Raw genomic sequence first — 60948 nt, forward strand, 5'->3', positions numbered from 1 at the left:
ATATTGAATGCAATTTCATGGGCAATCCCTCATCTGTCATGGCGCCTGTTGGATGAAACTGGAAGAGGCCGGGGAAGAGGAGGGGAAGAGGACGAGAAGAAAGGAAAGGAGGTTCGAAGGGAGGAAGGAAAAGAACGTAAGAAAGGGAGGGAGGGAGAGTGTTGGTTAAATTAGGAAGCAAAAAACAAATCATTTCCGCTTGCAGGTGACGTCTAACAGGATTCGCTGTGCCTAAGGAACCTACAACAACAACTGCACAACCCACACAACACCCTAACCCTCTAAGTGAGCTTAGCACGGTCACAAGGATTGAGTCACCATATAAAAACTAGCCACATTTCTATAACACACACACACACACACACACACACACACACACACTTAGAAAATAAAATTGGGATTGTCTTAGTCCACTTTCTATTGCCACCGTGGATGGAACGCCACAGAGCGGGTACTCTTATCAAGAAAAAAGGTTTAGCTCATAGTTCTGGAGGTTTGGGGTTCCGGGGCTGAGGGGACACATCGGGTTAGGACCGTCCTGCTGGTGAGGACCTGAAGGTGGGACCCAAGGTGACCCAGAACGCCCCCGGGCGAGAAGAGAGGAAGCCAGCCGGAGAGTTGCTTTCATGACAAAGCAGTTCTCGCCACAGGGCACTGATCCACGAAAAGCCGGCCCGTTTACGAGGGCAGATCCGCCTCCCGTCTCAGCACAGAGATGGCGTTTCCACGCGAGCGCTAGCGAGACGGACAGATGCCAGCGGGGCCTTCTGAGATGCAGCTCCCCCTTCCCGTCGCTCCCACCTGTTTCTGTAGCTCAGGCGGGGCGAGGGCAAGGGAGTGGAGGCGTCCCGGGCAGCCCAGAAGGCTGACGGGCAGGCGGGCTGTTCTTGGTGAGGGGAAGGCTCTATGGATGAGTTTTGCCCTGGCAGGTGACAAAGGTGCCCATTCAGCAGTGACCGCGGTCGGGATGGAGACCGAGCGTGCTCCAGAACAGAGGTGAGACCCCGGTCTGGGAGAACAGCTGCACGAAACCACTGCCGATGGCAGCGTCTGTCCGTCTGTGGACAGCCTGGGAGGAGGCAGAACGGAGAAGAAACAGTTGTTTGTGTGCCAGTCCTGGGGCTTGAACTCAAGGCGTTGGACTGGCACTCTGCCACAGGAGCCCTATACCGTTTTTTTTTTTTTTTTTGGCCAGTCCTGGGGCTTGGACTCAGGGCCTGAGCACTGTCCCTGGCTTCTTCCCGCTCAAGGCTAGCACTCTGCCACTTGAGCCACAGCGCCGCTTCTGGCCATTTTCTGTATATGTGGTGCTGGGGAATCGAACCTAGGGCCTTGTGTATCCAAGGCAGGCACTCTTGCCACTAGGCTATATCCCCAGCCCCCTATACCGTTTTTAAAAGCCTTTCTCAAAAAGCAAAGACAAGACTTTCTGTTGCTATTTCTTCTATTAAAAAAAATAAAAGCCGGGCTGGGAATATGGCCTAGTGGTAGAGTGCTTGCCTGCATACGCGAAGCCCTGGGTTCGATTCTTCAGCACCACATATACAGAAAAAGCCGGAAGTGGCAGAGTGCTAGCCTTGAGCAAAAAGAAGCCAGGGACAGTGCTCAGGCCCTGAGTTCAAGGCCCAGGACTGGCAAAAAAAAAAAAAAAAAAGAAGGACGGAGAACCCAATTTAGTTAACTGAATGCAACTGCATGGGCTTTGGGGGGCAATTCTAGGGATTTTTTTTTTCCAGTCCTGGGCCTTGGACTCAGGGCCTGAGCACTGTCCCTGGCTTCTTTTTGCTCAAGGCTAGCACTCTGCCACTTGAGCCACAGCGCCACTTCTGGCTTTTTCTGTTTGTGTGGTACTGAGGAATCGAACCCAGGGCTTCATGCAGGCTAAGCAAACACTCTACTGCTAAGCCACGTTCCCAGCCCCCAAATGTATTTTTTACACACATGATGATCAAGAAGATTATAGCTGGAAGGGTGTCAGAAGGTAAAGTTTTAATGTAGAAAGGAACTGAGACGTGACCATATCTGCTGATAATTAAAATAAATATACAGGAATTCTGAGCAAACCAGAGGTCAAAGTTTCTGTAACTTGATTAAGTTTATGTTTACAAATCACATTCTTACAAAAACATTTGTGGCTGCGTGCTCGTGGTACAGGCCTATAGTCCTACCTACTCAGGAGAGTGAGATCTGAGGACAGAAGTTCAAAGCCAGTGTGGGTAGAAAAGTCCGTGAGGTTCTTCATCTCCAATTAATCAGCAAAAAATGAAGAGGAAGTGTGGCTCGGGTAGTACAGCACCAGCCTTAAGTGGAAAACAGCCAACCCGAGCTCAAGCCCTGAGTGCAAGTCTCAATACCAGCTCACACACAAAAAACAACACCCCAAACAAACACACAGCCACCCCGAGCTCACGGCCCTGAGCCCAAGTCTCAATACCAGCACACACACAAAAAACAACACCCCCCCAAAAAAACCAAACCAAACAAACAGCCGCAACAAAGATATTTATGGAAAACGTCAGACTTAGTGGCAAAAGCTCAGACATTCTCTTTGCAATTTGGGACAGGTTTGGGCAACAATGGTCACTAATCAATGAAAGGGAAAGAAATAAAGAGTGGCAAATATGTGAAGAATAAAACTATTATTTTAGATTATATGCCCTCAGGTGCCAAAACAATCTATAATATCTGAGAGCTCAGGAAGGTTGATGTGTGCAAGATTGTTTTAAATTGTTATTATTTGATGTACAGAGAGGTTGTTGCAGTTTCCTAAGTCAGGTAATGAGTACATTTCTTTTTGGACAATGTCACCCCTTCCCTTGCTCTCTCCTAGTCTTTCCCCTTCACACCACCCACAAGTTATACAGTTCCTTCTCCAAACTGTCTACGGAGTACCACTGCTGCATTTATTCGCCCTTTTGCAAGGTTTGTTTATGAGAATCATTAGCAGTTCTCTATACCAGTGATGATCACCAAGGAAATAACAAAATAGCATTCACACTGGCTGTAAAACGAAAAAGGATGCGTTAGCCCAAACTCACAGGACCTCTCTAAAGAAATGCAACTGAATAAGTGGAACATGCCATCCTAGCTATTATAAAGATCCCTCATTTCTCCCTCCGGTAACCTAAAAGTACACTCCATTAAGTGCAGGGCCGAGGTCGGCACTCAGCGGTAGAGGGCTGCCTCGCTTGCCAAGGAGTTGGGTGTCCGTCGGTGGCACTGCCAGACAACATAGTCAACAGGATTTTTGAGACTCTGGACAAACTTACCCAGAAACGTAGACGGAGAAACCAAAGAAATAAAATGTAAAAGGGAAGGGAAGCGTGTCCACACTCCTGCGTTTCCACACTCGCTGGCTCCAGGCTCCTTTGACCCAAACACTCAAACACTGCTGTTTGCAAGCGGATCGCCAGGCCGTGTCCCCCAGGGCACGGAAGGGTCCTGGTGTGTCCTAGAGACACTTGTGGACAATTACGCGTGGAGCAGCCATGGGCAGGCGAAGCTGGCGGGACCAAGACAGCTGACCAACTCCTAGTCCAGCACAGCGAGGCAGGACGTCAGGAACGGTGTGACTGGGTCTGCCTCGCGAAGAGCACCGTGGAGCCGGGCCCTGGTGGCGCACACCGGGAATCCCAGCCGCTCAGGAGGCTGAGATCTGAGGATCGCGCTTTGAAGTCGGCCTGGGCAGAAGTCACTGGGAGTCTCACCTCCAATCAACCGCCATAGAAAACCAGAAGCGGTGTCGCGGCTCAACGGGGTAGAGCGCTAGCCTCGAGCAAAAAGAGGCTCGGGGACCGCGCCCAGACCCAGAGTTTAAGCCCTGGGACGGGCAAAGAAAAGAAGAAGGGGAAGAGGGAGAGACCAATGTGTGGCACGAAGCCTCCTTTCTTTCTAATTCTCCAGGTCCGTGGTAGCAGGATTGTCAGCAAGCAACAACGAATCCACCCAACGCTTGCTGTTTGCTGGGCCGTGTGTGTGGAACACACTCAAAGCGTCACCAGCGATAGAGACGGGGCCCCGCGTGGGGAGGAGGACGCAGAATCGGGGGGCAGCGTCACCTCGAGCCACGGGGGAGCGGGCAGGGGCAGGGCGGGAAGTGTGTGGCCATACGCCTCTTTCACCTCACGGCCACAGATGGCTCCCGGGCCCCGCGGCACGCCTCTAGACCTCACTCCCCACGCACGGCAAGGCGGGTGTCTGCACGCTGGGCCTCTGCCCACCGGGCGCCTCTGCCCCAGTGTCACCACCAAGGGGCATCGCCACATTCCCCCAGGTCAGCTCCGGAAGGCTGGATGGGCGATGTAGCCACCCACGCCAGCCCGAGGGCCGCACCTGGGCCAGTCCGTGACTGAGTCCGCCGCACACGCGGGTGCCCACGGTGACCAGAAGGGCCAGCCTCCGCCCCCACACGGCCCCAGGTCGGAATCCTCCCTGCTGCTCGCTCAAGCCGGTGTCAGCCAGGCGCCGGTGGCCCACGCCGACCATCCGAGCGACTCGGGGGGCTGAGGTCTCAGGATCGAGGTTCAAAGCCAGCCTGGGCAGGAAAGCCTGTGAGACTCTCCAACTAACCACCAGACAACCAGAAGTGGCGCCGTGGCTCAAAGCGGCAGAGCGCGGGCCTTGAGCGGAAGAAGGAGCTCAGGCGCGTAGTGCTCGGGCCCAGAGTTCAAACGCCGGACCGGCAGAGCAAACACCCATCATCCCCTCGGCTCCCTGTGGACGTGGCCGGGAGAGGGGAGGGGGTGCGTGACCCCCCACTTTACAGACGAGGAGGTTGAAGAAACCGGTCACAAGGTGGACTGAGCCAAACGCGGCCGGCCGTGCGGGGCCCAGCAGGCCCGGGGTCCTCACGCTCCTTCCCCGGGCCTCTGAATGAATGTCCTGCGTGTGGGAGGCCGCCCCTCCCCTCCCCTCCCTTCCCCCCTCCCCTCCCCTCCCCTCCCCCCCAGGCACACAGCTGTGACCCACGTGGTCCTGCCCTGAGCGCACCTTCTCCAAGCTCAGAGCCTGCGGCCCCTGGGACACATCCTCTGCCCTGGAGACGCGTCAGTGTGGCCTCTGGAAAGTTCTCACCCACCCCCAACACACATCCAGGACAGACGGCCCTTTGCCCTGGGTGACTGGCTGAGGGACTCGTGGCGGCTTTAACAGGTCAGGGAGAAACAGCGGCCCTGGAGGCCAAACACAAGAGCCACATTCTAGAAACCCAGGGGGGGAGACGGGGGGGGGGTGGACGGAGGAGGAGAGGCATGCCCCGCTAACGGCTGCCAGCCCCTGCTGAAACCTCAGAGGCGCCAGGTCACCTGAGGAGGCCCACAGCTCCTCAGAGTCTACCCAGGAGGCCTTCCCTGCCCCGCAGGGCACTGGGGGCTCCCGTCTCCAATCCCGGCTGCTGGGGGGGGGTGGCGCTGAGGGCTGGAGCTCAAGGCTAGCCTAGGCGCAAAGCTTGTGAAGCCCTCACCTCCAGTTCACCAGCGAAAGCTGGAAACAGAGGCGTGGCTCAAGCGGCAGATACCAGCCTGGAGGAAAGAGCCACGCAGGTGCACAAGCCCCATTATCGGCAGGTGTGCACGGGCATGCACACCTGTGCATACACACACACACACGCACGCAATAGCCCTACACGGCCTGGCCAGCCCCCTGCACCTGCCCTTGCCGCGGCACCCGGACCAGTCCTTCCCAGCCACACTTGTCCCAGCTAGTGTACCCGTGACAGCAGACCCCCCTCTCCCCGCCCCCCCCGCCCCCCCAGCACTCAGAGGCTGCTCAGTGCCCACCAGACCCGCACGCGGCTCTCACAGGACCAGAGCTGGGCTCCTCGTCAGGGGCCGGGCAGACATGGGAGGATGCAGGATCCCCGCACAGTCCTAGCAAGTCCTCGCGGAGCCGCTGCTCCGGGCCCCCGGTTCTCGAGTGGACGGGACGAATCCCCGCTCCCGGTGACTTGTCTCTGGGGGAGCCGCGGGGAAAGCGCGGGGAGGGGGCCCCTTCCATCCGCCTCTCGAGGCAGGGACGGGCCTCAGGGGCAGACCCGGAACGTCCAGGGAGGCTGAGCTCCGAGGGAAGGGACGCCACCGAGGGAATGGCGTCTCCAGGTGAGTCCAGGAGGCAGCGCTTGGTGGCAGGCCTCTGCCTCAGCCCAGTCCCCAGAGGGGCGAGATGTGGAGCCCGGAGGGGACCCTCCTCCGTGGCCCTCGGGGCGGCCCTGTCCCCCCAGGCTCCTCTGTGCCTAACCACCCCCAGAGCCCCAGAACGCCCCACAGATAAAAACCACCAAGGCTCAGGGAGGACGGGACGCAGCGACTGCGCGTGCGCAGGCCCGAGGCGCGCCAGCCGCCCTTGGCATCGTCCTCGCGGCCGGCGGAATGGGCTATCCTGGGCTCCTCACGCCGTCGGACAGTCCCTCCCCCTCCGCGGGCCACTCGGGCTCTGCCGGCCCCCGCGGGCCCCCTTCATCACAGAACCCCCAGAACCCCCCGAGCCCCCCGCTCTGACCCCCGCAGGGTGTCGTGTGAGAGACTGGGGACAGCCTGACCGCCCCCTCCCAGCAGCCGCTCCTTGCTCCTCCTTCCTGACAGCTGCCCACCGAGGAGGCGCTGGGGGAGGCACTGCAGCCCCCCGGCTGCTCAAGGACCCCCACGGCCCCCGTGGGCAGTACTGCGCTTCACCCCACTTAGAGGTGCACAACGGGCCCAGCACCACCCAGGGGTTTACAGGCGGCCAATGAAGACACCGCCGAGACCCCGGCTCAGGCTGGACGAGCTCCACACCCCCGTCAGGACCCCAGACCTCCCCGGGGGGCGCACCTAGGCACCCGCCCTGGAAGCGGGAGCCCTTCCCAGCTGCGAGGGGCTTGGAGGCAGCTGGATAAGCCACCCGCTTTCTCTGCCATCCAGTCACCTCCTAAAGAAATGACCGAGGCGGACTTAGGACTCGTCCAGGCCGTCCCTGCTCCAGCCGGCCCAGCTTCCCGGGGCCCTGACCCGCACCCCCACAGACGCCCGCAGGAGGCCCCTCTCTCCCCACCCCTGCCCCAGCCTCCCTCACTCCCGCTGAGTTCACAGCCACCTGGCCCTGCCAGCTCGGCCTCGAGCCAGTGAGGGCCTGGCTTGGGCGATTCCCACTCTGCCCTCTGGGGCTCCATGGACTCACCTGGAGAAGGGGTGCAGGGGGGCCCGAAGGCTTCATGGCTTTCTTTGCAGCTATGGACGTGAGGCAATGGGCCAGCTGCCCATCTCGGGAGCAGAATGGAAGGAGGGCCCTGCTTCCTGGCCCTTCGCCCTCTCCTGCTCGCAACAGAGCCGGCCGAGGGGCCGGGTACCTCTTTGCGGCGGAGGGGCTGAGGCCATACGCGGCCTGCACCCCGATCCCGAGGCCTCTGGGGCCCAGCAAGGCCAGGAGAGCGCGGAGTAGGCAGGATGCCATCCTCCGGGGAGAGGCACGGAGGGGCGCGGGTGCCCGGCGGCCCAAAGGTGGAGGGCTGCCCTCGCACCCCGAAGGGGGGCAGGGACGTGGCCTCCTCAGGTCCCTCCGGAGAGCCCCGCGTGCGCAGGAGCGCCCCTCCCCGGCCAGCCCCGAAGCGGCTCCCGTTTGCCTCTGACGGAGCGCAGCTCCAGGGGCGGCGGTGTGTGGGGGGGTCCCGGGGAGGCGGCGCCCGCCAGGTCCGGGGCTGTCTCCTCCGTTAATATTTTATTGGGATGGAAGCGCGGCGCCTGAAGATCTGGTTACCATCCCAAGGGGCTGCGCTTGGCCTCAGGACACCGCTCCGGGGCCGGAAGGGGCCGCCTCACCCCTAGCCTAGGTCTGCAATCACTGCCCGCCCGGCGCCCGGCCTGGGGGTCCCCCCAGTCGTCTCCACCCCACCGGGGACGCCCCCTCGTGCTGTCACGGGGGACCTCGCTCACACCGCCGCAGTCCCGGTCCCTTTGGGGGCTCCTGAGAGCCTGGGCCCTCGGGGGTCCCCTCAATCCTAGGCCTGCGGGGCGGGAGGGGCGGGGGTCCGGGCGGCCCCCGGAGCGGAGGGGTGGGCGCGGCTCCCTCCCCTTGGCGGAGGGCCTCGGAGCAGGGGGTGGGCGCGCTTTACCTTCGGCGGACATGGGCTCCAGGATCCCGAACTGCTTGAGGACGGCGATGAACAGCAGCACCACCACCGCCATGGCGCACAGCTCCATGCCCTGGATGCCCATGGCGAGCGGGGCTGCCCGGGGCGGGGGTGCGCCCCTCGCCCGCGCGGCCCGGGGAGGCGCCCCGGCCGGTGCAGCCCGCGCGGCCTCTCGGGGCGGCGGCGGCTCACATCCCCCGGCGGGCGGGGCTGCGGCTGCTGGCGGGGCCGGGACCCCGCGGAGGGCGGCGGCGGCGGCGGTCGGGACCCGCCGGCGGGCTGCCCGGGCGCAACTTTCCCAGTCAGCCCGCAAACTCCCAAGTGCGGCGACGCGGAGCGCGGCTCGGGGGCCCGCGGGGGCACCGCGCCTCTGCCGCCCCCCAGGCCGGCTCCGCGGGCGCGGGGCCACCTCCGCGGCGGGGGGTCCCCGGCGGCCCATCGCGGCTCCCCGCGCGCTCATTGGCCTAGGCGCGGCGACCCCTGGGGAGGCGGCCCGACGCGCCCCCACCCCCCGCGGGGCAGGGGCGGAGGGCGGCGGAGGGGCGTGGAGGGGGCGGGCGGGGCGGAGGGAGGCGGAGAGGGCGTGGAGGGGGCAGGCGCCCGCGGGGCAGGGGCGGAGGGCGGCGGAGGGGCGTGGAGGGGGCGGGCGGGGCGGAGGGAGGCGGAGAGGGCGTGGAGGGGGCGGGCGTCCGCGGGGCAGGGGCGGAGGGCGGGGGAGGGGCGTGGAGGGGGCGGAGGGAGGCGGAGGGGGCGTGGAGGAGGCGGAGGGAGGCGGAGGGAGGCGGAGGGAGGCGGAGGGGGCGTGGAGGGGGCGGGCGGGGCGGAGAGGGCGTGGAGGGGAAGGGCGGGGAGAGGGTGGCCGTCCAGCCCCACCCCCTCCCCGCCCGGTCCCGCGCCTAGCCCCAGCTCTCCGGCCAGACCCCGGGAGGCCACGCGGGCTACGGCTTCACCCACTCGCAGGCGGAGGGTGGGCCCCGGGGGGAAGAGCCAGTGGCCCCAGGAAGGCAGCGGGGCCGGGGCGATCGGGCAGTGACCCGCAAACCGGTCAGGACTGAACTTGGTCCTGACTTGGCCCCTCGGAAAGTGGAGAAGTCAGTGGGAGCCGCGCGCGCTCCGGGCCTCGGGACGGGGACGGAGCCCAGGGCTGGGGGCGCGCGCTCCGGGCCTCGGGACGGGGACGGAGCCCGGGGCTGGGGGCGCGCGGGGCCTCGGGACGGGGACGGAGCCCGGGGCTGGGGGCGCGCGGGGCCTCGGGACGGGGACGGAGCCCGGGGCTGGGGGCGCGCGGGGCCTCGGGACGGGGACGGGGACGGGGACGGAGCCCGGGGCTGGGGGCGCGCGGGGCCTCGGGACGGGGACGGAGCCCGGGGCTGGGGGCGCGCGGGGCCTCGGGACGGGGACGGAGCCCGGGGCTGGGGGCGCGCGGGGCCTCGGGACGGGGACGGAGCCCGGGGCTGGGGGCGCGCGGGGCCTCGGGACGGGGACGGAGCCCGGGGCTGGGGGCGCGCGGGGCCTCGGGACGGGGACGGGGACGGAGCCCAGGGCTGGGGGCGCGCGGGGCCTCGGGACGGGGACGGGGACGGAGCCCAGGGCTGGGGGCGCGCGGGGCCTCGGTACGGGGACGGAGCCCAGGGCTGGGGGCGCGCGGGGCCTCGGTACGGGGACGGAGCCCAGGGCTGGGGGCGCGCGGGGCCTCGGGACGGGGACGGAGCCCAGGGCTGGGGGCGCGCGGGGCCTCGGGACGGGGACGGAGCCCAGGGCTGGGGGCGCGCGGGGCCTCGGGACGGGGACGGGGACGGAGCCCAGGGCTGGGGGCGCGCGGGGCCTCGGGACGGGGACGGGGACGGAGCCCAGGGCTGGGGGCGCGCGGGGCCTCGGGACGGGGACGGGGACGGAGCCCGGGGCTGGGGGCGCGCGGGGCCTCGGGACGGGGACGGAGCCCAGGGCTGGGGGCGCGCGGGGCCTCGGGACGGGGACGGAGCCCAGGGCTGGGGGCGCGCGGGGCCTCGGGACGGGGACGGAGCCCAGGGCTGGGGGCGCGCGGGGCCTCGGGACGGGGACGGAGCCCGGGGCTGGGGGCGCGCGGGGCCTCGGGACGGGGACGGGGACGGAGCCCAGGGCTGGGGGCGCGCACAGCCTCGGCCCAGTCACGGAGTTGCGGGCCGCGTTCCCTCCAGAAGGACCTGCTCGCCTTTGGGGCCGTCAGGAAGCGCGGAGCCGAGGCTGGGCGCGCGGACTCGCGGGCCCCGGGTGGTCTGCACCCGGCCCGGCACCGCGCAGAGGCGGGGAAGCCGCGGCCGAGGGCGGGGGCGGGAGGGGACGGGGCGTGGCAGGGCGGAGCCGGCCGGGGGGGGGGGGTGTGCCCCGAGGCGCCGGGGCGGAGGATGGGGGGGGCCTGAGGGTGAGGGCGGGGGGGGGGGGGCCTGAGGGTGAGGGCGGGAGGGGGGCCGATGGGGGCGGGGAGCGGGCGGAGCGCCGACTCTCCGCCGCCCTCGGGCGGGCGCTGCGCGGGCATTCGCGCCCGCACCTGCCGGGCAGGGAGCGCCCCCGGGCGGCTGCCAACCCCGGGCCCTTCCGCCGTCTCCGCGCCCGGTGCGCGCCGGGTCCGAACCTGAGGCCGGAACGGCCGCCTCCCCCCCCCCCCCCCCCAGTCGGTCTGCGGAGACCCAAGCGGGGCTCGGTCCCGGGCTGCGCGCTCCGCGCTCCGATGCCGAGGCCGAGCTCCCGCCCGGAGCGGCCATACCCGGGTCCAGGGTGGGGGTGACAGCGATCCTACCTCTTCCCCCCCATGTTCCGGACGGAGAAACTCAGTCCTGAGGTTGAGGTACCCCAGGACCCAGGGTGCCACCGTGTATTCTGGGATGGTCGCCTTCCAGACGCCAAACGGTTTCCATGGAAACTGACCCGGCCGCAGAGAAGTCCGGGCAGGGCAATGCCTATGTCTAATGCCTAGTTTGGGTGGGATTTCTAGAGGAAGTATAGCTTTTGTTTCCAGTTAATTGAGATGCACTGCGCTTCCACCGACCGAGACGAACGTTCTCAGCGGGAGGGGAAGATCGCACCAGGGCCGGCGTCGGAGCACTTACTCCACAGCCATCGGTTTAGAAGCTGGTGTCTGGGCATCTATTTTACACAAAGTAAGTGCTGAGCAAAAGCTGACCTCGTGGATGAACCAGTTCGTTCCCACCCGCTCGAAATCAGTGCTCTCAGGAGTCCGTGGCAGCTCTGAGTCTCGGTTTCCTCATCTAAGAAGTAGGGTGATAGCGACCCAGTGCGGGCATCCCCCACAGATTGGCGGGTGTGGCCTGTGGCGGGGGCTCTGGTGGCTCTAGGTGATGTACCCCAGGGCTAGATGTCGCCCAGCGCAGGGAGGGAGCTGCCTCTGGGGTCCTCCCCTGCCTGGCTCGGTTTCCCTTATGCTGAGCATCTATCTTCAGTTCCCAGCCAAGCCTTCAACGACTATCCATAAACACTGAGCTATAAATGAGCCATCGATCCCCTAGCTCTGCGGTGTAAAATATTAACGACGCCTAAGTGGGTACCGGGCTTGAGAGCAGAGTGTCCGCTTGGTGTTAGCAGCCCGGGCTGTGGGCCTAATGGATGGAAGCTGACTCCCGGGCTCACTCCCAGTGTGGGGCCCGTCCACTGCTGGGCCGGCCCAGGCTGGATGGTCTCGGGGAAAGGAAGCTGGCAGAAAAGCCCGGGGTGCCCCCAGGTGCCCGGCTGGAGGGAGTGGCATGGGGGGTCGGAAGGGGCCAGAGGGGGGGCAGAGGGGGAAGGGGGCAGAGGGGGCTGGAGCCGCAACTCTTAGCCCTCTGGCCCGCACTGCAGGGAGATCGCAGGACTGGGAGTCCAGAGCTGAGCCCCCCATCTTTACGGGGGCGGGGGGAGGAGGGGACTCAGCCCTCCCCAAACACCCCGCCCAGCCTTCCTTTCCCATCTTCTGAAATGGCTGTGGCTCTGTAGGTATCTCAAGGGACCTGGTTCCTGGAGAGTCCCCTGAGCCAGGACCAACTAGGAAGTGATAACAGGGAGTCTGCTTCTCCATTTCTTCATTTCAAGGTGCTACCCAAACTTGAGTCTGTTTGACTGAACCTCAGTCAACACAGATGGAACACAACCTCTGTTCTAGCCCAACTCCAAGTGCAATGCAATGATATGCGGCCACCAGCAACAGGAAACTCCCATTCCTTTGACTTAAACCATGAGGAGACAGAGCTGGGTACCAGGGGCACACCTGTAATCCCCGCTACTCAGGAAACTGAGGTCTGGGGACCATCGTTCGAAACCAGCCTGGGAAAGAAAGTCTATAAGAGCTTTTTATCTAATAAACCAGCAAAAAGTTGGAAGTGGAGGTGGGGCACCAGCCTTAAGTGAAAAAGTTGAGGGAATAGCATGCAGGTCCTAAGTTCAAGCCCAAGTACTGGCGCGTGCAAGCGCGCACACACACACACACGAGGAAATAGACTGCCCCCACACCGGAGGTCCCCAGGAAGGGGGCTCTGGAGGTGCTGGGCTCTGAGACACTGGCGTGATCAAGGACCTGAGTTCTGGCTTCTCCCAGAGTGTGCTTCCCTCATGACCACATTGTGGATGTCCACTTCCAGATGCCACATCCCAATAGGACACAGAAGTGTCTTTCCTGAGAGAGCTTTCCTATTAAACTTCTCATGTAAAATCTCTCACGTTTGGCAAGCACGGTGTCATGTTGCGTCTGAGTCTATCACTAGCGAGGCGCGGGGGGCCGGGGGGGGAGCAGAGATGACGCTGTCACGGAGGCTTTCCACTAAGCCTACGTCCCTCGGTGAAAACATCTCAGCGGGGACTGCGGCTGCCTGATGGGAGCTACATCTCCCGGCCTTCCTCCGAGTGAGTGCAGGCCCAGCTTCCCTGCTGTTCTTCTCTTTGCTATCTGGACTCCAGACTTGTTGAGGAGCAGCCTTCGGAAGGAAATTTATACGGTGTGTGTGTGTATATGTGTGTGTGTGTGTGTGTGTGTGTGTGTGTGTACAGATTTGGAAATACTAGACCTGGAAAGATTCTTACTGTTGGAGAAGCAAATTGCTTTTGAACTAGAAAAAATAGGCTGCTACTGCTGCCAAAAAATAAATAGAAAAGCATTTTCAGCAGGCGTGATGATGCACACCTGTGACCCACCCCAGCACTTGAGTCAGAAGCACGAGGATCACGAATTTGAGACCAACTTGGGCTGCACAGTGAGTTTGAGGCCAGTATTTAAGATTTTCAGCCAAGCATTAAGCCAAATAAAGGCAGCTTAGAGTAAAAGAGTGACGGATAAGACCTGGAGCACCGAAATAGTGCAAGACTTTCATATCCAGAAAAAGTAATGATTACAGAACAGGGAAAGTGGAAGCAAGCCGACCAGAAACTGACCGAAGTACTTGAGGGAGTTTTATTACAGTAGAAACCAGAAGCCTGGCATAAAATAGCATGTGGCCAATCAAGACTTAAAATAACTCTTCGACCTTTCAACTTAAACCAGTGGAAAGCAAGAGGCATTTCCTAACACCTACTGCGGTATGGTGGAGCAGGTAACAAGGATGGGTCTCAGAAGCAAGGCTGAGGTTGGGCGAATAAAAGATGGGGTTTTCCAAAGGGCAAAACAGCGGCAGCCAGCTGCGTCTTTCCAATCCACGGCCAGGAGAGCCGAGAGCCTCGGTATCTCAGGCCACACGTCTCCTGACTTCAGAGGGCAAGAGTTAGCTTCGTGAATTTGAATCAGAAATAGCACAATGGATGCTCCAAAGCTCTTGGATTCCTGCGGCTGGGTTAGCAAGCTGTGAGAGGCCACGAAGCCAGGTAGTCCAAGAACTGCTCTGCCTCTGTTTTCACTTCCTAGGTTCGTATAGGGAGACTTCTGATCGCAAAAGCATTTGGTCTTTGCAGTTTCTTCCCAGTTAATCAGTGCTGAAGACTACTGCCTGACAAGGACTGCTAACCTCCTCTGCCGCAGGAGGAAGGAAGTGAGAAAGAATTAGGCCTCCTAGGTTAGGTAGACAAACATTAAAAAAACAAACACAAAAAGGCAGACACAACGCGTGGCCTAGCAGAGAGCTGCTTCTTCCCATGAGCCTCTGGGTTCCCACTCAAATGCTGCTTCCTCTTCCCATGATGCGCCAGGCAGTCAAACGCGAGGGCAGTACATACACAAGCCATCAGGCGATCGGCATAAAACCCGGGGGAGAGATGGGGCGGGGCCATCCGTCATCAGGAAAATTCTTTCCACCGTCTCTGGTGAATCTTTGGTGGATGTGGACAGCCGGGGATTCCATTCTCATTCAGGACTGAGAATGTGACTAAGTTCTCTCCAGCGGAATGTAATGGAGACAGCGTGTGCTACCTCTGGATGGACCGGTCAAGACTCCTCTCCGTGCTCACATCTAGCACCCTGCACAGCACCCTTGTGATGGGGATGCAGCTCTGCAGGTGGAAAGCCCCCGGGGCCCTGAGCTGCCCAGCCTGGTCTCACACCTCCAGGTGGACAAAGGAGGATGAACTCTCCCTAGGACACTGGGCTGTTAAGGTGTCATTGCTCTGGCACTTGATCTAGCACAATTAACACTAGCACGCGTGGCTCCTCTTGTGGCTGAAGGAATAAGTGGATCTCCTGAAATGGGCTAAAGCGAAGGTCGCTAAAGGGAAAGATGGAAAGAGGTAGGCAGGGGCAGACAGGCATCCGTGTCTATACTAACACCTGCTCTTTATAGTATCTGGGCACAAGGCCCCGAGCCCCGTCTCTTCCACCGCTGTGTAAGGGCCTTAAAGCTCACCTTCCTCGAGGCAGGTGCAGGCCTGTCCCCCGAGGCGCCCCTCGTGGGTCTCTCCCTGGGGCTTAGACAAGTCACTGAAGCCAGTGTTATTGGAGCGCTTTCCCAGCAGGTAGTGAAGCGTGAAAGATGAGTGAGAGCGTAGATGAGTGGCTAGGGAGGCTCCCCAAATTCATGACTACCGGCTGCTGGACAACGCAGAAAGCGGCACCTTTTACATCTGTGACGGAGATCCCCACCTTGTTGTCCTTCCTGCCTTTCCTTGCCTGTTCCCCCTTTCTCTCACAGGATGGGGGAGAGACCCGAGTGGAACCGTGTGCTCTGCTATGAGACTACACTTCCCATCGTCCTTCGTGAATAGGGCCGGACCATGAGCACGAACTATGCAGAAGAGCAAGGGAGCACTCCACTCCCACCCCTTCCCCTTGCTCCTTCCCTCCATGGGGTTCTGAGCGCGGCAGCGGAGCCTGGGTGAAGGACACAGGTTCCCTGGCTCTGCCACGCTAAATCCACGTCTGGATTTCCTGCTCGACTTAGGTCTTCTCTTTCATAAAGCTCAAGTGAATTCCAAGATGAGAGAAGTTGAGGCCTAAGAGATGGGCCCGGATGTCCTGGGCCAGCTAGAAGCCTGGACGCAGAGCCCAGCAGCACTGGGCAGGAGGTCTGGCTGCGTTCTGTGGGCCCCGGGGGCCCTGTCTGCCAGTCATGTCCCGCCCTTGCCTGGTCACGGCCTGTCCCTAGCAGGTGTCAGTCTCAGAGCTGGGGGTTTCTTCCGCTCCCCTGGGAGGGCCTCGGTCAGCGGACCCGCTCACCACGTCCAGAGTGTCATCCCGTATCGGACAGCCTGTTTGCTTGGCCCCAGCAGAGCTGCCCGCCCATCCTCTGGCTGCTGCTTACACAAGGAGCCTGGAGGCAAAAAAGCCCATGATGGAGGCAGCAAAGAGTCTGCGGCCAGCTGTAGATATTTAAGAGGTGATACAGGTGTTAGGAAAGATGGAGGTTCAGGCTCAACCTAGAGGACAAGTGGAGCCAAATTGTGAACACCCTGGGCTGAGACCCCCGTAAAGGCTACGCTTCCGGTTTAACACTGTGCCCTGTGTGAACGAGGAAAAAGTGGGAATAGATCTTTCCATCAAAAGCCAGAAGAAAACCTTTACAAGATTAGTGTGATTCAACGGTTGTCAAAACACTTTTTGTAGATGATAATAAGCTCAGCAATAAGTTACGAAAATTCAAGTTGAGCTTCTACAACATATAATTTCCAGCTTGCAAGAGAAAATTGCTAGATGTGAGCAGTTGCCTTTTAGTGATGTCAACATAGATGATCCAGATGCTAGAGCTAGCAGATAAGGACTTGACAATAATTACGACTAATATGTTTTATAAACAGAAACAGAAGTGAGCAAAATGAGTGGGGGGCAAAAGAAGCTCACATTTTAACAGAGAACTGGGATCTTTTGTCAATTAGGTTTGGGGTGAGGGGTAGAGCCACTCTGAAAGATGTGGGCACGCAGGTTTTCTTATGATAATGAGACTGTCACACAACAGTGAAAACTGGAGAAGGGGTCAACTGAAAAGGCTACTGCCTCTACGTGCTGGAAGATACCTTAGGTCGACAGGAAAGGGAGGAGGGGAAGAAGCCTGGCCATGAAATGAGGGGAAGCGAGACCTCACTGGAGCGCAAAGAGGAAGCTGAAATCCATACATCTGTCTCCTGTACTGTCTGCGCTCTGAAAGTCTCTCAAAGGCTTGTGGGTTAAACAGCCACGGCGCTATTGGGAGGAGGAAACTTCAGAAGGAGGGGGCAGCGTGGGAGGATGTTAGGTCACCGTGCCCGCTCCTCCCAAGGGGAGATTCGGAGCCCTGCCCCTCCTCTTCCGCTCTCTTTGCTTCCTGGCTTCATCAGCTGTGACCTTGAAAACACAAGTCACCTGTGTAAGGAGCTGCACTCAACAATTACAAGACATGCCAGGAAACAAGACAGTAGAGGTAGAAATGAAGGATGAAGAGAAAAAGGAGCTAAAAACACGAGACCAACAGAATACAAGTAGCAACATCGCAGACATAGAGTATCAGTAATTACATTAAATGTCAATGGGCTGGAAGTACATAGAAGAAATTAACCAGAAAAGATAAAAAACAGTCTAACAGATGTATAATCGGAGTCCCAGAACACAAGGACGAAAAGGGACAGAACTAGAATTGAAGAAACTATGATCTTACTTTAAATTACTTGAAAAATAATAATGAATGTAAAATTCTTTTCCCAAACCAGATACAATAAGTTCAATGATTCCAGTCAGGAACTATACAGAGGAAACACAGCTAGACAGATCACCATCAGACTGCCAGAAACCAAGGTTAAGAGAGAACTTCCATATTGCCTGGAGGAGAAAAATACGTATTCAGGGAACAGTCGCACAAATGAGGTCAAATGTTGCCACAAAAACCTCAGATGCCGCACTGTAATGGATTCATAGTTTTCAAAGCGTTCGAAGAAAAAGGAATGGCCAAACCAGAATTTTATATCCAGCAAACTTTTTCAAGAAAACAAACAAACCCAAAACCCGAGAAGGCCAGGGGAGGCTCTGTGATGCACGCCTGTAATCCCAGCACCCGGGGAAGCGGGGGCAGACCATGAATTAGAGGCCGCCTCCCCACCAGGCTGTACCGGAAGCCTTTGTGTCTCAAACAAGCAAGAAAGAAGGGCAAACTAAGACGCTCTGAGCTAAACAAGTCTGGGAGAACGTATCACCAGTGGACACGCTCCACGGGGACGAGAGAAGCGAAATGTTCTGCGTGGGGCTGCAGACGGCCACCGGCATGACGTTGCTACGAGAACCTCGAGCCACGCTTGAGCCAGCGTTGGTGGAAAGGCGCGGGCGGTGCTGCCCCTTAAATGGCCCTGATCGGGAGGGGGACCGAGCCGCTGGGGCCGCGCGTGCACATCCCCAAAGACGACGGTGGTCCAGGGCCTGTCCCCGCAGACGGAAGGGAAGCCCGCGTTAACAAGTGCCCGGCGGCCCCGTGCCTCCGGCAGCAGGGCTCTCTCCCTACGCCTCTGGCCCCCCCTCCATCCTCCCGAGGACAGCGGTCCTCTAGCCCCTTTCGCTGCGCCCCGGGGCCCTTCTCTCGGAGGAGGACTTCCCGTCTCTTCTCGCCTCTCCCCAGGTGGAGCCCAGGGGAGCCGCCCAGCCCAGCACTCTGGGCTGCAAAGGCTGCGGCAGTTCTCCGCCATGTCCCTTGGGCCGTTGGCGTGTGTACAGCGTGCGCTTGTTGGCGGCGGGGCTCGGAGCACCGCGGCGCTGCCGGCCGGCCGGGCGTCCTGCGCCTTCCCCTGGGGCGCACCCCAGCCAGGCGCGGGGGCCGTCCCCCCTCCCGCCTGATGACCCTGACGCGACGTGCCGGCGGTCGCGTGCTGGCTGCCAACCCGGGGAGGTGAGGCGCAAGCGGTTCTTTGTCGATCGCGAGCCCGGGCCAGGGCGCCGGGGAATTTCCACCCGGGAAGCTCGGCTGGGCGGACGGCGTAGCAGGCGTGTGTGTGACCGCTGTTCCGCGGCCGCGGGACACAGGTGGGTGGCCTGAGGACCCGCCAGGCGGGGGGGAGGCCCGAGCTGGGCTCTGGGAGTTTGCAGGTCTTGGGTCTGAGTCCCACCCTTCCTCCAGCAAGCGGAGAGGCCTCCGCCCCCCTCCCACCCACTTGGGGCTCAGTGAAGGAATTGAGCGGTGGTGGTGATGGTGATGAAGGTGTTATGGTGATGGGGGGCGATGGGGGTGATGGTGGTGATGGCGACAACAGCTTCATTTGTTCCCTGGCATCACCCTCGGGATGCCCCTGAAAACGACAGCCTCCGTCCTGCTCACCACCAACGGGAGCAAACAGACCCTCAGGACCCCCACGCCACCCCCGGTAGCCAGCACATCCACGCAACCCGCAGATCTCATGTTTCCCTACACCACAGACCCAAACCTGAGACTCTTGCAGGGAAAGTCAACAAACAGAAAAAAAAAAAAGAATACGAGCAGAACCTCCTTTGAGAACCCAAAGCAGTCAGACCAGCGCGCATGTCAGTATTCTAACAAGTGGCCTGGAGGAGAGCCAGAGCCCCACCATTTCCCCCCAGTCAGCACTGCATCTGTCCCTGGTCTCTGGGGTGCTTGCCACCCCCCCCCCCCCGCCCCGGGCCTGGCTCACGCAATCCAGTCCACGGCCGGGGAGAATCTGTCCTCCTCCTTGGGCTCCAGGGTCCCCCGAGTGCCCCCGGTGCCTCTTGTGTCACCTGACTGCAGGTGGCTCCCTAGGTTGGCCTGGCTCAGGCAAAGGGGCTGAATTGGCACACAGGAGGGAAAGGAGACCAGAGGGGACCAGGAAAACCACGGCTCCCGCGCCGGCTCCCCGCCCGTCACTTTCGCTCGGCCAGAGGGCTTCTCCCACGTGGCCGGATCGTGGGTTCCTGTGGACGGCAGGCAGCCTGCCAGCTCACACAGGGGCTGTTCACTGCCAACAGGTCTGGAAAGGGGTCGCACTGGCTCGGCCTGGCCCTATGACTGCCCCGGGCAGTAAAAGTCCTGGCATAATTGGCCCAGCTGGGTCAGATGAGAGGCTGGGAGCTTGCAAACCTCCAGCGGTTGGAGCGGGACGAAGCGGGATCTATGTTCTGGATAGAAGGAACAGTAGAAAAAGTCTGGGGACGGGAGCGTGGCTCCGCGGACAGAGCGCTAGCCAGCGAGCCAGAGCATCCGGGACCGAGTTGGAGCCCCAGCCTTGGGCCTGAAAGAAAAGAAAGAGGAAAGTTCTTCCGGGTGTGGTGGCACTTGCCGTGATTCCAGTGTTTGGTAGGCCGAGGCAGGAGATTGCAAGTTCAAGGCCAGCCTAGGCCACCTGGTTCTGTGGTCATGAAAGGTGGCGTTCTGGGAACGGGTCCAGATGGGGGAGCTCCTGACTGCTCTGCGTTGATGACCGCGAGGTCGCCCGGCCCGGCCCGTCTCTCTCACGGCCCGGGTTCCTCCAGCCGCCTTCACGCGCCTCAAACCTGAGCGCTCCTCCAGGTTCCCAGCCAGCACGCTAGGCCGCCCCTCGTTTCTCCGCCACAGCTCAGTGTCCCCGTTGCTGGGGACACGGCGGCGGCGTGAGCTCTGGCGCCCGTCGGTCTCTTCGCGAGCCTCTCAACCCCAGAGGATTCTAATCGGTGAGTTCCTGCCATGTTCCCAGCACCGGAACAGCACCTGCCGGACAAGGAGTTGCCTGGCGCCCTCAGTCTGGCCCCGGGAGTGGGGCGACGGAGGGACTGGGGCTCGCCAGAGACCTGGCTTGGGGCCGGGAGCCAGGGCCTCGAGGGGCCGCGGTCCCGGGCCCCGGTGCTGCTCCGTCCGTCCGTGGTGCCGGGCCTGGCGCCGCGCTTCACCCGACGCTCTCACACCTGGCTGGACCACACAGGGGGCTCTAGCTGCGCCCCCACCCCTCTGCTGGCCCTCGGGGGGCAGAGGGAAGCAGACCCCCCACGCCCCCGCACCGAGAGCCCAGCGGGAGGCGGCCCCCCAGATCGCAGGTCCTCAGAGCGGGCAGGGAGCACGGAGAGAGAGGAAGGTGACGCAGGAGGACAGCCCCACCCGCAGACACTGCGGATCCTCACGAGGCCGCCACCCCCATCCCCCCACCCCACCCCGGCCAGCCGCCGGCGGGCGGGCGCACCTTCAGCCCCGGCTCGCCTGCCGTCTGAGGGGTCCCCGTTGTGGGCACCGCCCCTCCTCCCGCAGCACTTGGCGAGGACGCCCTTCACAGCCCTTCCACCTCCGCCCACAGCCCCGTCCCGGAGGCCTTTGTGGTGGGGGGGCTACAGCCGGGGGGGAGGGGGCAGAACCTCCCGTGTGGCCACAGGCGGGGCTAGGAGGCCGAGTCTACTGCAGGAGAGGGGAGGGGGCCACAGGGGGGGGGCGACTGGGGTGGGGAGGATGGGGGGCTGGGGTGGGGAGGATGGGGGACTGGGATGGGGAGGATGGGGGGCTGGGGTGAGGAGGATTGGGGACTGGATGGGGAGGATGGGGGGCTGGGGGGAGGATGGGGGCTGGGGTGGGGAGGATGGGGGCTGGGGCCGGGCGGATGGGGGCTGGGGGAGGATGGGGCTGGGGTGGGGAGGATGGGGGACTGGGGGAAGGATGGGGGGCTGGGGGAGGATTTGGGGACTGGGGGTGGGGAGGATGGGGGGCTGGGGTGGGAGGATGGGGGGCTGGGGGAGGATGGGGGACTGGGGGGAGGACGGGGGGGCTGGGGCGGGGAGGATGGGGGCCTGGGGCGGGGAGGATGGGGGCTGGGGTGGGGAGGACGGGGGGCTGGGGCGGGGAGGGGAGCATGGGGGCCTGGGGCGGGGACAGAGAAGGCCCTGAGTCGGCGTTTCCAGGCCTGCGTGGGGGAGGACTAGGAGCTGAATTATTGAAGGGCTGGAGGCGGGCGGTTCTTGAGAAGGCATGAGTAAGCAGGGCGGCCTCGGCCGCGCACAGGATGGAAGGCGATCGATGGCCGCAAGGGCCGCCCTCTCTACCCGACCCCGACGTGAAGCGCGGCCGACCCCGGGGTCCACGCCCGCGCCCCCCCACGCTGCCCACGCGCGCCCCGGCGGACGGGCGGCCTCGGGGTGAGCGGGGCGCGGTGGGTCCGCCTGGGCGCTCGGGCCCGGGCCGTCAGCGCACAGCTCGGGCAAGTCCTCCGGCCCGGCGCCGGGCGGGGCTTCCGGGGGCCGCCGAGGGGGGGACAGACGCCGGGGTTGGGGTCCCACGCCTGGTTTAGAGACCGCAGGATCCACGCGTGTTCCCGTAGAGCTCCTGGGGCGCTCACAGCCTGAGCCGGCTCCGCACGGAGCCGGAGCCCTGACGGGCACGCCGCCGTGGGTGCCCGGAACGCCCAGGCTAATCACGGCATCTCACTTAATCCTCGCAGCAGCGCGGGGAGTTAGGTCCAAAGACAAGGAGGCTGAGGCTGAGGGAGGTGAAGGACCTGGTTTCACGCGGCAGGAGAGCTGGGACTCCGGCCCCGCCCCGCCCCCCTCCTCTCGGAGCCTCTGGGCCGCTGAGACCTGCCACCCACCCTTTGCCTCCCCCTCCCCCTCTGCAGCTCCTCCCCTCCTCCCCAGGGCACCCCCTCTCCAGCCTACACGACGGAGGTGGACCTGCGTGGGCTGGACCCGCGGAGATGCACCTGCCACACCTGCCTTCCAGACGCCGCATGGAGGGGCCCGCACAGGCCAGGGGGCCCCTGTGAGCCGGCAGATCGCCAAGGGCCCTCCCACTGGGAGGCTTCTTCTCCATTGTGTAGGCACAAGAATCATAGATTGTGAGGACGGTGAACACACACACACAGAGCTAAGCCTGCACACAGTGGCTCTCCCTCCCCCCCCCCCACCACTCACCTCCATCACTTCCCCTATGAGATCAGTGCTTGGAAATAGCTCAGCTGTCTCTACAACACACAGCTCAGGACAGCACCCAGGTCTTGAGTTCAAACCCCATGAGGGGGAATCCCAACTATCCATTGTCCTCAGGGTTTTTCCAGATGGAAAGGTTGAGTCCAAGGAAGGGAGCAGGTTTGGCTTCCTGATTCGGCCTGTCATCCTCTTTCCTCCTGTCACCTCTGAGACCCTTCCCCCCCCCCCCCCCCCGCGCAAGCCTGGAGGCCAGGAGCCCTGGGCTCTGCGTCCAGAGAGGCCTTCCTCAACTAGAGCACGGAGGCTGCCCTCGGCCTCCTCGCGCACGTGCTGCGCGCGTGGACCCCACGCTCCCCGAGCCCCGACCTCGACGGTGGCTGGATGTACAGGAGGCCTTCCGAAGTGACCTCCGGGGGCCCAGTGACCCGCCCCTCCCCCCGAGGCTGGGGACACTGCCACTCAGAGGAGCACAGAGCCCAGGGAACCAGAGCCACTGGGAAGCAAGGGGAGGAGCCGCGACCTTAGGCTATCAGGAGCCCCGACGGTGTCAGATCCCTGTGTCCTTACGCCCCAAACTTGTGGAGTCAGAAAATTCAGAGCCTGTGGCTTACGCGGCTAAACCCATCCTGGGGACCAGTGTTGGCTCCTGCTGCCCCCTGCTGGGAAAGCAGGGGACTGCGCGCTGAGAGAGCTTCAGCAGGGCCGGAGACAAGGAGGCCTGGAAAGCCCAGAAAAGGGGGGACCCCAGCTCAGGGCCAGCACGCTCAGCTCCATTCCCACCAGTCCAGCCTTCGTCCCGGCCCCGGCCAGCGACCTGGGCAGATCGCGTCACACACCCCCGGCACCACTGTCTTAATGCTGAGGAAACTGCTTCCAGAGGCCAGACGCAGCGTGCTTGCTTACACGGGCGGCAGAGATGCGCCACTGCTTAAAACCTGGCAGCGAAGCCAGGGCACCTGGCGGCCGGCGGGGCCCCGTCAGGCCGCTGCCCAGGCCCTCCGGAGCGCCCGCGACAACTGCGAGGCCCCATCCGCTCAGACACAGACATCTGGAAGCCTGAAAAGCCAGCGACATACCACAACCGCTTCCTCACCCGGGCAAAGAGGATGCCGCCTCGGGGGCAGCGGGTGGAGGGGGGTCCTGCGCCGTTCCGGATCTTTCTCGGTCTCTCAGCCCACGCGTCTGCCTGAGCTGCATGTCTCTGGGGCCCCTTGGCAGCCCCCACCCCCTGTCCGGCTCCTGTGGGTGCGGAGCTTCCTCGCTTCCGAATCGGCCTGGGCGTTGTCCTGCCTGCCTTGTTGTCCGGGAGTTCAATAGAACCTGGACATGCGCTGTGCCGGGCACAGGAAGGGAACGGGGTGCGTGCCTGAGTCAGCCCCTCGCGCCCCCGGAGGGCGGCATCCAGCGGAAGCCTGCCCTTGCCCGTCTTTCTCTCCTGCCCATCCCACCGCGGGCTGGCAGAGCCCGGAGCGGTCCGCGCGTCTCTCTCCAGGTGGAGGGGTTGCAGGACTGGAGGCAGACGGACAAACTTTACCAAGGCCGAGTGCGGCCAGGGCAGGTGAAGCAGGAGGCCCAGCTGGCGGAGAAGCTGGTGGTGTGGTGACCCTGGCGTGGTGATCTCAGTCATAAATAACCTGCTCTGCGCTCAGCCCTCCCAGAGGAGAGGCCCAGAGCGCCCCCTTCAAATTCCATCCCCCCCCCAAAAGACCTCCCCGGGAGGGAGGCACAGCCAAGTACCATCACGACGGGTCACAGGGTTCCCTTTCTTCTGACGGACTGGAGGCCTGAGGCCTCCGGAGGTCCCCACCTCTAGCGCTGAGCTGGCCGGCCTCTCCCGGCCGCTACCTTCCTCCGCGAACCCCCGCTGGAGAAGTCTCGCTTCTCAGCCCTGCGGACGGCATTGCTCTCAACAGTTGACACCCTTGCTGCCTGGGAGGTATCTGCACCTGTGCTCCAGCGTATGTCTTTATTCTTCTTCAAGTGCTACTTATGAACCTGAATATTAATGGATTAGGCTCCGTGTGGGTCCCTGGGACAGGGCAGGGAAGAAGTTAGGGACAAGGCTTGCTTCCCCCCACCGTCCCCCCCCAGAAGGGATGAGGTTGCCTGTCGTGGAGGACTTCTGGGTCACATGGCTGCGCAGACTCTTCTCTGTGTCTGAGGGATTTTGTGTATGGGGATCATGTGACTGCTTTAGCCCAAGCCCCTCCGAGTCCCTCCAGTCACAGGACAGGATACGAGAGCCCTCATGTGGCAGACGGTTGCCCTTTCGAAGGGTCTGAAGCCACGATGCCACCTTTCCCCAAGCGTCCCGCCCAGGACGCGCCAGGTCTCCAAGGCGGCCCGGCCCTGCGGCGGAGGAGGCCCAGCGGAGGAGGCCTGCCTGCTGCGGGGTCCCCCCCACCCCCCTCCCGGTGGGGGCTGCAGAATGCAGGTGGCGCGGGGGGGGGGGGGTGCCCAGCTCCTCTGCCATGGGCTGCTCCGTGCTAGCACAGAGGCCGCACTGTTGTCCTGGAGGACGGGAAGGAGGGGGGGAGGGAGGAGGGGGGAGGAAGGAGGGGGGAGGCAGGGCCGGGACAGTGCAGCCCCTGTGCACAGGCCAGCGGTGTGGGGGGGGGCTCCTCGACAGCCTCCCGCCCCTCACTTCCTGCTCCCCACCTCCCACCCCCACCTCCCACCTTGGGGGCCCTAGCTGGACCCCGGCTGCCCGCAGGTCACTGTGAGGCAGGGCAGGACTCCGAGAAGGGCGGGGGGGGGTTGCCCCCTCCAGTCAGCCTGTACCGTCGCCGCTTGCCCTGCCGTCCCCCCCCCCATGAGGACGCAGACCCCGGCCCGGCCTCCCCTCGGCAACGCGCCCCTCACCTCGAGCCAGGTTCCCAGAGATGAAGCGGAAGAAGAAGGTGACGAGGCCGCCCAGGTGCTTCTGGCAGCCCCGTGGGCACTCGGGGAGCCGCAGGCGGGGGGCTTCGCCGGGCCCCGCCATCACCCCCCTCGCCCGCGGCCCCCCCTCGCCTCGCGGGGCTCTAGGACGTTCCCCCCCGCACCCGCGTCAGGTCTGCCTCGCGGCCTCTGGGTCGGCGTCTCCTCTGGCTCTCTCGTCCGCTGGCCTTGGGCCTTTCCATCCCCGCCTCCCTGTTCCCTTCCTTCCTTTCCAGGACCAGCTGCCCCGACACCCAGCCCCGGCCCAGGGCGGCCCGGGGCACCGGGGGAGCCCCTTCCGCTGCCTGACTGCACTGTCCGTGGGCGCGGTGGGCGGCTGGGGGCGGGGGGGCGGAGGGGGGGAGGCTTCCGAGCGCTGGCACCCGGGGGAGGAGCTGGCACCCTTGTGACTCTCAGCTCTGGGTGTGATCTCGCTGCAAAGGGGCCGCACGGCAGCCGGGGAGAGGGCCGGGAAGGCGAGCACTCAGCCCCGGGGCAGGGCGGTGGAGCTGGGGGGGGGGGGGGCAGAGGGGCTGGGGGGGGCAGAGGGGCCGGCTGCTTGGGTGGCGGGTGATCCTTAGGCCCCCGCGATCAGCGATCAGGAGGCGGAGGGACGAGACCGGGAGCCGCCTGGCCCGCGGCCTCCCCGGCACCTGCTCTTCAACAAAGTGCCATTGGCGTGGGCTGTCCCCTCCACGGAGGCCTGGACGCCCGGGCGTGGGGGGGGGCAGCCAGCCACCAGGGGGCAGCCTGCTCCCCGCGGCCTCCCAGCCAAAGAGCCGCCTTCCGACTCCCGCCTGCCCACCCCGGTACCCGCCGACGCCGCCACCGCACGCGGAGTCCCACACAGCCACACCCCCCCCCACCATGGCGGCCACCGCGTGGCCAGGGCCTCACGGGACCGCGGAGGAGCCACGGGACAGCATGTGAGGTGCCAGGCGCTGGACAGGCTACAAAACATGTCACTGCCCCTCCAGCCAAAGGACGACCCAGAGACCAGGGACAGACACACACACACACGCACGCACGCACGCACGCACGCACGCGCACGGCACGGCGCTCTGGCCTCTTTTTTCTTGGTAGACTGGGGTTTGAACTCAGAGCCTCACTTTCGAGTCGGCTCCCTACACTGCACTCTCGGCGGCGTGCTTGCCTCTTGGTTCCACCGATTTGGAAACTTTGACCCCCAAAGAAGGCTTCCCCGAGAGAGAGGTGCCCGTCAGTGGGTCGCCCAGGCTGAGCCTGACGGCCACCCCCGTGCCCTGCTGGCCCCCCTCACTTTGAGAACAGGCTTAGGGAACGGTGACCCAGAAAGAGGGCTGGGTCGCTCCCAGGGACGGCCGGGTCCCCGCCACAGCCCGTGCACGGAGCGTGCGCGTGCCTTGCTCCCGAGCGCACACCTCAACCGTATGCCAAACCCCAGGACGCGATAGAGGCGGCCCCGGGAGTGTGGGAGCCCAGGCCCGGGGCGGGGGGGAGAGGGGGGCTCGCCGTGTTCCCTTCAACTCCCTGATATCTGGGCCCTCAATCTGAACACAGGGCTGACTTGAGAAGCAGGTTGGGCGGCTTCGGCCACGCCCCGAGAGGCACCCAGCCGGGAGGGGGGGGGGCTGAGACGCCGGGGAGGCAGGGGGGGCGGCCGGGGCTCCGGGGTGGGGCGGCGGGCCCTCCGCCCCTCCGCCCCTCCGCCACGGCTGTCCTCCGCAGCTGCTGTCCGGCCCGTCCCAGCAGCTGCACAGGCCGGCCTGCGCCCGGGCACAGAGCCCCACCCTCGTGGGACCCCGCGGGCTCTGAGCCGGGGGGCGGGGGGCGCGGCCCAGGCTGATCGGAGCCGTGAGACCGAGGGCGCGCAGGGCGGTGTCATCACGGCCCGACGCCACATTCCTAGCCTCTTGTCTTTCGGAGAAGTGAGGGGCTTGCCAGGGCCCCCACATACCCTCCGCGCTGGGGGGAGGGCGGGAGACAGGCAGCAAGCCAGGCGGAGGGAGAGGCGGAGGCCCTCTCCACCCTGGGCCGGGGTTCCGATGAAGACGAGGGCGCAGCCCTGTGCCTCATGGGATATGTCACCCGCGGGCCCTGGAGGTGGCTGCCAGCCTCTGCCCGCAGGACCCGGGGCGCCCAGTGTGCCCCCCTGCCGGACACGGAGACAGAGGCCCCCGAAACCACCCGTAGAGGACGCGCACGGCGAGAAGCCCGACGCAGCCCGCACGGGCAAGGACGCAGCCGCCGCCCGTCTTGATCTCTGCCCGGGGGGTGGACTAGAGAGGAGTCACGCCCGCGTGTCTGCGTGGCGGCTTCAGAGCCCGGTCCCCGGGGCTCAGCCGCACAGCGACAGGACACGGCACGCGCCGCGGGCTCCCGTGCGGAGCCCCTCTAACCGCGGGTGTAGACGGGGTCCACGGCTGCCCGAGCGGGCCGGCCAGGGCCGAGTGCTGAGCATTGCAGAGCCCGGCGCCGGGTCCTGCCCCCCCCCCCCACGGAGCGGGCAGTCAGTGGGGGATGGGCGGGGCCCCAGGAGGGTCGGAGTTCAGAGCAGACGCCCCCCCCCCCCCCCCCCGCCTACCTGAGCCCCGAGGGGCCGCGCTGGACAGGATCCACTTCACCAGGCAGCACCGCATCAGGGCCTGGCGCGTGAGCCGCGGCCTCTGCCACTTGCCGCCCTCCTTCCGGCTCAGGGGCGCGCGGCCGGGGTCCCCCAGGAGGCTGCCGTCCGACGCCTTCATCGCCTCCTGCGGGAGGAACAGGGGGAACGTCCCCGCGTCCGTGGAGGGGGGCTCCCTCCGCTGACCCCCGGCAAGGTCAGCGCCTCGCGGCCGGGACACTGCGTCAGGAGGACGCGGGCTGCAGCCCCCCCCCCCGCCCCGGGACGTCCTGCTCCCCCTCTGTACCCCGTGACCCCTGCCCCCACCACTGCCCCCCGTGACCCCCTGCTCCCCCCCCCACTGCCGCCCACCAGCCCCCCAGGTCTCCTGGCTCCACACTCGTCCTGGTGTGGGATTGGGACCTGGAAGGGGGTGGGGGTCATGGGGGTTCCAAGTAGCAAAGCCAGAGGGAGCCCAGGCCTTCCCATGCCCAGCCCGGCACCCACCAGAGGGGCTGTCCCGCACAGACCAAGCCTCACTTGATTGGGGGGGGGCAGATCCACACAGGAGAGTGTCCCCCACCCTTGGTCTCCCAGGGACCCCCTTTTTTCCTTCTTTCCTTCCTTCATTCATTCATTCCTTCCTTCCTTCCTTCCTCCCTCCCTCCCTTTCTTCCCTCCTGCCTTCCTTCCCTCCCTCCCCCCCTCCCTCCCTCCTGCCCTCCCTCCTGCCCTCCCTCCTGCCCTCCCTCCTGCCCTCCTGCCTTCCTGCCTTCCACCACCTAAGCTGTGCCATGACCTGAAGGAACAACTCAAGTGAGCAGCAGGAGGAATCCTGGAGGCGCGAGGAAGCGGGGGGGGGGGGGGGGGGAGGCGTGGTTATGGAGGGATGATAGGACTGGAGTTGGAGCCGGTTTGAATCAGGAGAGGCCAGCCCGGGGTCTTGGCTAAGCGGGGGTTGGAGTAGGGAGCTTTGTTTTCTTATAGGAACTCTGGCTCAGAACCGCCCGCCATCTCGGGTACCCAGTTGGTGGCGGGCGCCCCCTTGCCGGCCAAAGCGGGCTCCCTGGCGTCCCTCACATCTGATTTGCTGCCTTTACGCCCTACCTCGTTTTTAAAAGGACAAAAAGAAGGGGCTGTGTGTAGAGCAGAGACCTGACATGGCCTCCCGGACGTGTGGGGGTGCTCCCGGCCTCCCTGGGCTGTGGGGGTGCTCCCGGGGCTGTGGGGTGCTCCCGGCCTCCCTGACCTGTGGGGGTGCTCCCGGCCTCCCTGGGCTGTGGGGGTGCTCCCGGGGCTGTGGTGGTGCTCTCTGCACCCCGCAGGCTCCCGCCGCCTCCCCGCCGCGCCCTGACCCCCGGCCTCCTTCCTGGTCAGCGCTGGCTGGGGTGCCCCGCTAGGCCCCCCCATCTTGCTTTCGGGTTTCTCAGTCGGGCCCTCGATTCCAGGCCCCGGCTCGGTTACCCACGTCCCCACACCTACCCTCAGCCACGCCCCACACCCTTCCCCTTGGCGGAGGCTGGCCTGGGCCCCAGAGCCGCAGCGAGGGAGGACAGACACCGTCACGGACGGACACGGGGAGAGCTGAGCGCCAGGGATCGGGGGTCAGAGAGGTGCGACGCGCTCCCTACACGCACACGTGCCCACACGCGTGCACGCACACTCGCGCGTGCCCGGCCCGGCCCCGTCACAGAGGCACCTCCTGCATTATTCAAGATCCTATTCAGAAGAGCAATGGCCTCGATGAATCAATCCGTATTTGGGTCACGGAGGGGGCAGAGGGCGATGGGCAGCGGGGCTTCGTCACGTGAATTCCCAGCGGGAGGCGCGTCTTGAACGCTGAGGGGCGATGGAGAGGTTCAAACCCAGAACCTGTGCTGGACCGGGCTCGGGCCTGAGGACGGTCTCCCAGAGCGGGGGGCCCCCGGCTCCGGTGTGGGGGAGCGCCTTCCGTCCGCCCCACCGTGGGTCTGTCTGTCTGCCTGGAGGGGGGGGCTGGGGTCTCGGGACAGGCAGAGCCCCGCGGTGGGCAGCGGCGCCCCGTTCCACAGAGAAGCCGCAAAGCCCCCGCGATGCCCTGGAACACCCCGGGCCCCCGCGCCCCGCGCCCCGCGCGTGCTGGCCGGCGGCTCCCGGAGGGGCCATGTCGGTGACCGCCGCCCTCTTCAGGCGGGGGGGGGGGGGCTCCAAAGCAAAGGGGGGGGAGGGACTCAGCCTGTGGGCCCAGCCACACAGAGGGAGGCCTGTGCCGTCCGCCCGTGGGGGAGGGCGGGAGAGAGGGCCGCGGTCGTCCTCATGAATATTTGACACGTGTCTGTCTGGGAGAGGGGCTGACGGACGGCCACGGAATGCTAAGTAGCCGCTCCAGCACCGCCTGCCGGCGACTGAGGCTTCCGGGGCTCGAGCGGGGGGGGGGGGGGGGAGTCGGGGTGGTGACCCCCGTAACCTCCTCCCTCTGTGCTGGGCGGTGGCAGGATCAAGGCACACCGGGACATGGAGACTCGAGCACGAGTCAAGTCCCCTGGCTCGGAAGCCCGATGGCTTCCAGTCAAACCCGCCTGCCCGCCCCCATCGCGTCTCCTCGGCTTGCTCCCACATCATTGCCTGGGAAACCGAGGCTCCCCGCACGGGGCGCTCGTCACCTCGATGCTCGAGGCCCCGCTCAGGGGTCAGGCACGAGGAGCCCCCCAAAACGGAGGTCACCCCGTGTGTGTCTTCCTTAACACACAGCACATGCCATTTAGAACAAACGAACAGCAAACAACTGGGCCCATCACGCTGCTCCCGTGCGTTTCCTCCGCGCCTGCCAACTTCTCAGCGCAGAGCTGACCCCTCCCCCCCGCCCCCTCCCCCCCCCCCACGCCACAGAAAGGAAGAGCAAGCTGCTCAGGAAGGCCGTGCGCACCGACATCGCAGCCAAGGGGGCACAGCGATGCCAGGGGAGCCTTGAAAAGGTGCCCACCACTGTGAGCCAGCGCTAGCCAGGACGTGGAGAAACCGGGCCACCGCCCCCCCCCGCCCCCGCCCCCCGCGCTTGGCCGCTCCAGAGGAAGGCTTGCAGGTTCTCAGCAAAGGAAACAGAGCCGCCGTGCAACCCAGCCGCGGCCCCGCCTCCTCGGGCCCGCCGTCCCGGACGGAAGAGCGCGTGCACGGTGGCTGCTGCCGCCTCCTCCGTAAGAGCCCGCATCTGGGAGCGCGCAGATGTCCCTCGGCGCGGGGATGGACGGGTAACCCGAGGGGGTCCGTCCACGCGCCGGGACGTTCCGCCACGGGAACGGACGACACCACCACAGCCTGGACCCCCAGAGGACCCTGCCCATCCCAGAGGTCGCACGCGGCGGGGTGCTGCTTCTAGGACGCTTCGAGAGGACGACGCCTCGGAACTGGAAAAGAGATTAGGAGGCCAGGGCGAGAACGGCGGGGAGGCACAGCTGTAAAGGGGACCTCCGTGGGGTCAAAGTGCCGTGTGTCCTGACCGTAGCGACGGCTCCACGTGACAGAGTCAGATGGCCAGCCAGGCCGCTACGGAGGAGGCTGAGGCCCCGTCATCAGGCCCCGGGCGGGTCCCAGCTTCCCTCCCAGTTCCCCCGCCCACCGCGCAGGAAAGAGGCGGGGAAGGGGCCCTGGTAGGTGCCCCCCCCATGTACTGTACTGAGTGTAATACTCACGCCAAGCCCCTTCCTCAGAACCCCCTACCCATCCACCGGAGCCCACTCCTGTAACAGGGTCTTCCTCGACCCCCTTGTGACCCACCCCTGGGCGCCCCAAATGCTGTGCTGTCCCTTGCTGCACAACAGGAGCACCCCTCGTTTTTGCTTCGCATCAGGTGTGTGGGAGGCAGAGGTCACGGCTCCACGCGGCGCTCCCGGAGCTCTCCGGAACCTTCCCGTGCCGGGGCGTGGCCCAGCCCGGAGCCCCAGCAGGTGACCCGTGGCGGGCGGAGCTCACCCTGCTGTTTCCATGACACTGCTGTGTTGCCACGCGCCGCAAAGGCTGCTCTGGGCCTTCTATTCACACCACTGACGTGAAGATCCCGGCTTAGAGGAACCGAAATCTATAAATACGATTCCATAGAAGGAATGACGGTTCCGAAGGTGAAGGCTGGGCGGGGGCTCGGCAGCAGCGTGCTGCCTCGCCTGGGCGAGATCGGCCCGGGTTCCGTCCAGCACCGCAGTGAATGAGTTAAAGAAGTGCACGTTAACTTAAAGGAGGAAATAAACACATAATCACAGAGTCGGAGGCCACCAAGGAAAGGAAGAGGTAGGTCGCCGTTAAGATCTGACTGTCAAGCGGCAGTTTGATCCCCGAAGTTTATGCTAACGGACTTAAGAGGATGGAAATGTGACTGGACTGTGATAGTTACCGAGCCTGTAGCAGCGGTTAGATTAGGTCAGCAGAGCAAAGTCCCCGCGACGGAGTCGTGCTGACTTTACACGAGGAGAGAGGGAAGCCCGGTGGCTCTCGCCGTAATCCTAGCTACTGGGTAGACCGGGATGTAACGATCAAGATTCGGAGCCAGCCCACGCAGAAACGTGTGAGCCACGTGTGCCCGACTAACCAGCAAGAAGCGGGAGGTGGAGGTATGGCTCGAGCCGTGGAGGGCTAGCCGGGAGTGAAAATTCACAGAGTGTGGCTGTGAGTTCAAGTCTCGATACTGACACACACACACACACACACACACACACACACCTTTATGCCTCTGGGAACATTTTAAATGGCACTGGTGCATTGTCCTGGAGGTTCTGGAGCTTGCCGGCTAGATAGCTTGGGCAGCTTTCTCCCTTGGTGCCCATCTTGCCCTCCCCCCTTGCTGCCCTCTCTTACCCAAGTCCCAGCGAATGGGGTTGAGGAAGGGGACAGCGAGGCAGGAGACCCACTGAGGGGTCTCCTCAGCCTGGGAGAGGTGGGGTGGGTGAGCGAGGCAGGCGGTGGACTTGGGGGGGGGAGGTGGTTATGGCTGGAGGCTGCAAAAGGTCTGGCAAGCCTCTATTCACATATCCAGGCTGCCGCCTACCCTCCCTCCCCCCCCCCTCCATTTTAATGTTCCCCTTCGCTTCCCTAACTCAGACAGACACATATAAAATGCCCAGGGAACCAGAATCACACACAGTGACAGCAGGGAAGATGAGCAGAAGAAAATATTTTCCCGTAATAGGTTGAAAATAATAACTATGTAACTGTAACCCCTCTGTACTTGACCTTGACAGTAAAAATTACTCTTCTCTCCAATTAAGCACTAAAAGAAAGCCTGAAATGGAGCTGTGGCTCAAGTGGTAGAGCACTAGCCTTGAGCAAAAGGACTGGGGACAGCGCCCAGGCCCTGAGTTCAAGCCCCAGGCCCAGCCAGGGCAGCGGGGAGGGGGGAGGGCGAGACACCTGCAGAGCATGGATGGGAGGCGGGGCTGCCCGGATGGAGCTGATGCCATGGCCGTGGGGCACACGTGGGCTAGCTGGCACTCTTTCAGTCCGTGAGCTCAGTGAGAGCAGGCCTGACCCTCTCAGAGCTTCCGTGTCCTCATCTGCAAATGAGGACCCTGACGCGGCCTCACAGGGTGGGGGAGGTGATGCGTTCAGAGGTCCCGATGGGGGCGATCACTGCTCTGCACCCTCATTTCGGGCCCGGTTGCGGGTGCCGGGGGAAGGACGCGCCTGAGGCCCCGCAGGGCTGGTCTAGCTGGCTGAGCTCAGCCGGCTGCCCGTCAGAGGCCCCTGCCGGAGACTCCCCCAGAGCTCTACCTGTCTCGGGGCGGGGGGGGGGGGGGAGGGACACGTCTGCCGGTTTCCTTGTTTCAGGCTTATTGTTTTCTTTTTCTTTTTTCCTTTTTGCCAGTCCTGGGGCTTGAACTCAGGGCCTGAACTCTGTCCCTGGCTTCTTTTTGCTCAGGGCTAGCACTCTGCCACTTGAGCCACAGCGCCACGTCTGGCCATTTTCTGTATATGTGGTGCTGGGGAATCGAACCCAGGGCCTCATGCACACTAGGCAAGCACTCCACCACTAGGCCACCTTCCCAGCCCCTCGCCACTAAGGCGTAGCGTGGTTATCCCATCCTAGAGAAAATTCTGGACCTTGTCCGTAGGAGGAGAAGGGGTTCCAGGTCCGCAACCCCCTTCCTCCCACGACAGCTGCCCGGAGACCAGAGCCGGGGCCAGCTGGGAACAGCCCGGACCCCAGACGGACCCCGCGGGAGCCGCCCCGCCCCGCCCTTTGAGCACAGGGCCTGCCTCACGCCGCACTCACCCCGGTCCCTCCATTTCCATCACCGGGGACAGACGGCAAGACGCAGACGGGGTGCTGGGCTGCGCAGGCCTCCGGGGTTGGGGAGTCTGCGCTTCGTCTCATCCACGTGGGGGTCAGGCTGGGTAGCTCGTCTTGTGAACACACACGCACGCGCGTGCGCACACGCACACACACGCGCACACACACACACCCCCCAGGTCTCCGCCCTCAGAGCTCTGGAGCGGAGCCCAGAGTGGAGCCCAGGGTGGAGCCCAGAGTGAAGCCCAGCGTGGAGCCCAGAGTGGAGCCCAGAGTGGAGCCCAGAGCGGAGCCCAGAGTGGAGCCCAGAGCGGAGCCCAGAGTGGAGCCCAGAGCGGAGCCCAGAGTGGAGCCCAGAGCGGAGCCCAGAGTGGAGCCCAGAGCGGCCGGGCTGAGCGCCAGGCCCAGCGGCTCACCGGTGCGGCCATGAGACCTCGCAGCCACCTCCTCCTGCCTGGCGTCTGCAGGGCCAGATGGCGAGGCTAGGAGTGGCGCGCGGGGCGGCTCTTGTGCAGGAGTGGGGGTACAGGGTACCCCGTGATGATGCCGCTGGCTGCCGGGCGGCCGGCACAGGCTGAGCCCAGCTGAGGCCAGGGAAGGGCGGTGAGCGTGGCTTCTGCGCAGGCGGGGAGGCCGGGGCCCGGGCTGGCTGCGGGGCGCCCGTCCCGCGAGGGGATCGCACGGCGGATCTGGACGTCCGCGCGACCCCGGGGGCCGGGGGCCGGGGCCGGATCTGCTCCTGAGATCACCGCCGGGGCCGCGGGGGAAGGAGGCAGGCCCGCCGGCCCGGCAGTGGCCCTGCCTCATGAGTGTGGCCCGGACGCTGACAGACGGGAGGGGGGCTGGGCCAGCGGGGGCGTGGGACAGGCCCTCCCCCTGTCTCCCCGTGTCTGCTCAGCTCCCCCCGCTTCTCTCCCGGTCACACACGTGACACCCCGGTGCCGTTCTGAGATGTGGGCTGATCACAGCTGACAGATGCACCTGCTCAGGGAAACATCCGTCAGCTGGGGCCGCTTGAGTCACCCGCCCCCCCGCCCCGCCCTCCCCCTGCTGGGGCCCCTTGAATCCCCCTGCCCTCCCCAGCTGGGGGCTGGGCCCCTGGTCAGAGCAGATGTGCCAACCCTCCTCCCCTCCTCTTTCCTCGCTTTCAAGAGCCAATGGCACCCTTTTCCCTGGCGGAAGCCATAGCTAGGATTCTGCAACCGCTCCCAGGGCCCCCCCACCCCCCCCCGCTGGAGAGGTCTGGAAGTCCGGCAAAGTGGGGTGCTCCCAGCCAAACCCCGAGGCGGCAAAGCCTCCCTGCACTCTCGTGGAAGACTGCCATGGCAGAAGGAACCTTGGGGTCCTTCCCTTCACACCCAGGAAGACGGAGCCCGTAGCTCAGTCATGTGACGAAGGCAAGCGGCGCATCCGGAGCGGTGGCAGGGAGGGTGGAGGTCAGGGGAAGGTCACGGTGGCCACGGGACTGGGGTCACTGGCCGGGTGTCTCTGGCAGGGGTAGTGGCGGCCGCCCCCGCCCCGGGGTGACCTGATGCCCCGCGCACGGCACGCGCGAGGGGAGCGAGCCCCCGGGAGCGCAGCCCAGAGGGCCGACTCCCCGCGCGTGCCCGTCCCCCGGCTGGGGACACCGGGCAACACGCCTGCCGTTCCCCAGGGGTCCCCCCCACTCCTGAGAAACGGGCCGGACAGAGCTCCAGGGCGGCGCACCTGGACGCCCCCTCCGGAGCCCGCGAGAGGCGGGAGGCCGGTGCCCGAGGCCGCGCCGGTCGTCCTGACCTCTCGGAGGCCGAGATCCCGGTATCACAGCGCCACGCCGGCCCGCAGCGACGTCCGCCGCGCTCTGACCGCCAGTTAGCCCACCAATCAAAGCCGGGAGTGGAGGCGCGGCTCAAGGGGCAGGGCGGCCACTCTGAGAGGAAAAGCCGATGGTGCCGGCGTCCCGAGTTCAAGCCCCAGTACCAGCCTGAGAGAGAAAGAGCCAGAGAAGCAGAGCCCACCCCCGGGAGGAGCGACTGCAAGATGATGCCAGCTCCGCGTGGGTGATTCCTAATTCGCGAGATCCTGCTTTCACTTGGATCCTTTCACTCTTGCCCCCTTCTCCTCCTGGCTCTCCCCGCGTGCTGGCTGGAACTCCAGCAGCCATGTTGGACCCGAAGGTAACCTCGTGGATGGGCGCCAGTGAAACAGATGGGCCCTGAGCCCCCTCCTGCGGGGGTGGGGGGCCGGGGCAGCTCCACGCCAGCCCTCCCTTGCCTTCCTCTGAACTCACGCCCAAGAAGAAACTGCAGCCGACCTGTCCCCGCAACTATATTTGGGGTGTCTGGTTGCCAGCAGCCAGCCCTAGTCCAAAGCCAGACGACTGTGGACGGGAGCCGCTCCCCGACGCGACTCGGGTCTGGCTAGGGGACTGCGCGCCTTGCCCTCCTTCGTCCTCGTTTCTTCTCCTCGATCTTCCCCGCACCTCGTCCCCGCTCCTCCGACTCTGTGCCAGATACTGTTCCTGCTTCCCCCCGCCCCAGCCCCCCAACCGCCGCCCAGAGGGGAGCCCCGGGTGTCCTTGTTACGGTCCCAAGAGGACGGTGTTTAACGAGTGGACTACGTGAAAGACGCAGTCTTCCTGGGACACCCCCCCCTCGGGGCACCCGCCTCCCTGGGCTCCGGGTTCGGGGGTTCAGGGGTTCAGGGGTGAGGGGGTGACACCCCCGGCCCTTGCCCCGGGGACTACACCGCGAGACCAGCCGCGGAGCCCACTTCACATTTCTTCTTGGCTCAGCTCATTTTTCATGAAACCTCTCCCCAAAGCCTCTTCCATTCCTCCAAAGGGCGGGGAGGGGGGGGTCCCAGGAAGGAGCCCACCTTCCCCAGCTAGGGTACCCCAACATTCACTGTCCCCAAGGCCGCCCTTGGTAAGGGACAGTAGAGGGTGAGGTCAAAGGGGAGAGTCCCACAACCCCAAGGAGGAGGGTCCAGAGCAATACCCAGCGCCCCCCCCCGGCCCCCCCGGCCCCCCCCGACCCCCGCCCCAGCGCCCCGAGCCGTACCTTGGCCCGATGCATCCCGGTCACCCCAGGAGCACGGCACCGACCTCCCCGGCCGGCAGCGCGAGTCAGCCAGACCGCCCCGCCCGGCTGCCAGCTGCCTCATGTTTGCCGGGACTCCGACGCGCGGTCACCGCGGCTCCTCCGCCCCCTGCCCGCCCCTCCCGCTCGCGGCCGCGCCCCCCCCCCCCCCCCCGCTCCTGGCTCCGCCCCCTCCCTCTCTCACTCCCGCTCGCTGGCTCGCTCGCTCGCGGGGGCACACGTATCTGCACGTGCCGGCCTGCCTGGCAGCCTCCCGCTCCCCTCCCTCCCGGGCGTTCTCCAGAGTTCCGAGTCCTGGCGAGGGAGCCGGTCCGTCCGCCGCCCCGGGACCCGGGCTCCGGGCTCCTCCCCTGCCCGCGTCTCTCTGTGCCTCCCCTGCGGTAACATACAGGCACACACACGCACACACACACACACACACGCACACACACACACGCACACACACACGCACACACACACGCGCGCGTCACCGGGAGGGAGAGATGGGGGCACATCCCCGCCGCCCCGTCTTCTCCACGCAGGGCGGTGCCATCCTCAAATCCCCGCCCGCTGAGAGCTCGGCGCGCTGGCCCCCGGCATCGGGGTGCCCTGGCTGGGGACCCTGGGCTACACGGCTGGGGTGACTCCCGGGTCCCCCCAGGCCTCTCGCAGGCATGGCGGGGCAGGGCGGGGGGGGGGGTCTTCCCCAGAGCGTGGGCTCTTCACACTTCTTCCTAAGTGTCGTGCCCCCCCGGCCCTGGGCGGGGACCCCACTCCGGTGGCTGAGGGGTCTGGGGGTGGGGCAGGGCGGCGGGGGGGGGGGCGAGGGCCCTTCCCGCCCCTGGGGATTTTCTTAGTCCTCAGGGAAGTCACCTAGGAGCCAAGTTTCCCTTTTCGGTGCCCCGAGGAGCCAGCCTGTGCCGGTGGTTCCCATGGAAACGGAGCCCCGCGCCACCCCCTCCCTCCCCGCCGCACCGAGCGCGCCTGTGCGCCCCCCACCCCCACGGCCCAGCCTGCCAGTGAGCTCCAGCTGTCGGCACAAGGGACGGCCGCCGGGCCAGGGGCTCCAAGAGGCCCGCGGAGCTGGGAGGCAGGGGGTTCACCCCGCCGCCACCCGCAGATCCTGAGGCCTCTGGATCTCTCTGGCCTTTGACTTCTGCTCACGACCCTCTCCACTGCAGACCCGAGTTCAAGTTCCTCCCCCTCCCTCCCCCCGCCCCGGCTCTGCGGAGCTCCCGGCCCCCCAGTCCCCGTCCTTGGGCTCGACTGAGGGCTGAGAGACGAGGCAGAGGGGACATGCTCCCGAGACCCCCCCCTTCCCCACCATGACGAGGCAGAGGGGACATGCTCCCGAGACCCCCCCTTCCCCACCGCGACGAGGCAGAGGGGACATGCTCCCGAGACCCCCCCCTTCCCCACCATGACGAGGCAGAGGGGACATGCTCCCGAGACCCCCCCCTTCCCCACCATGACGAGGCAGAGGGGACATGCTCCCGAGACCCCCCCCTTCCCCACCATGACGAGGCAGAGGGGACATGCTCCCGAGACCCCCCCCCCTTCCCCACCATGACGAGGCAGAGGGGACATGCTCCCCGAGACCCCCCCCCTTCCCCACCACGACCTGTGAGCAAGGCCCCTGTGCTCCCAGGTCCCGCTGAGCACGCAGAGCCTGCGCCTTTCAGGAGCTCAGAAAACCGCCTGTGGTCTCAGATCAGCCATCGTGGGGGTGGGGGGTGGGGGGGAGGGGGGCTGCCGGCCTCAGAGGGGCGGCGGGAGGCAGGGCCGCACCCCGGGGCTGGTGAGCCCCCCCCCCTCCCCCCAGGCCGCCTCGCCCTGCCTCGCGCAGGCTCTGGCCCGGTGGGTCAGGACGCTTCTGAGCCGGGGAACAGCCCCGGTCCCTCGCCGCTTCCCACCACGCCCCCGGCCGCAGCCCCCCTCCCAGGCTGGTTCTCGCTCCAGGAGCAGGGACGGAACACACACCGGCTCTCCCAGGCGGCCTGGCGGGCCGGGGCCAGCAGCCCCTCCTGGTCTCTGCCCCCAGGCGGCCAGCACTCCCCCCCACCCCCAGTAGATTTGGCAGGAGGTGTTAAGCTGCTGCCCGTCCGGAAAGGCAGGGCTCGACGCCGCTGTCCTTCTGGCTTCCGGTGCAGGGAGCACCTCCCCGGGCAGCTGGCATTCCAAGAGTGAGCCCGCACACCTCGCTCTGATGGTTGAGATGGGAGCCTCGCTAACGTGTAGTCGGCTCGGTCTCGGGCCTTGATTCTCTCGACCCCTAAGTAGTTGGGATGGTAGACGTGAGCTGCAGTTCGTGTCAAGTGCCGAGCGCACTTCCTTCTTTATGCCCGGAGCTCAGTGCACGCGTGTTCGCTCAGCATCGCCCCAGGCCCGGACGTACGGCCCTCCTCGCGCACACTTGGAGTCAGCCGAGCGGCTCGGGGCACCGGGGACCACAGATGCCCAGGCCCAGTGGTGTTTTCTCGGGCAAAAATCTGCCGAAGGGCCTCCCAGGGCTCCCAATCTGTCACCGCACCTGAGTCCAACCCTCTCTGGGGGCAGCCTCCCTCCTCCGCGCCCAGGGGGACTGGAGACGGGCCACACCCCCAGGAGGAAGCCTCCACGGAGACCCAGCCCCAAAGCATCATGGGCCAATCACAGATGACCACTCAGCCCCGTCACAGACGACCATGACCACAGGTGGGACTCGGCCGTAAGGGCTCTGTGGCGGGTCTGAAGCAGCATTAGCACGGTGGCATTATAGCCCACCATTTTTCAAGTCTTTAGGACCACAACTTCTCCTTCCTCCCCACCCCCCCCCCCCTGCTTTAAAGTAAAGGCGATAGGAAAGTTTGTTAGAAAAAGTATGGCAGAGACAGAGAATGTGGGTGGCGCGATCATTCCACAGCATTCTGCCCATCGTAGTCACCGCGTGCCGTCTTCGCAGGACTCCTACTTCTGGTAAGAGTTGACGAGCTAATCGAGAGCAAATTCCCAGCTGCGACTTTAAAAACCTGCCCCTCGGTGTGCATGTGCCTTTTCAAGATATATATGTGCGCATTTCTTGTGTGTATTTACTTAAGTCCGATTGAGGGTATCGTGGGGAAAATGCGCAGTCACACAGCACAGAGCCAAGAGGAGAGGAAAAGGGAGAAACCCCGGAACACGTGGCTGGCATCTGGGGCTCTGGCCCAGTATGGCGGGGCTGCGGATTCCAGGAGACACTGCACAGATGCCAAGCAGAGAGCTCTCACACAAGTCCTAGGGCTAAAAGACAGGCCCATCACGAGAAGGGCAAACCTTTCCTGGGCTGGGCTTCACCCTAGGAGTCTGAACGAACTGCAGTAGGCCAAGCCTTCACGTGATGTAAACCATTTCTCTGGTTAGACATGTTAAAGCCATCCAGACCCAGCGACTCGATGTAAAGATGACCTCCGCACAGGAACAAAGTTTCATCCCAGGCTTCAGATGATTCCTGCAGGCTTTTGCGTCCAATGAGCACCAAAGCTCAATCAGAAGCCACCCCGTATGCGAGAAGATCACTGAGGATCACAGGTAGCCATTAGGAGCAGGCCACTGGGGCTCCCGCCACGGAAGGAGGTGAAGTTTAACAATAATTACGCTCAATATGCTCACACAGATACGAGGACAAGCGATTCTGGCAGAGAAGTGGAAACGCTTTTTCCCCCCCAGTGGTTTCTCCTTCACTCGGTTAAATCTCCTTCACTGCAGCGTAAAAACGCAGGGTGCCGCTTCCTCTGCACCTGCCCACAGCGGGGTAACAAGTGCCAAAACCAAACCAAACCAACAACAACACGGAGCAGCCCAGGAAGCAGAAACAAACCCAAATCCGAGGAGCAGCAACCTGAGCAGCCTGCCGGGGAGAGGCCAGAAGCAGTCATGGCGCCCGGTCTCCAAGGGCGCCGGCCGAGGGCGCGCTTGCCCAGGGCCCGACCCTCACGCACACACCGTGCTGCATTCCCGCAGAATACGGGTCGCCTCTTCGTAAGATGCATTCGAGAGAGGCATCCTGAAACCCAGCAGACCACCATGCCAGAGGGCTTTGGCCTTTGGGAAGGACCTGCTTGCTCCTTTCCCTTGTACCTTCCTAAGCCGGAGGCCCCAAGTCACAGCACAAACAGCAATTCCCACCCCCCAACGACGTGCCCATGCTAGGCCCCCGAGGGCTTCCTATTCACTATTATAAGTAATTTTCACAGCTACACACACAAGCTTACTTTCCGTCTTATAAAATGGAGATGCACAGTATGCTCAAGGTGACGAACCTAGCACCAGAAGAGGCACCGACCCCAGGTCTGCGGGGCCCTACCGGGGTCTCCTAGACAGCCCCCACTCCAACTGCCAGAGAGCCCCTCGGCACTAGATCAGCCCTAGATGGCTCCCCTCCACAAACACTCATTCAACACCAGCCGCGTACGGAAGCCCTACTGCGAAGAACGGGCTTCAAGGACCAAGACCGAGGCTCAGAGGCGTGAGAACATTTTAATGGAGCTGAGATGGATCCATTCCTCTTCCTCCTCTTCACCCTTTCTGGACCTCGGCGTCTGGCACGGAGGAGGGACCCCGGGTACATGTACAGAAGAGAAAAGGCCGTTCTGGCCACCAGACCCCTCCTGAAGAGGCTCACGGGGACAGCACCCCTTCAGGGGGGACAAGGAGAGCCCCAAGTATGATCTCCCACCTCGGAAGCCAGTGCTCAGAGGGCAGCTGGGCCTGGCACTCCTGCTCCTAGCCTGGGATGAAGGCACAACTGTCACGCAAACCTCCTACTCTACTAGGGGCGAAGAACATCCCCAGGCTGGAACCTGCAGAGGGCCAGAAGCCCTGTGCCAGTGGAGGACTGGGGTGGGACTGTGTGTGTGCGTGTGTGTGCGTGTGCGTGTGTGCGTGTTTGCGTGTGCGTGCGTGTGCGTGTGTGTGTGTGCAGGGGGACACGAGGCAGAGTCCAAGCCAGCCCAGAGCTGGGCCGTGGCAGCCTCCCCACTTTGGGGGCTTAGCCTGAGGATGGTTGGGCAGGAGGGGGCCCTTGGCCCAGCAAAGTAAAGAAGGGACCGAGGGACCACGGCTGCCTGAAGGAGAGAAGCTGACAGCTGGGGAGAGAGAGGAGAGAGGTTGGAGCAGGCGAGGAAGCCGAGGAAGACCAAGGAGCAGGGGCTGGGACAGGAGCAGGGGGAGGCTGGGAGCAGCCAGGGCTGTGCAGGGCCTATCCGAGGAACGAGGAGAAGGGCTTCCAGGAGGTGGGAGACAGATCCCCGCTGGTGCTGATGCACTACAGCAAGCAGGCAAGGGCTAGACGCGTGGAAGAACCTGCTGGCTCTGCGGCCCAGCAGAAGCGACGCGTCCTCGTGGAGGTGAATGAAAGGAGATTCCGAGTAGCGGGAGGTGGAAAGGGAGCGGGCAAGATGGGGACGGTAAGCAGGAGTCCAGAGACGAGTCGGGCCGGAGACACAGGTGTCCTGGGGTCTGGGCTGCGTCCAGGGGGGAGGACGGGCTGCCCGGGGCATTGCTTTGCTCTGTGCCGGGGGCTGCAGGAGCCAGGCTCAGGCCCCCGGGGCAACCCCGCCAGCACTCGGACCTCAGACCGCACCAAGCTCCCCAACCTTCCCGCCCCGGACCCCCAGATCCCAGCTCCTCCACCCCCCCCCCCCGCACTGAGGCACTGAGGAAGCTCACCACGGAGCCCTACAGCTTCAGGGAGGTGACTCGGGGGATGTGGAAGAGCTGAGTCTCCTCGGAGCTGGTGGAGCTGCGGAGGCACAGAACGTGCGGTGGCCCCGTGACTCCCAGGCTAGAGCACAGGCGGCTCTGCCCGGGCCTCGGGGGGAGGGGGGGCTCCCCCAGGGCCTCCCCGGCCCCCGGCCCCTCACCTGAGGCGCTTCCGGATGGGACGGAAGTACTTGGAGGTCTTGACGGCAAAGATGATGCTGGGGATGAGGAAGAAGGCGCACCAGCCCAGGCAGAACCAGCAGGCGTTCTGGAGGGCGGAGAGGGGGCGGCTCTCCTGAGCGGGGGCGGCGGGCGGGCCCCGGGCCCCCCCGCCCCACGCGCCCGCCGGCGGAGGACACTCACCCAGGGGTCGGCTATCATGTCACACAGGACCACGCGTCCGTTGTCCAGGGCCCCAGACAGGGGCTGGCAGGTGGCGATGCGCTGGGTCACCTGGGGCGGCCGTGCGGTCGAGTCAGGACGCGCCCGCCACGCAGCTGCGCACCCCCTCCTCCGAGGGGAGCTCGGCAGGGGCACGGGAAGCGGGGGGCGCGGCGGCGGGCGCACCCACGCACAGACACGCGGAGCGGGGGCCCGGGACACAGGGACGCGCCCCAGGCTTCGTGCTCAGCGGCGGCCCTTTGTGTCTCTTCACCTGCGTCACGGCCCTGCCGTGGGCCGGGCGGACACTGAGCATGCGTGCGCGCACACACGCACACACACACACGCACGCACGCACGCATGCACGCACACACCCCCGATCTCTGCTGTGCAAGTACCTGCACACGCGCACAACACACACGTCACGGGTGCACAGACACCCCGAGGGAAGTCAGCCTCCCTGCGGGCTGCTGTGGACGCCGAGACAGCAGCGCAGCGCAGGGCGGGCTGGGAAAGCCGGCCACCGGGAGCCAGCCCGGGGAAGGACGTGGGGGCAAGGCAGGAGTCAGGACCACCCCAAGTTCACACAGGCCTCCCAGAGGGGCAGGGGCAGAGGCGGGCTACGCAGCGTCCAGCCCGCCAGCTGGGTTGGAAGAACCAAGCACTGGGTTTAATTCTGAAGGCCTGGGGGATCTGCAAAGGGCACCAGCGGGCATGGACGGGAAGGGCAGGCCAGCAGGTTCACTGGGGGGGAAAGGGGGGGGGCTCCACCTCTACTCACCTCTGCCCTCACCCAGGCCACATACTGGGAGAAGTAGCCCAGCTCCCGGGTCATGAAGCATCTGCTGGCCTGTGGGAGAGAGAAGGGGCGGGCTGGCGGGCGTCCGTGCCCCTCCGGAGGAGGAGGAGGAGCGGCGGCCCTGCGCTGCGTGCCGGGGCAGCTCCCGGCCGCACTCACGTTCTCCACGATGTGGCGGATGACGACGGGCAGCTCTCCCACGAGGAAGGTGATGTTGCCGAGGACGGCCGAGGTCTCCAGCTGGAGGGGAGAACCGGTGCCCATCCATCCCTCCAGCCACCCAAGGGACCCTTCCCAGGGGAGGGGGCGGCCCGAGGGCCCCCGGGGACGCACCACCCACCCTCCTGGTCCCATCTCCTCCCGCCACCCCGGAGCAGGCGTTCCCACGTCCCTCCTCCCCGCTGCCCCCACCCCGTGGCCACCTGGAGGTTTGGGACGGCAGACGCCAGGGCCGTGGCGCTGAGGAAGAGCTTGTCCTGGGGGGGGGGGGCGGGGAGGGCTCGTTAGGAGCGGGGCTGTCGCGGGGGGAAGTGGAGTTCGTGGCCCGGGGGCCCCTCTCCCCGGGCTTCTCGGGCGCCCAGACTTACCATCAGGTTCTGCTGGGGGACAACCTTCTCGTGGTAGAGGTTCCTGAGCCCTATGGCCTCCTCCTGAAGCTTCTGCCCCAGCACAGAGTCGCCCTGCGAGCAGGCAGGAAATCAAGGCTTCCTCAAGCGCCCGAGTCTCCCCTGGGTCCCGGGACCTTAGCCCAAGTTCCACCTTCCCCCCTGCCTTGCTGGGTGATACCCCTCAACCCAGCGGTGCCCACCGACACCGGAGCACGCTCCTTGGCCTGCCCAGGTCTCAACGAGAGCGTTTGAACCTCTAAATATTCGCGAATACGAAATGCCCCCTGACCCCCCGAAGGGAAGCCGCCATACTGACTCCCTGCCAAGCCCTGGAGCAACGACTGCAGCTCTTCCGAGACGGGGGCAATCCTCTTTAGAGAGGGGGGGAAAAAGAAGGTGGAGAGCCACTAAGAGACTTCAGAAGGCCACGCGACCAACGGGCCGCAGCGCGCGAGTCCAGACGCGGAAACATCCGCCCGCGTCATAGCAGGGTGGAGAGCCCAAGGCATGGGTGGCCCCCTCCGTCTTATCTCTGCTCTCACCCTCCTCCCCCACCCCCCAGGCTTCCCTCCCCTTCCTGTCCAGAGACTCCTGGCGGCCGCCTGTCGGGTGGGGTCTCTGTGCCCTGCTCACCTGGGCTTGGGACAGTCTTTCCAAGTCCTGGGCCAGCTGCTGCACGCTAGTGTTCACCACGGGCTTCTGGGCCTGAGGGAAGGCGGGGTAAACTCTGCCGCCCCCCTCCTCCCCAGCCAGATGCACCCCGCTCCACCTGCCCACGGAGACCCTTTGCTCATCACGGGCTTGACCTGGAACTGTCACACATTCCAGGCCCTGCCCAACGGGACAGACGAGGAGGCGGCGGCAGAAATCCCTGACGTGCACCCCGCGTGGCGCCCGGGGGAGGCCGATCCCCACCGGCGCGCGTGGCGGCTGGGGGTTCAGCACCACGAACAGCGCCCCGAGCTGTTGGAGGAGACCTGGTGTGGTGGTGTGGGGGGGGGGGGGGGGAGGGAGGCAGTCGGGAGCACGGAGCTGCCATGCTGACCTCGGCAAGGAAGCCCTGGTAGTCGATCTTCTCGATCCCGCTGCTCTGCAGCGTCTCCAGGTCCTGGCGGGCCTCGGGGCTCAGCAGGTCCAGATCCTTCATCTCCACGTTGAAGCCCTTCAGCTCTCGCTGCATTTTACTGGCATACTGGGGGGAGGGGCAGGTGGCGGAGCTAGAACCCCAGAGGTGATGTTCCCCCCGGGAACAGTGCCATCAGCCCCTCGAGGCTCTTCTTGATTGTTCAGGGCCCCCTGCCCCTGCATGGCTCCTAACCCCGATCCCCGGACGGGCTCCCGGGACCTCGCCCTCTGCCAGCCTCCACCTGGCTGCTTCTACCTCACTGGCGCTGGCGCCGCCCAGACCGCCCGACGCCTGTCCCCAGTCGGGACAAGCACTGTCACACACCCTCACCCTCCTCCTACGGCCTCCGCTGCGGGATTCAGCTTTCCCCTGGCCATGGCCTGGGGTGTGCACCCAGCCACCCGCAACATCTGAGCCAGGCCCCAAGCTTACGGCTCGAGCCTCAGCCTGAGGCAGATTTCCCGGAGCTTAGATTTCTCAGGTTCAGGGAGACTTGCTTCCACGGAGGCAAGATCAGAGGAGGCAGATGGGAAGAAAGGGCCCTTCCAACCTTCCGGAACATTCTCTCACCTGGCTGATATCCAGGTGCTTCTCCAGGTCGTAAGAGTCATTGAGCTGTAGGACCTTCCAGAGTGCCGCCCCTTCCCTGCACTGCCTGGGAAAGGTGGGCGTTCAGGAAGAGGGGCAAGTGGGGGGTGGGAGACGGGCCGTGCCGCCCCTCCCCGGACGCCCCCCCCCTCCACCCGGCCCCCCAGCCCAGGCTGTGCGCTCACTGATAGGCCACGACCACGCTGATGTTGTTCTTGAGGCCGAGAAGATGGGACAGGTTCATGGACGGGGGCAAATTCCCTGGGGTGTCTGCAAACTTCGGGTGACGAGGAGAAGGGGAGCATGAAGCAGGGAGGAGACCAGGCCTCCCTGGCCCCCCCCTCCCTGCCCCCCGGGCCCCGGTGCCACCACGGGCAGGAGACACCAGGTGGGAAAGCCCCTGTGACCTCTACCCATGCCTAGCCACCAGCTCAAACGAGCACGGGCGGCATCCTCCTAGGACTCTTCTGGGGTCTCTCGCCGCCCGGCCAGCGCCTCAGCCCCCCCGCGGGAAGCGCCCCGAGTTCCAGAACGCTGATCCCCCCGGGCACCTCATAGAGCTCTCCGCGCTCCCAGCTCCGGCACACCAGAGTCTGCACGTTGCCGCCCACCAGAAGGTGGCGAAAACCAGAGGATGAGCGGGGCGGCAAACAGGAAGCTGAAGGCCACACCTCTGGGGAGGAAAGGGAGAGCGTTGAGAGAGAGGGAGGGGGGCAGACGGACGGACACCGCGGGTGGGTAGGGCTTCTTGGCGAGGCGGTGTGCACAGCCCCCTCTGTGGGACAGAGGGTGGATTCGAGGCGCTGCACACCCTTCCCCCCGGCCCTCCTTACATCATGAGGCAGCGGGCCCCGGCCTCGCCCTTGGCCCTCCGCGTGGCTGGGGTCTTCTCTGGCTGACAGCCCCCACGTGCCGAGGCCGAAGCCCAGCAGGTTACAGACCACCACCAGCAGGACGGTGGAGCACAGCACGCAGCACGCGATCCACCTGCCGGGGAAGACGCGGACTCGCTGAGCAGGGGCCTGCACGGGGGGGGGGGGGGGGAGCGAGCTTGGGGGGCCTCTGGGGCTAGTGCTGGGGCTGAGCAGTGCGGTGCTTCACGGTTCCCGTGGGCTCCAGGGGCCACACAGCCCAGGGGGTCTGAGAGGAAGCAGACGCAGTGTGGCAAGGGGAGACTCGGGGTAACGGGGGCCGGCTCCTGGCACCTGTACGTCTCGTATCGCTGCACAGCCTTCAGGAAGGGGCGACTGCCCTCCTCCAGCTCCCTCAGCGTCCGGCTCCAGCGGGACGTCCTCCTTCAAGTCCGGGAATCCCGAGGCCAACATCCTCACGCCTTCAGGCTGCCCGGACACTGCTTCTTCAGATCTGCCCAGAGCCACGGGAGGTCAGGCCCCGTGGGGGGTGCCCAGGGCCAGGGCTGAACCTCCGGGGCCCTCAGCGGAAGGGCAGCTAAGGGGGGCAGCCCCCCCGCCCCGCTTCCCTCAGCAGGCGTCTAGGAAGGTGGGGGAGGGAGGGGAGGAGAGGCGGCAATGCCGGGCGGCCGGCTGGCCCTGGGCAGGGGCCTTACCTTTGACCAAAACTGGCGGTCTGCAGGCCGATCAGAAGGGGGAGGCTGTTGAAGGTGCTGTTCTCCTGTGAATGGCGCGGAGCTGAGCCGCAGCCCTCCTCCTCTGTCTCCACGGGAGGAGGGCCTGCCTGGCGCGCGGGGCTTCCCGCGCAGGGCACACCGCCCTGGCTTCTCTCGGTCTGGGGGTTCCTCTCCCTTGCCCCAGGCTGACTCAACTCCCCAAACACTGATCTGTGCAGGCAATGTTTTCAGGGGGAGGTACCATCCTTGGGCTTGAACTCAGGGCCCGGGCATCGGCCTCTCCCCGTTTCACGCAAGGCTGGGGCTGCTCTACCACTTGAGCCACAGCTCTACTTCTGGCTTTTTGCTGATTTCCTGGCTCTGAACCCCGATTGTCAGCTTCCCGAGGAGCTACCCGCACCTGGCTTGCTGACTGACCCCCTTCTTCCTCTCTCCACCCTTTGCTAGGCCCCAGTGGCTCGGCATGCCGTCTTCTTGCCCACGCGTGACTGCAGGCGGTGGTCATTCCATCTCTGCTCCCGTTTCCTTCTTCCCAGCAGCCCCTGCTGCGGCCAGCCGGCAGGGCTGACTCACTGGTTCCCAAAGCCGGCCCGGGTCACGGCGCTGACTCACAGAGCACCTCCCCTCTGCCTGCGTGCCGAGGACGGGCACAACGGGCCCATCGTCCAGGGCTCCGTGTGGCCGAGGAGCCCTCCAGTCTCAAGTCCAGCCGAGCTCCTGTTCCCCAAGTGGGGAAACCGAGGCCCTTCCCGTGTGGCTTCCCCGGGCGCGTGCAGCCAGGAAGCCCAGACCAGCTCTCACCTCCTGCACCATGCTGGAGAAGTTGGCCTCCGGAACGCCCTTCAGCCGATTCAGGGCATCGTCCAACGGGGGCAACTGAAACGAGGGATGGAGAGGACGCTATGAGGAGGCTCAAGGAAAGGAGTAGATACCCTGGAACCGTCAGCGTCCTCAGGTGCAAAACGGGGGGCCCCCGGGACCCCTATTGCCCTGGGAGGCCATGAGAAGCCAATAAATGGATGCATGTGATGCTCAGGCCTCAGCGTGTGGCCAGGACGACAGTGGCTGAATCCTGGGGAAAGGGAGGGGCAGCTTGAAAGGGGAGATGGGGAGAGAAGCCTCAGGAACCCCCCTCCCCCAGGCCACTGGGTTGGCCCTTGCGAGCCTCGGGGAGGCCTGGTCCTCGGCCCGCACCTGGGTGAAGTCGGCGACGAGCTCCAGGGCCCGGCCTGGCTCAGGGTCCCCTCGCAGTCGCCCTGACACTGGGGGTCCTGCAGCAAGGCGAGCAGGCGCTCCCAGTGCTCTCGAACCGCGGGTTCCAGCTGCTGCTGCGCCTCCACAAGCTCCTTAGAGGTGGCGTTCCAGGGCCCGGAGGTGCTCCATGGAGGCCTGCAGGGCTAGGAGACCCGCGCACCGCGCGGGGCCTGAGCGGCCTCCACCTTTCCAAGCATTCTCCTAAGAAGCCGACCGTTCCTTCCCCCCCTTCCCCTCCCCCCGGGACAGAGGGACGGGTCGTCTTTAACCTCTACAGTCACAGTGGAAGCTGCCCGGGGCAAATTAGGGCAAATTAGGCCAGGCCGTGGGCTGGGACCCACAGACAGGGTCCCGGATAGTGGGCTAGGAAAGACGTGGGTGGGGCTGAAAATCCAGGGCTGGGGGAGGGGGCGGGCGCGCCTCCAGGACACACCCCGCCGGGCCCACCCGCGAGCCGGGTGCGATTCAGCTCACCTTGGCCCAGGCTGTGCACGGAGGCCAGCACCAGGTACACCTTGCTCTTGAGCTGGCTGTGAATGTAGTTCCCCAGGCGCTCCCCAACACCTGGAGGGCACAGGGCACCCTGCCAGACCGGCCCCTCGGGGGCCCGGGACCCCCTCCCCCGCCACCCCCGGGCTCGGCCATCCCGTCGCCCGCACGGGCTCTCCAGCAGGCCAGGCCCCAGCTGGGGAGCTGGAGTCCCCGGAGCAGGGAACCCCGGGATCCGCCACCTGCCGCCATTACCATCCAGGTCCTCCAGGACTCGATTCTGGGGCAAGGAAAACTGATCCGCCACGGCCCGCAGGTCCTAGGCAAACACCGGGGTGGTGAGCCACCTCCCCCGCCCCCCCCCCCCCCCCGGCAGCCCCTTCCTTCCCCGAGGGCCCCCAGGGGCTCAGCTCAGAGCATTGCAGCAGGGGGCAGCGGCCAGACATGCAGAGAAAGCAGCACCCCGTCTGCTCCGGGGGGGAGGGGGGTGCTGGGCCCTGGGTGACCCCCTCTGCTCCGCCTGGCGTGGGCCTGCTGCTTGGGGCGGGCCGTCCTTCCGTGCCCCGTCCGTGCTCACCTCGGGGATCTCGGCCACCAGCCGCCGGAGGCCGCGCAGGGTGTCGGGCACAGCCTGCACGCCGGGGCCCGTGTGCTCGTGCGTGCGCTGGTTGGTGGCGAACGCACAGGCCACGCCAACCCCTGCAGGGATGGGGGGGAGGAGGAAGGGGCTGGCGGCGGGGGGCCCCCGGCGTGGCGGCCTGGGCTCGGCCCCCCCCCCCCGCCGGCCCGCGGGCTCGCCCCCTCCCCCCCCGGCTGGCCCGCGGGCTCGCCCCCTCCCCCCCCGGCCGGCCCGCGGGCTCTCACAGCAGCACGAGGGTGGTGAGCAGCAGGAAGGCCAGGAGCACGGCGCGCTCGCAGGCCATGGCTTTGTGCTCGGTCTTCACGCGGCCCCCGCAGCGCCGCCGGCAGCGACACAGGCAGAAGCAGAGCCCGGCGACGGGCACCGCCAGGAAGAAGAGGGGCTCGGGCGGCGATCGCCGCGCACAACCGCGTAGCCCGCCTCGTACCGCACCACCTGCGCGGGCGGGGAGGCGTGAGGGGCGGGCCGCACGGGGGACGCACTGCGGGGGGGCAGGGGGGTCCTCCGCCCAGCCCGTGGCCGAACCCCACAGTGTCTGCGAATTACCAGCCGACGCTCGAGAAAACCCAAGGCCGGGGGGTTCGAGCTCGCTGTCAACCCCGCTGCTAACTGAACCCGACTCCGCCACGACGGCGCCCACGGGGGAAGGGGAAGGGTTCGCCCCCCCTCCCCCCGACACCTGACAAGCACCTACGAAGGGGGGCTGGACTGAACAGGAGGGGTCCTCTGGCTCATCCCGAACTCCCCCCCCCCAGCCCCGGCCCCCCTCACCTCGTCCACGTTCACGAGGACGGCTCGTTGAGCAGGCCCTTGACCAAGTCTACCAGAAGGAAGAAGCCAGGCTGAAGGTGTGGGGACGGCCGCGGCCCCGGCCCCCGTTCCAGGCCAAGGGGGGCTGGTGCGTCCCCCTGCCAGGGCACCGGACCTCAGGGCCACTGCAGGGGAGCAGGCCGGGAGTGGAAGCCCGTCCCCTCCTGGGGGACCGCCGGGGCCCCGGGAATCCGAGGAGCAGGGGGCTCCCCCCGAGGGCACAGCCGGAGGTTCTGGAGCCTCCCGCAGGCGCGGCGTGTGCCGTCCGGGGCGCGGGGCGCGGGCCGGGCGGGCTCACTCACCGGCGGGGAAGGGGTTGAGCTGCACCAGCGCGAGGAAGCGGCGCGCCGAGCCGTAGAGCGGGTCCAGCGGGCCGGGCGCGCGCGCCAGCGGGGCGAGGCGGCGGGGCCGGGCGGCGCGGGGGAAGGCCAGGCGCTCGGCGGGCCCCAGGAGCCCGCAGCCGGGGGCGGCGGCGCGGGGCGCGCTCAGGGCCAGCCCCAGCCCCAGCCCCCAGCCCCAGCCCCAGCAGGGGCGCCAGGGCGCCCGGCGCGCGCATCGTGGGCTCGGGGGGCGGGCGGGCGCGTCGGGCTCCGGCGGCTGCGGACGGTGCGGGCGAGCGCCGGCCGGCCGTGCATCCTTCGGCAGCCTTCCTCCCTCGCTCCCCAGCCTCTCCAAACCGGCCCGACTGGTTTGGGCTCCCCGGCTACCCGGGCACCCGCCCGGGGCGTAGGAAGGGCAGGGGCGGAGGCCGGGGTAGGGGGGCAGGGCCGGGCCCAGATGCCCTTGACGGGCGGGCGGGCGGGCGCGAAGCCGGGCGCCCTTTGGCCTCCCCCAAATACAGGAGGGGTGCGCCTCGGTACCCCTGAGCGATTGCGGGGGGTGCATGCCAGGCCCCGGCCCCGCCGTCCCGGCCTGCGAGGTGGGGAGACGCGGCCAGCTCAGAAGGCCCTGGACCCGATCCCGGGGCCCGGTTCCCCGCCCTCCCCAGAACCACCCGGAGCGCGGGCTCGCTGCCCCACCGCGGCAGGTGCAGCCCCGGGCCGGGCTGAGCCGGGCCGAGCGGCGGGGGGATGCGTCCCCCACAGGTCTCTCGTTTGTAAATGCCTGTCTGCCCCGCGCGCAGAGCTCTGGCTACGCAGCTGGCTGGCTGGAGCCGGGCTGTTCCTGGCAGCTTTACTCAAGATGCCACAGATAGTCTCCCCCGTGGCGGAACGGACAGCTCAGATGGCGGGCTGGGCCGCCCAACACAGGAAGCAGCGTGGAAATGTCGCTTTTGACCCGAAAGCCCCTCGTGGCGTGTTACTGAGGGCAGGTGCTAGGACTACAGAGCCACGCATGGAGGGGGGGAAACAGCGGTCGTCCTTAGGCGGAATCATGGGTAATCTTCAGTCCTCTCGTCCCCACCGTGCAGCGCCATTTCTGTGCATTGAACACGTATTGCTGGTGTCTAAAGGAGTTTGTGGGTTTCCATGACAACTGCACCCCACTGACAGCCCTCATAGGGGCCCCTGGACGCCAAAGCGTAGCCCCAGGACAGTAGTTCGGCACTGGTGTGTGTGGTTAAGTGACCAGGCACAGCACCCCCGGCTGCCCTGGGAGGCTGGGGAGTAGCGAGGTTCCAGAGGCTTGAGACAGGGCTAGAAGACTTTACTCTTCCTCAGTTTTCCCAGGGCTGGGGAAGAGACTGCACAGTCACGGGAGGCAGAGTCTTAATAATGAGGTACCCATGAGAAACAGGACCTCATCAAAGGGTGATTCAGAGATGGGGATCAGTACCGAGGCAGACGGTGGGTCAGGCTGGGCCACGCCCCTCCTGGAGACCCACCCCAGTATACGGAGGGCTGCCAGGTTCACTCTGCTCCTGACTGTGGGCTGTGCCCGCCTCACCCCTGCTCCGCAGCCTTCCAACAGACAGTGCCCAGATCTGAGTTCAAGCTCCATGCGCGCGCGCGCGTGCGCGCACACACACACACACACACGCGCCCGAAGAAAGGCTGTTATCTCCTCTGATCCTGCCTCCTCTCCTCTAGCTACAGCTGTTATAAACAAGTGCTCCATTAGCAATTACTTTTTAACTTTGATCACTACTGAATTGCAAATGGCCCAGCCCAGTGTAAACCGCCTGACATTGAGGGTGCTTTTCTTGCTGACTTGGACGCCCTGGTGCTACGGGAATGAGACCCCAGATTGGGGGGGGGGGGACTGAAATCTTTAAGGACTTGGAAATAAGCTGACCCTTCATCCTCCCACTCTCTTTCTGCAATTATCATCATTAAGCCAATCACTGACTGGCTGCTATTGTTTTCATAAGTGTCTAATAAAAACATTGGGCTTTGAAGTTATGATTTCTCCTAGAAGAAAACCCAAAACGATGCCAGCCTCTTCCTCCGCCTGGAGGCACGGGGAGGCTGATGGGACGTGGGGTCCGTCTCCTTCTGACAGGTGGAGGCATGGAAGAGGGGGCTTTCCCTGAGTCAGTGGCCAGGCCCAGAGCCAACACCGCAGGTTTCCTTCCCAAGCAGGGTTGGGATGGGACAGTCTACCAGCACACTGGCGGGTCAGCTCCGCCCCACCCCACCCCACCCCACCCCCCACCCCAGAGAGTGGGGGAGGGCAGGCCGGGCTCAGGCAGAGAAAGGAATGGAGCTGTAAGTAAAGCTTACCTTAGCTTTGGGCAACAGCATCTAACACAAAGCCTATTCTATGATAAAGAGGTGTCACAGGTAATTTGCTGCAGACTATACGGGAAGTGGCCATTGTTTGTGGGCACCATTACAATATCTTACAATTGAAAAGTGGTGAGTCTTCAGTCTAGGATCTCTTTAGCTGGAATGCCTGAAAGTGAGTCCGAATCCAGGGTGGATGAGATCAGATGGGAGCCGTTGCATAACCCTACGGTCCCAGCTACTTGGAATGTGGAGGCAGAAAGGTATTTTGAGCCCAGGAGTTAGAGATAACATACAAGACAAAACAAACAAACAAAAACGTTGTGTGCGGCCGAGAGGCGGGCTGAGGGGAAGGGGTGTCCTGAGGTGGGTGGAGAGGAGGAGGCCATTCCGAGCCGCCGGTGCCGGAGCAGTTCATGAGTCTGACAAAGTAGTAAATTTAGGGTAAGGCCGGAGGAGAGGCCACTGAGGGAGCAGCGAGGGTATTAGAAGGTGCTGAGGCTCCTTCACAGTTAGCAAGGTGCTTGAGGCTCCGCGGACGGCCGAGCTGGGGCCTGGGAGGCGGCCGGGTCGCACGTGGTCGGCGGGGGGGGGGGGGGGGGGGGGGCTGCGGGGCCAGGCCCACGGCTCTGCCCTGGCCCCCAGGCGGGTAAGCTTCAGGAGCAGCAGCCTTCGAGCGGAACAGGATCCTCCGGAAAGACTGCTGCGGGCCGGCTTCGCGTGAGCCCAGGCCTCGGCCCCGCGGTCTCTGCAGGGCAGGTGCCTTCCCTCGGGACCCAAGGGCAGCGTTTCCTGGGACTTGCTGTCCCCTGCGCCTCGGGAGAGGACAGTGCCTTCCTGCCTGAGCCTCACCTGGGGCCCGCGGACCGGCAGGTGCCGAGCCTCATCCCCCGCAGCCCCTCCCCGCCCTCTCTCCACAGTGATCGGGTCTGGGTCACCTCTGACCCTTACATCCGCCCCCCCCACCCACCCTCCATGGCCCTTTCTAGAAGAGGACACGCGTTTGGTTTGCAGAGCCTGGAGGTTGAGGGACCTGTTGCTGCCCGGCAGCGACACCGAGGCCCCCAGAGAGCCTGGCGTGGAGGATAATGGGCCCGTGTTGGTGATAAGCCACGGTTCTATTCTAATACCGCGAGAGTTGATTTTTCTGTTGCTATCACGAATGGCATGAGGCTGGGTAATTTGCAAAGGAAAGATTTCCTTAACTTATAGTCTGGAAGTCCAAGAGCGTGGACCCCAGCTCACGGTAATGGTGGCCTCAAACCCAGAGGCCAGCATGGAGGCTGACAACCCGTAAAGGCTCCTCCACTGGGTCCTGGATTTCTGGGTGTGGAGGCAAAGAGGCCATCATGGGTTCGCTGACCACAAGTCGATAATGTGGCGAGACAGCAGAGACGGCTTCATAACGCTAGATGGCGGAGAGGGCGCAGACCGGGCGGCGGCTCGACAGCCAGTGCCCGGTGCCTCTCAGCCCTACCCTGCAACTTGGGCTCCGTAAAGAAACAGCTACGGGGCTGGGGATATAGCCTAGTGGCAAGAGTGCCTGCCTCGGATACATGAGGCCCTAGGTTCAATTCCCCAGCACCACATATACAGAAAACGGCCAGAAGCGGCGCTGTGGCTCAGGTGGCAGAGTGCTAGCCTTGAGCAAAAAGAAGCCAGGGACAGTGCTCAGGCCCTGAGTCCAAGCCCCAGGACTGGCCAAAAAAAAAAAGAAACAGCTACGGCCAGGCCAACTGAGGCAGAACGCAGGCTGCTCTCCAGGGGGGACCGGGGCCCCTCGGCCGGGTGTTGAGGAGAGCGGCCACTCCAATGGCCAGTGCGGGGGGGGGGGGCAGAACGCAGGCAGGTGTCCCCGAGAGTGGCAAGGTGAGTGGAAGGCGCCATCTCGGTGTCCCCACACGCAAGGAGGTGACGTAGAGCTGCGGGCGGGGCTCCGGGGCCACGTCCTCCTGCCTGAGGGGAGGCCAGCTGCAGCGAACCGGGGGCAGCTGCTCTATGCAGCCCCCACTGCGCGCACGCACGTGCACACGCGCACACACACGTGCACACCACCTTCCCTCCTTGTTAACATGCAAGTCCCTCACACTCAGCTTGGAGGGCGATGTTTAGGAGTCTGGAAGGGAGCTCACAGAAGTGAGGCCTCAGGCGGGAGGCGAGAAGAGCAGGGAAGATCTTGCGGGAAGCCGAGGGAGGCATCGGAACCACAGAGAGGGTGCTGCACTCTAAGAAACTCCATAGGTGGGGTTGTCAGGTGACAAAGGGGGCCAGACTGTCGGTACCCCAACTCTGAGGTCACTTCCCCACTCTAGTCTGGCCTAACAGTCTTCCCCTACTCTCTCTCTCTCTCTCTCTCTCTCTCTCTTTCTGTGTGTGTGTGTGTGTGTGTGTGTGTGTGTGTGTTTGTGTGTGTGGTACTGGGGCTTAAAATCAGGGCCTTATGCCCTTGCTTTGCTTTCTTCCGCAAGGCTGGTGCTCTACCACTTGAGCCACACTTCCACTTGCCACTGTTCGGTGTTTAACTGGAGATAAGAGTCTCACGGACTTTTCTTTCCCTCGCTGGCTTCAAGCCCTGATCCTCAGACCTCGGTCTCTGTAGGATGGCAGGTTTGAGCCGCCGGTACTCTCCTTCCCTTACTTTATTCTGGCCAGTAGCTGTCTCGATTCGTAGCGGGAGTTCAGCCCGAGGCCCAAGTCCAAGGGTTCCATGTCAGGTCTGGCCACTTGCTCCAATACTTAAAATATAAAGACAAGTAGTGGTGAAAGTCAGAGGAAAAAAAGACCTATCATTATGTGATGTGGGCGCACAACAGGAAGAGACAGAATAAACTTTCCAGCCTATCTTCCCTGGAAGACAGGACCTCGAGCTTTCTTCTTTTCTTTCTTTTTTATTTTTTCTCTCCTTCCTTCCTTCCTTCCTTCCTTCCTTCCTTCCTTCCTTCCTTCCTCCCTCCCTCCCTTCCTTCCTCCCTCCCTTCCTTCTTTCCTTCCTCCCTCCCTCCCTCCTTCCCTCCCTCCCTCCCTCCCTCCCTCCCTCCCTTCCTTCCTTCCTTTCTTGAGGTACTGCGGTTAGGATTCAAAGCCTCATGCTTACTACGTAGCTCAAGTTGTCCTAGAAGTAGCTATGTGGTCTAGACTGGCCTCGAACTCTCCATCCTCCTGTCTGCCTTGGCCTCCCACAGGCTGGAATCACAAGCCTTCGCTGCCATGCTAGGCTCAATGGGTTGAGGGTTCAAGGAAGAATGGGAACAGGAGAGGGAGATAGGCATAATCATGGCGTCTCAAGCAAGGTTTGTCCCTGTTGACGATTCTCTCAGTTCTGGTTCTGTGAGGGGCCCCACCTACGTGATCCCGGTCGTGACTTGAGGGGAGCTGATTGCCGGCGCCTGGCTGGCCTCCTTGTTGTAGGCAATTGTCCTCCCTGTGGGCGTGGTCTGTCCTGTGAGGGTGGACTGTGCCTTTCTTTGAGGGGACTTAGGTTTCTGTCTTAAAGATGTCATCAATTAGCCCTGTCCTTTCCGGAAACCAAGATACGGGAGGGGAAGCCTCAGGGAAGTATACCATGGAAGCAGAGGTCAAGCTTTCTATGTGTCTTTGGTTGACGCGTGGGCCCAAGTAAAGGAGGCAGTGCTTGCTAGCCAGGGAAGCGTCTCGGTGACTCTTACAGTCTGTGATGGTTTCTTGGGGGGAAAATGGCTCTTGGAAGTCCAGCCACCATGTCCTGGAAGGGGTTAGCACCCTGTCACGGCTCAGGTAACTTGCTTTGAACAGCCTTCTTAGATGTTCTCAGACCTCGAACCTTTTATTTCCTTGACCAGAACTTGATGACAAGGCCGCGCGGTTCAGGGGCCTCCGCGAGGAGGGGGCACGGGCCGCGAGGGGAGCGCGGAGCTCGCGTCTTCTCTCCCCGCTCATCCCCTGGTCCTCGGTGCTCACGGGAAGTACAGCATGTCCTGCCCAGGGAGACGGTCTCGGTGTGACTCCGGAGGAGTCGGGGCCCTGAGTTCCTGCCCTGCGGCCCGGCTGCGGGGCCCTTGCAGGCCGCCTCCTCCACACAGCCTGGGGCAGAGCGGCTTCTCCTGGGGCAGAGCGGCTTCTCCTGGGCCCTTCTTCCCACTCTTGCCTTCTGGTCACAATCTGAAATATGGGAGCCGATCTCTTTGCTTCCTGTATGAACTTCCACTAAAAGAACTTGAGTGAGAATCCTTTCCTTCTCCCTCCCTCCCTCCCTCCCTCCCTTCTGCCAGTCCTGGGGCTTGAACTCAGGGCCTGAGCACTGCCCCTGAGCTTCTTTGCGCTCAAGGCTAGCACTCTACCACTTGAGCCACAGCGCCGCTTCCTGCCTTTTCTGTATATGTGGTGCTGAGGAATCGAACCCAGGGCTTCATTCATGCAAGGCAAGCACCCTTGCCACTAAGCCACATTCCCAGCCCCCATTCTTTCATTGTCTTTTGGCTTTATGCTATACTTGGGCTTGAACCTGGGACTTTGAGTTCTAACCTTTCAGTCATGGCTAGTGCTATGGCTCCAGTGACAACGTTTCCCCATCTAATTGGAAGTAAGTCTTTCAGATTTGTCTGTCCAAGCTGTCTCTGAACACTGAGCCTCTAATTTTAACCTCTGGAGTAGCTGGGGTTACAGGCATAAACCTTCAGAGCTGGCCCCCAATCACCATTGAAAAGCCCCCCTCCCCTCCCACACCCCCATCGGCCATTACGGATCGCGGCCAAACCATAGCAGTTGTGGAGTCTACCTCCCGCCTTAGAGCCTAGCCTTGCAACCTGCTGATAACAGGCTATACGGGTTCTGTTTGGGGCTGGAATTCAAGAGCCTCTGCCTGCCCAGCCCTTTGCTCGCCAACTCTGGGTGCTCAAAGGATGCAGGACGCAGAGAGAATCAGATTAGATCCAGCCTGGCCTCGCGGGCGAGGCCTTGCTAACCTCAGGCCTTCGACTGCCTCAGACGCAAAAGGAAGGTCTGGCCTCGCCTGGCTCCACCAGTCCGCTGCCGAGTCCCATCGACGGAACGGAGGGGGGAGCTGCACACGGCAAGCGTGAGCTCCGGGGAGAAAGCCTCATCCTCGCGCGTGAGCTGGGGCCTGGGCCACCGAGGCAGAGACCCTGGCTCGCTACTGACAGGCTCCGCGTTCTCACAGGGGAGTCCTCCCGGCTCCGGAGGGAGACGGGAAATCGAGAGGTGGGTTTCAGGATCAAGGCTTCGGCCGAGGGCCGAGTGCGTCACTGTCTATGCCTCAGGAGAGCTGTGGAGTGACCTTCTGCGGCCTCGACGATCAGTTTCCAGGAGGGCCAGGAATAGCCCCTGGTGAGACAGACATGGCCCCGAATGAAGACCAGGCTGGGCCCTGGCGGCTCCCACCTGCAACCCCAGCTTCTCGGGAGGCTGGGATCTGAGGACCGCCTTCTGAAGCCAGACTGTCCCCAAGGAAAGTCCCCAAGGCTCTGATCGCCAACTGATCACACGAAGCTCTACGCGGAGCTGTAGCTCAAGTGGTAGAAAGCTAGCTTTGAGAAAAGAAATAAAAAAAGCTCAGGGACAGCGCCCAGACCCTGAATTCAAGCCCCAGGATGGACGTGCGTGTGTGCACACGCACACACACGCACACGCACACACACGCACACACACACACACACACACACACACGGTAAGGAGATGTGACAAAATGCGGACTGCGGACGTCAGCATAGCAGAGCCTGGAGAGGAAGAGGTATGGAATGTGCTGGAATTAGGGGTCTCGGCTGGGCCGGGAGGGGGCTGGGCCTGTGCTGGCCAATGTGAAGCAATGGGCTGGAATCTGGTGGCGAAGGTGACAGTGACCTGCGCCCAACAGGAACCAGATGAGCAGGTGAGCGCAGATACCACAGCGCCGGGCGCAGGCAGGTCTCGGCAGGCAGCAGGCAGCGAGGCGGAGGCGAGGCAGGAAGGAGGAGGCCCGGGCTGGGGCATGCTGGGAGCTCAGCGCAGCAGGATCTAACCATCCAGGTCCCCCACACGCATTTCCCCTCACCAGGGTCCGCTAGGGCTCTTCCGGGGTGGGAAGGCGTCAGGCCCCACCCCCCGCCCAGGGGCTCCCCTTTCACAGTGGCCTGGGCTTCCCAGGGGAGCAGTCTGTGCCAGAAAATTCTCAAGACTCCACAACACCCGATACATTGGGGACCACCCTTGGGTCTCTGCATTTTGTTGTTGTTGTTTTGGTCGGTCTTGGGGCTTGAACTCTGGGCCTGGGCGCTGTCCCTGAGTTCTTCAGCTCAAGGCTAGTGCTCTACCACGTGAGCCACAGGGCCACTTCCGGTTTTCTGGTGGTCCATTGGAGATAAGAGTCTCATGGACTTCCCTGCCTGGGCTGGCTTCGAACCACAATCCTCAGATCTCAGCCTCCTGCGTAGCTAGGATGATAGGTGTGAGCCACTGGTGCCCAGCGGGGGTCTCTGCACTCTCTAATGAGCACAAGGCAGTGTCATGATTGTCCTGGAGCTCAAAGGCTCCCATTTTGCCTGTACTATCATGAACAGCCCATAGCTGACGCTCCCTGACGGAAATACTCCTCTACTTAAAGTACCACGTGGTCACTCGATGCCCTCCCAGCAACGTTCTGTCTTGGCTGTTGATGGCAGTGTGTGCCTGTCATCCTACCACTTGGGCGGTTGAGGTGGGGGAGTATCGTGAGTTCCAGGAAAACCTGGGCAATGCTTTGAGACCCTGTCTGAAAACACCAAGGGCTGAGGATATAGCTCAGTGACAGAGTGCTTGCCTGGGCTTGATTTTCAGCCCTGCAAAAACAAGTAAGGTAACAGTCAATAGAGAAGGCCAGGCTCCTGCCTGTAACCCTAGCTGCGGAAGAGGCTGAGATGGGGGGATCACGCGGGGGATCCCGGATCCGAGCCAGCTTAGGCCGGAAAGTGCGGGGCGGAGCCTCCGACCTCCAAGTAGCCAGCTAAAAGCCAGCAGTGGAGCTGTGGCTCGATTGACAGAGTGCTAGCCTTGAGCACAGAAAGCTCAGAGACAGCTTCCAAGCCCTGAGTTCAAACCTCAGGACGCACGCACACACACACGCACACACGCGCACACACACACACACAGACACACACACACACACAGGAAGTAGGTAAGTAGCATCGAGCTCTCGCCAGCTCTCTGT

The 60948-nt window shown here is 64.2% G+C and overlaps 3 protein-coding genes across 3 annotated transcripts in view; all 3 read right to left on the reverse strand.

Moving 5' to 3' along the window:
• Positions 1 to 8186, reverse strand: part of Kcnip3 (potassium voltage-gated channel interacting protein 3) — a 21193-nt gene extending 13007 nt beyond the window's left edge. Inside the window, exon 1 of the mRNA XM_048352335.1 lies at positions 8084 to 8186. Coding sequence (XP_048208292.1) covers positions 8084 to 8186 — 103 coding nt within the window. The remainder of the gene's footprint in view (positions 1 to 8083) is intronic.
• A 33414-nt stretch (positions 8187 to 41600) lies between these two features.
• Positions 41601 to 49994, reverse strand: Prom2 (prominin 2). The gene is given in 23 exon segments (XM_048352345.1): positions 41601 to 41681; positions 42811 to 42883; positions 43005 to 43111; positions 43207 to 43296; positions 44006 to 44074; positions 44183 to 44263; positions 44446 to 44499; positions 44611 to 44703; positions 45265 to 45336; positions 45677 to 45823; positions 46328 to 46412; positions 46531 to 46622; positions 46897 to 46972; positions 46974 to 47018; positions 47179 to 47213; positions 47215 to 47332; positions 47551 to 47639; positions 47641 to 47710; positions 47913 to 47977; positions 48735 to 48809; positions 49128 to 49330; positions 49662 to 49751; positions 49932 to 49994. Coding segments are annotated over 19 exon segments (1464 nt in total). The 5' UTR covers positions 48747 to 48809; positions 49128 to 49330; positions 49662 to 49751; positions 49932 to 49994; the 3' UTR covers positions 41601 to 41681; positions 42811 to 42819.
• LOC125356798 lies at positions 48973 to 55679 on the reverse strand. Its single transcript, XM_048353505.1, is given in 10 exon segments — positions 48973 to 49005; positions 49128 to 49204; positions 49662 to 49995; positions 50254 to 50404; positions 50541 to 50695; positions 50698 to 50751; positions 51088 to 51136; positions 51429 to 51610; positions 55057 to 55200; positions 55518 to 55679. Coding segments are annotated over 10 exon segments (1341 nt in total).
• Between the last annotated feature and the right edge of the window lie 5269 nt (positions 55680 to 60948).

Source organism: Perognathus longimembris, chromosome 8, assembly GCF_023159225.1.
Source record: "Perognathus longimembris pacificus isolate PPM17 chromosome 8, ASM2315922v1, whole genome shotgun sequence".
NCBI classification, from domain to species: Eukaryota; Metazoa; Chordata; class Mammalia; order Rodentia; family Heteromyidae; genus Perognathus; species Perognathus longimembris.